Below are 72,089 nucleotides of genomic sequence, written 5' to 3'. Positions count from 1 at the left end.
TTCTTTAACAGTTAGATATGTGGCTGCCATACCTTTAGGCTCTTGCAGTGGAAGTTCCACATCTTTAAACTACACTACAGACAGCAAGGGAAATACATGAGAGAGATTGGAGGCATGTGATGTATATGTGAAACCTACCATTGTACTGAATCACTTTTACACTCCTCTCTGTTTTCAGCATTTTGGACAAAGTAACAAGAAAATAAAAGCATGTCCCATTCTGTATTGCTGCCAAGATATCAGGCAAGGAATGGAGAAATCATATGACTAATGTAATTCCTGTCCCTTTCTAAATTGACAGAGCAGGAAAGAAAGGTAATGGACTGCAAGCATGGATAAGAATGAAAATGTAACTCTTTTCTACTAAGGCTAGAGCTGTTAAGCTTTAATTGATATACACAGTAGGGTAACCATTTATTGTTTCCCTTGCTTTAAAATGTTCAACCCATCCTTGCCTATTGTTCAGACTGGCTTATAAATCCATGAAGACAAGATGGAAAACTATAAAGCCACAAAATAATACCATTTTTAAAAGGCAATAGATCAGCACAAATAGAAAAAATCAGGATAATATCCCCCTGAAAGATTTCATTAAGTTGTTTCTAACTCTTTGGGGCTTCAGCAAACTTCCTCAGAAGTTTTGCCTGAAGAGGAATTCTACAAAAATTCTCTTTGCACTAGACCACCACTCACTTTGGGCCACCCCAACACCCCACAAGTGGCTTTAAGGTTTTTCTCCATAGGGAAGAATTGAGGTTTCAGCAGCCCCATAACTGCACTTGGTGGGGGGTGCTGGGGTGGCCCAGAGCGAGGGTGCCAACCACCTCCATGGGTTGCTAACCCATGGGTTACTGGGTTTTGTTGTTTCTGAAGTGTTCTGAGTGTAGATTCTTTGGTAGCATATAAGATTTTCAATGACAAACCATGAATCCACTCTCGTTGCTAACCTTAAAGACACATAAACTTCAAAAATCACTTAAATATCAGCCCTTTGCCCAATTCCTTCCAAATAATTCTGATAGCTTCCTTGCCCCCCTTGGGCACTACCACCCACCACACTGTGCTCTTGGACACCCCTCCCCCCCCCCGACGTGAAGCTATACATTTGCTGACACCTCCATGCTTCTTTATGGAGAAAAACTTTAAAGTCATGTAAATTTCAAAAATCACTTTAAAATCAACCTTTTGCACAATTCCTTTCAAATAATTCTGATAGCTTCCTTGCCCACCTTGGGAACTACCACCCACCACACTCCACTCTAGGACACCCCTTTCTCCCCGATGTGAAGCTATACATTTGCTGCAATCCTCATTATTCTCTATGAGGAATTCCAAAATAATTTTAAAATTCACCAATAATCAGAGGAGTGTCAGATTGCCTTGGAACTTTGTGGATGGTAGGCACCCCTAGGTGTCTACCACCCACCCCAATTTTGTGCCCCTAGGTGCTCCACAATAGGGGATATTGGCTGGTTTGGGTCCCATTATACCCTATGAGAAAAATAATTAAAAATATTTCAAATATTCATAAAAAATCATAGGGGCGTCCGATTGCTTCGGGGTTTGCATGATTGTTGGCACCCATGGGTGCTTCACAATAGGGAATAATGGGCTGGTTCGAGTCCCATTATACCCTATGAGGAAAAAAACTAAATTTTAAAAATTCATAAAAAATCGTACGAGTGTCTGATTGCTTTGGGGTTTGGGTGGCAGGTACCCCTGGGTGCCAGCTACCACCCTACCCATTTTTGGATGTCAAAACCAGTTCAAACCAGTTGGAAATGGTTCAAAACAGTTTGAATTTGAACCAGTTCGAAACGGTTCGAATTCGAACCGAACCAGGGGGACGTTCAGGCAAAACCAAAACCGAACCACCCCCTCCTGGTTCAAACCTGGTTCAAATTCAAACTGAACCAGGCAAACTGGTTTTGTGCACATCCCTACCAGCAGCTCTGGGAGTCGGGTGCAGGGAAGTGTCGCCGTGCTGCACCCCAACCCCAGAGTCCCAATAATGCACTGCGTGAGTGCACGGTGCATTACTGGGAGGCTCCCTACCCCCCGAGTGTGTCCACTGCAGCTGCAAGCAGCAGTGGCAAACACACGATCATGTAGCCCAGTTTTTGGGCGTGCTTGCACCCAAAACCCAGGTTAAACAGCAGGCTACTAAGGAGGGCTTGCTGCCATGCTGCCGCCAGGAGCCGCGTGGCTCCTGGAGGTTCTCATGAGCAGCAAAAACTGAGCTGGGCTTCCCTAGTCTGGTTTTCGTTGCTCATGAGAATAGCTTCAGTAAGTATGTTCTCACAACCAAATGGGGAGGGAAGACCGGATTGACATGACCAGAGTCTGCTCTGGGCTCTGCCACTCACACACCCACATGAACAGTGCAGCAGTTATCTCCATTACTGAAATTGGAAGCTGGGGGTTCCGCTGTGCATTGCGAAAGCAGCAGAAAGGCAGCCCTCAGTATTGCAGTAGCTCCACTCTGCCTGTCCCCTCTTTCCACCTGACTCTATGGTAAACATGACCACTGCACTATTCTGCAGATGGCCGACAATAACAAGCACTTTTCATGTCCTGTCTCACTTTTAGCCTGGGTAGCGAGTCTGGATTACCCAGGGACAGAGCTGCTAGGTTGGGAGGGCTCCCGAATCTGTGGGACAGCCACAGATTCCTGGGTTAACTCTCTCCTACCTGGCAATCTGGTCATGAGAACAGTTCCAGTATTTCCTTTAAGCATGAAATATCTTTGTGTTATTACATGTTTGTTACCACTTCCTTCAGTGGCTGCCTTTTGGACATAACGCTAAATTGGAGGCAACCGTGCCAGAGGTTCGGTTTTGGGGTCTTCTGAATGCGTGAAGCCATGGTTTCATTACAAAAGTGACCCAAGGTTTTCGACCCAAAACCATAATCTGAACCTTTGATTTGTAGTAAGTTTCACTGCCAAAACCGCAGGTCTGAAGGCGGCATTGTGTGTCTTCCAAATTATGCCACTGTCATAACCTGGGTTTTGTGCTGTGGCTGCTCCAGAAACCATAGAGAGGGTGGCTCAGACCAGCCCAGAAATGTGTCAGTTCTATGCCTGCTGCACTTCTCTCTGGCTACCTCTCCTATCAGTTGCCCCACCCTCTGCTGTCTCTACACTCCTCCTGCTGTTGCCTGGCAACAGGGACACTGCATTGCCGTGTCCCAAGCTTCAGATTGAAACTTTAATTTACAGTATGTATAAACACACAATATATTTTGCCAGCTTTCATCCAGTGAAGGGGAGGTGGCACATTTGCAAGGATCCCTTTCATTAATAACATGCCTGATCAAGTATGGCTGCCCAGCAAGGCATCCTTTCTAAGGTGTTGTTCAGCAGGGCATTGGTTTTCCTAGATGCCTGGATGATGCCTGGACAGTACCTGTATTATTAAGGTTCCAGTGGATGGTGCTGCTCCCACCAACTATATAGAGTGGTCCCCTAAACACTGTACACATATATATGTGTAACCAAATGTTCAGCCTTCACCCCCAGCTTGGAGGTGCCCCAGACTGGTATGGCACCATTGGCACAGGCAAGGAGAAATCGTCAAAGGGATGATTCAAGCTTTGGGTTAACAAATAGCCCCTAGAGTTCTTAAGTGTTTCTCTTCTAATTTTTGTACCAGTTTTCTGGGGAAGAGGGGCCCAGACCTTTCCCCTTGAGTGCAAGCATGCAGTCTCTGGAATAACTCATGAGAAGAACTGTCCATCCAGAGCATTATTCAATCCATTCATGTGAGAGATTATTCCTTTGTGATGATGATGGATAATTTTCTGGAGGAGACCATACTCTCAAGAGAGTAAAAGGCCATGGAGACACACATGCAGGCTAGGGGTCTGTTGCTGCGCAGCCCGGTTGCTGGATCCATGCAAGCCCCAGGGAAGGGTACCCCAGCAACACCCTTCCATGCCACAAAGAAGCAGTTCAAGCGATCCCTCTTGCAGTCTGGTCTCCTCGCAACACATATCAATGTTTTCCTTTTGCCCAGCCTGGTCACCTGCTTTGGCAGGGATCACTGAAAGCTGTGGGTGCCCTGCCCTGGGATGCCCTGTGGTGGCTGATCTACATATGCCATGGTGCTGGTCCTGGGCCAGGACGATTGGATGTGGACTCAGACACATCCCCATTGTTACCCAACTCTGCTCACATGGACACACCCAGACACATGGAGCAGGCCGAACTCCTTGTGAATCTGGAACAGCTGCATGGAGTTGTGTGGAGAGAGGAACTAGAAATACCAGGAGCCCCACATCAGCAGGGGATCCTAGTGTTAGATGGGCTATCTCATGGGAGTGCAGACGGATAGAGAACCAAAACTCATGGAGACTCTGGTCCTCTCCAGTGGACTGGCAGCCTCATGAGCCTCTCTGGCTTTCTGCTTCGCTGTTGATCTGCTGCTTTGCTTCCCTCATTCTCTCGGGTACCTGAAAATTTCCACCTGTGGGCCCTAATTTTCATCTGCCCCAGCTTGGAGCCACCTGTGAGAGGGGTGACTCTGAGTTTTTCGGTACTTATAAGGAGCCAAAGGACAGGGAAGCACTCGCTTGGGGCTCTCTGTAGCCCAGGTGGGGATGGGGAGAGCTCTCAGGACTAAGCCATGCTCCATGTGTGTGATGTCATGCCCACGGGACATTGTTAGAGAGGCCACCAGGCGGAGCCGGAACCAAGCCACCATTTGGCTGGCTCCATGCCTGCAGTGGTGCATCAGCTGGTAAGCTCCAGGATTGACTATTGCAATGCACTCTACGTGGGGCTGCCTTTGAATGCAGTCCAGAAACTTCGGTTAGTTCAAAATATTGCAGCCAGACTGGTCTCTGGGGCAACGCAGAGAGGCCATATTATGCCTGTTCTCAAACAGCTGCATTGGCTGCCAATGTTTCTGGGAAAAATACCAAGTGCTGGTAATCACCTTTAAAGCTCTAAACAGCTTAGGTCCAAGTTACCTGAGAGAGCACCTTCTTCTGTTTGATCCCCATCGCATGTTGGGGAGAGGTCCATCTCCGTCCAGAGAGGTCCATTTCCAGTTACCATGGCAACTCAGAGCCGGGCCTTCTCTGTAGCTGCTCCTGGTCTATGGAATGCACTCCCGGCAGATATCTGTAATCTGAACTCATTGTTGGCCTTCAAGAGAGCCCTAAAGGCTTACTTGTTTGGCATGGCCTTCCAACGGTTTTAAGTAGTTTTAAAGTATTTTTAATTGGTTTTAAATGGCTGTGAATTGCTTTAGATTTGTTTTATATTGTTTTTTAACTTGTTTGTTTTTAAATGGTGGTTGTTGTTGTATTTTACTTGTTGTGCAGCACCCAGAGCCTTGGTTAGGGCTGTATAGAAGTGTAATAAATACACAAGTAAATAAATAAGTAAATAAATAAATAAGAGTGCTAATACCCAGCTGAAAATCCCTGGGGGCAGGAGTGTACTGGGGCTTCCGGGACTGCTTTGCCCAGGTCTACCATTCCAAGGGCATCCTTTGTCACAGAGGACCAAACCCCCGGATCCTTTGCCCACCCTCATATACATGTTCCCTCCTAAAAAGTCATCATGGCCCCTTCTAGGAGTAACAGGGAACTAGTGCTCCTTTCCATAACTCCTTACCAGTTCTTGTGCTTGTGAGAGACTGCATGGCTGCAGGGCCCTTGCAAGCGTAGTGACAAATGGTGTTAGGAATGGGTTTAAATGCCCTTTCCCTGCTGAAGGCAACTGATCAATGTCAAAAAGGCATGATTGCACTGCACATGCCCCCTTGAAGATCATGGTGAATGGTTGCCACTCAACCGACAACCTGATGCCTTGCTTGCAGTCTGTGCCACGAGCACTATGGACCTTGCTGGGATGTTGCCTCAGCAGAGCAGGAAGAGGGAGGGGCCCCTTGGTCCACATGCTAGAGGCTGTGAGACTGTGGCTCCATGATCATTTGTGGGATGAGTCCGGGGCTCACAGATTAACCACACGTTCATCTAACCAAGGTTTCATGCTATGTCCAAAGGTGGCTTCAAAAGGCACCTATATCAAGCAGGTGGTTGAATGATCTACCACCTTATTTAAATAGAATCAATTGCATGGTTAAAAGACTAGCTGATATATGATATACAGATCTGTTTTTTTAATGGGCTAGTTCATATATCATGTGGAGCCAAGGTATATTTAATGAGGTTTATTTAACAAAGCAGAATTCATGCCACAGATGATGTTTCTTTAGCTGTATCTTGGTTTACTTGGCATGCACCTCCTCTCTTGTGCTTCCATGAAGTACCTGTTTTCTGCTGCAACCTGCTTTGTCCTGCCTGAGATGTTGCCTCATCAGGTCCATTGGTCTGATTAGAAAGGGGGTGTGGATTCTGAGCACAAGCTCTTTTGAAAACACAGAAGCTACCAGCAGACACTGACCAAGCACAGAGAACAGCAGAAAACAACATTAATGCCTATTGAGGAAGCTGAGGCTCATTAGAGGAGGGGTGTAACTATAATTGTGTAGATGCATTCAAAGAACATGAGCCACCTGCCCAGGGGTCACCAAGGGTCTTTCACCTGGTCAACCCCATCACCACCACCCACCCACAGCAAAGAGCCCCCATCCTTCTTCCAATCCCTGTTCACCACCATTATCATGTGGGAGCCAGCGCTAACCCCTCCATGCCGACACTGCCTTGCTGCTGCCAACTCTGTCTTCTGTACCACCAGCTATCATTCCCACACTGGTTCTTGTGGCAGCAAGTGGGTGGCTGGGCCACTTCCTCTCTCAGCCAAGTAAGAGAGGAAACAGTCCACCCACCCAAAGGAAGCAGTGTGAGTCAGGGTGCTTCAGATGTCAGATTGTGGGTCAGTCATCAGGAGTAGCACAGTAATCCATTGATTATTACCACCACCACCAAATGGCCCGCAGAGGGAGGGAGGTGAATCGGTATCATATGGCTTCCCCTTTTGCTTTCCTAATAGAAAGGGAAGAAAGGGAAGAGATTTGAAAGAAGGAAGAAATGAGAGAACTGATTTAATTAAAAAACAGAGATGAGGAAAGGAAGGGGTGCCATTTAGTGCTTTCCTTCAGGCAGCAAAATGGTGCAGTAGATCTGCCTCCTTCTTCCTAAAGATTCTCCTTAGACTGGGACTGTTTGCTTATTTTGCAACCTTCCAGTATATTTGGGAGGTGTGTGTTTAGTTTTTTCTGTTTGTTTGCATCCTCTGCCTTGGGTTACAGAGCTGGGAGGATAAAGCTGCATAGTAAGTTCACTTTGGAGGAAGGTGTGTCTGGAAATGAGTGAACAAATGTCATATGGATTAATCCAAGAAAAACACTGCTTAATGGTAGGAGCAGGACATTCCATTATGTATAAGAAGGCACTTGGGCAGACCACTTATAGCTGAGCAAGTTTCCATGTGTAAAACACAGGAAAGGGCCACATTCTACTTACTTCGTTCAAATGTCTTGCTTACTGTCATTAGTTACAGCTTTGGTTCTGTTAAGACTTCCTTGTGTGTAGCAGACCCTTGTAGGTCATGCAAGTCTGCCTTGGTATTTGGGTTAATTGCTCCAGCTGGGAGTCATTCAACATGGAGCTGACAGGCTGGGGAAACAGATGCTGAAGTAGTTTGGAGCTACAAGGGAGTTGGCAACCAGGAGAGAGAACTGCTTTGGTGAGTGACAGTTTCAGGTTAGACCTCAGAAGACCATTCAGGCAGAAGACTCTACAAAAGCCGTAGGCTTTTGAAGAACCTCTAAACTAGAGGAGTGCTTGAGGGAAATGCTAGTATTATCTGTAGATTAAAACATGTTGGAGGAAAAGCAGATCAGAGAGGGTTTTGCAAAGGGTTTTTACAAACTGAAGCTAGCTCAAATCATACTTGGAAGCCATGGGTTTGGCACCGGGGTATGTTATGGGCATGGAGAAAAAAATTCAACATGTGGAGTAAAGCTCTCTGCTGAGCCTGGTGAATTCATTGTCCTTGCTTTGAAATAATCAGTAATTGACCAAGTACTGACCCCAGTAATGTTTGCACCTGGAATGAAAAGTAAAGATGATGTTTATGTCCTCTGGATTAAAAAGCTGGTCAGACATTAAAACACCACACAGAAAAAGACCAGAGGCATGATCACAACACCCACCTGGAATATCCTGCCTGTACGAATTGCTTCATCAAATTGCTTCATAGCTGGCTGGCACTGAATTAACCCAACAATCCTCTTTTTCTATTAAATAATATATATATACTATGGATGTTCTTGTCTGGAAATATAATTATAATATAATATAATTCTCAACATTGTATTGTCCATATCTCTGTTAAGTTGCACTAAACAGCCACTGCCAGAATGTGACCACTAGCTTAGATAGCTTTTAAAAGGACTGAACAAATACACAGAAGAAGATAGATCAACCTAATGGCTATTAGCTCCATGGAGCTCCATGTACAGAAGTGGTATACTTCTGATGCTGGAGACACAGGATGACCATATTCTTCATGCCTTGTTTACAAGGGGAGCATCAGCTACTCTGTCAGGCTGCTGTCACTCAGTGTCAAGTGCAAGAAAGTTGTGGAGAGACCATGGAGCATTAGTACCATGGATGCTGAAAGGTGAAGAAAAAGAGTGGATGGATTAGACCACAGTGGCCTCCAATAATTCATGTTCCCCCAGACCAAGGAGAACATCTGCTCTTACTTGCTCCTAGAGAATTTCATGCACAGCCTGGCCTACACACTCACTTTCCTCACCTCTTAGCCTCCAGGATACCATTGGGCCCTTCCTAACCAATCATTGCTCACTGCTCAGCAACTGAAGCTTGCCAGTGCAGACTGCTCCAGCATTGGCCACAACAATTTGGAGGCCCAGTTGTAAATCCACTGCTACGCTGGCTGGCACCTTGACTAAAGGAGATGCACCCAGCTGTGCTGTGAAAGATTTCTCCTAGTGCAGTTATGGCGATGTTGCAGACACCAATTTTCATCTGTCTCCCCTTCCCCTGGAGATGCTCCCTGAGAGTCGTGCAGACCTCAAGGACATATTTTCAAGTGGCACAAGGCATTTCTGAGGGAAGGGGAGATAAGTAAAAAAAAAACATCATCCCACTTGCACCTGTGGGAAGCCCTCCACAAGACCACAACAATTGGGAAGCCCTCCACAACAAGACCAACAAGACCATTTATTCCTGTTGTGTGCACACATTCTTAGTAAGGATATCAACTAGAGTGTGCCCTCTGCTTAAAGGGTGCAGAATCACCCTCACTGGTCAAAGATTATTAGCAGCAATGGCAATATGAACCCTCCATTGTCAGGGGCCATAAGTCATTGACTATTATTTGTTTGGGAGCAGCAGCAGGAGAGGATTATAGCCTGCAGGTCCTGCTTGTGGGCTCCCTGGAGGCATCTGTTGGGCTACTGTGGGAAGCATGGAGAGGAGAGCTGGTGTTTTGGTAGCAAGCATGACTTGTCCCCTTAGCTAAGCAAGGTCTGCCATGGTTGCATATGAATGGGAGACTTGATGTGTGAGCACTGCAAGACATTCCCCTCAGGGGATGGAGCTGCTCTGGGAAGAGCAGAAGGTTCCAAATTCCCTCCCTGGCTTCTCCAAGATAGGGCTGAGAGAGATTCCTGCCTGCAACCTTGGAGAAGCTGCTGCCAGTCTGTGAAGACAATGGTCTGACTCAGTATATGGCAGCTTCCTATGTTCCTATGATGTTGGGCTAGATCAGGGCTGCTCAGCTTCGGCCCTCCTGCAGATGTTGGCCTACAATTCCCATAATCCCTGGCTATTGGTCACTGTGACTGAGGATTATGGGAGTTGTAGTTCAAAAACAGCTGGGGGCCCTAGGTTAGATGGACCTGTTCTCTGACCCAGCAGGGCATTTTTGTTGTTCCCCTTTCCTGTTCTCTTTAAAATGCCTTTGCTGCTTGTGGGTTTGATAGTTGCACCCCATGATAAGAAAAATTATCTAGTTTTGTAAAAGATCTGTGGAATTTCCTGACTCTTAGATTTTTCTTTGGCCTTTAGAGAAAGAGCATGCACTTAAGATATGCTAAAATATGTTGACTCTGCAATACACAAACTAAGGTGAGAAGCAGTTCTGAAACGGGGAGTGTATTCACTTTTCTGTTAACCTAGAATCCATTTTGTGCATCATAAAGGAGCAATAAAGGGATATAAAGGCAATAAAGAGAATAAGCAACTTTTTCCTTTGCAGTTTACCTTGGGAAGAAGATTTTTATTGCTGTAAAGACTGAGGAAGATTGATTTTCGTTTGTCTCGATATATAATCGCTTCTGCAGTAAAACAGCCACTTGGTGTATTGATGTAATCATTATTTTCTGGATTAAACATCCCCTTCCTCCATAAATTTGTTTCCCCTATCACCAATTTCTGGAAAGGAAATGATCAACGTCATCAAAATGCAATCCATAGCAATACTTGCAAAGGGCTTGCAAATACTTGCAAATTTGCCCTCCCTGTTTAAAAACAAAAACAAAAAAACACTACCTGCAGATAGAAAACTAGAATTTAGGAAGATGAGTTCTAGCCTGGCATTCTTCCTGATGTGTTAAGAGGATTTTTTAAAAAAATGCACAGGGAATTCTTTTATGGGGCAACATTCCACTATGTGCACCATTCCTCGAATGCTCTCAAATTGTACAGTCCAGGAACAGTTTTACCATCGTGCATGCTGTTTGTGTGAACTAGGCCTAAATTTCTGGACTGATTTAATTGAACTGATTGTGTCTGAGGAGATGTGAGTGATAACAAAGGTGCTTTCAGTGCCATTTCATCTGAAATGACTCATTCATATTTGAAAGTTAGCTTGAGGCTGCCGTTATCAAATGGCAGACAAATATATTCTGAATATGAGATGTGGGGGGCAAACGCTGGAGGATCATCTTCCTCATCACACCCTGCTTGTGAGCAGCCATACTATTTGGCTGATTGCTGTGGGAAACGGAATGCTGGGCTGAATAGACCTTGGTCTCTGATGCAGGAAAGCAATTCTCAAATTCATGTGTGAACCAGCTTATAGTGATGCCAGTGTGCATTCATTACATTAGCTGAAAGTTGGCAATAAAATTGCAGTTCCTCTCACGGTGGAGTCAGCTTGACCCACCTAACAATCCTTGATGAATTTCAATTGAGCTGGAAGAAAGCTGTGCCAAGAAAGCTGTTGTCTTATGGCCTTTCTTCTGAGTTCTTACTGTCAATAGGCTATGAGAAGGCCAGAGCTATTATTAAGCAGCATATCTTGGATGTACAGTTTCAAAATGACCTAAATATAGTCCCTAAAGACTGTTGGGGGTTGTTAATTTTACGCCCAGTAGGTAAACAGGAGAGCACATACTCCAGTTACAGAGTAGGTAGCAGCGGATGGTTTAGTTGTTGCAGCTATTTAGAGAAAACACATGGAGATTCTTGTAGAACTAAATACTAAGTATTTATTGGTTAAGTATGCTTGGATAGGAAAGACCTAATCCTATTCTAAAGGACTACATAATGAATAGGTAAGGAGAGAGAGAGAGATGTTTCCACCTACTCTCTAAGAGGGAAAGAAGGATTGTGACTCAGCACAGGAAGTGCTGAAGAGTCAGATCAGGGGTCATAGAGTAGGGCTAGATAGGGAGACCCTTACTCATTGCCTCTACTCTCAATGCCCCTAGTGGTCACTAGAATAGTTCGTGCAAAGGTTCAAGGCACTCCAACTCCATCTCCAACAAAGTCCTAGAGGCCAAACTTTAGCCTGGAACCAGCCAGCTATCTTGCTAGCCTGACAGTGCCCAAACATCGGATAGCCTTTTCGATGGCACAATTTTACATCCTCCAATCTGCTTTGTTAGAGGGTAGGTTTAGCAACATCCCTTATGAAGAACATATCTTTCCATGTGGATCATAGCAACTGAAACAGTTGGGCATGTCCTACTTTACTGTGCCTTTTATAGTGATTTACGTAGAACTTCTACTCTTATGTAGAAGTTGCTCTTTGAGCAACTGTTATGAATTATGTGGAAGCAGGTACCACTTGGGCTCATGAACTAGGCAAGAGATAAAAGAGAGCAGGCACTGGTGATTTCCACACGTTCCCACTTGGTGGGGGGGGGAGTGAGGGTCACTGACTGTGGGGTGGATATTCCAATGGTGGTGGGGAATAGAAGAAGTAAAGTTGGCAGGTCTGTGAGTTGTTACAGGGGAAGGAAAGTCAGAAATCTATTAGCTGTTTCCCCTTCTGGCTGCCTTGCCAGCTCTTTGACCTGGGGGAGCAGTGCTAACCTCCCACAGACCCTCACCTTGCTCCTCTGTAATGCCAGGTCTGTCCAGAATAAGTCAGAAACCATCCATGATTTGATTCTGGATGAAGGGGCAGACCTGGTATGTACTGTATTACAGAGACTTGGTTGGGGGAGGCAGGTGGCCCAGTCTGGTCCCAGCTTGTCCCTCCAGGGTACTCTGTAGATGAGCAGGTGCAGGGACATTGGCGGGGGGTGGAGTGGCTGTGGTCTAGAAGAATAACCTCTCCCTGACCAGGATCCCTGTGGAAGTGTCTTACCATATTGAACCTAAGTTTGGGGACCAGGGATAGACTGAGACTTCTGTTGGTGTACTGATCACCCCGTTGCCTGATGGAGTCCCTAACTGAGCTGACGGACTTGGTCTCGGGTCTTGGTCTCTTTGAACGACACTCGTGGCATTGAGAAAAGCAGCCCCTTCCCTCTGCTTTCAGGTTTTGTTTCGAAACAAGTTCACAGGACAGGCATCTGTGTTTTCCTTCTAACCAATGGGTGGGCAGAGGGAGAGAGAGCTTCCTAAAGAGTGATATCTGCATTTCTAAAGACAGCATCCCTCTTATCATGCCAATGATTCTACATCAGTGCCTCTCCCTATTTGCTCAGGCATTTTCAAAAAAGTAGCTTAAAACCAGCATTTAAAAAATCTGAAAATAAGTCAAGATAAGCTAGAATTTGAATCACAAAACCTGATTTGTGTGTGGAGTGGGTCCAAAAATTTCGAAGGGACTGTGGGGTAAGTTTGGCTGGTGTGTGAATGCACACACTCTCTTCTGAAGGAGATTCGGGGTAGAAGCCCTGTGTATAAAGCAGGATGGAAGGTGTAGACCTGCCTGCTTTTATGTGCGAGTCCCGTCTGAAGACAGCAAGAAATTTTTTTAAAGGGGGGCTCATGATGGTGTGTGGGGTTTTTTTTTTTCCAAAGCCTTCAGGTCCGTGCACCAAAATCACCTAGGTGCGCCACTGCCCTTTGCTAAGCAGAGTCTACTCTGGTTGCATATGAATGGGAGACTACATGTGTGAGCACTATAAGTTATTCTCCTGAGGGGATGGAGCCGTTCTGGGAAGAGCAGAAGGCTCCAAGTAGGGATGTGCACAGACTGTGGAGGTGCAGTCCAATGCCGGGGGGGTCGCTTTAAGGGGGAGGGTTGTACTTACCCCTCCCACCACTTTCCCCCCTCCGGCGCTCCATTTTTTAGTGAAATTTTCGGGGCAGCATCATTCCTCCCTGCTGCCCCTGCCCCCTTGTTGACTGCGAAAAGAGGAAGTACCTTCCGCACATGCGCCCACTGCTGATGCTTGTGCGCCACACAGAGTGTGTGACGTGTGTGGCCCTGAAAATTTCACTAAAAAATGGAGCGGCAGATGGGGGAAAGTGGCAGGAGGGGTAAGTACAACCCCCCCACCCTTAAAGTGTCACTCCCCCCACCCCCGGCGTTGAACCACCGGACGGGCCACTTGCAAACCGGTTCATAGGCCTCTAACATGGCCTGCGGACCAGTTCATGCACATCCCTAGCTCCAAGTTCCCTCCCTGGCATCTCCAATATAGGGCTGAGAGAGACTCCTGCCTGCAACCTTGGAGAAGCCGCTGCCAGTCTGCATAGACAATACTGTGCTAGATGGAGCAATGGTCTGACTTGGTATATGGCAGCTTCCTATGTTCCTAGATTTATCACATCTGGGCCCTCATCTTGGAAAGGTACAGAAAATCTTGAGTCTCAATGTACAGAAGGGCCACTGGAATCTATTATTTTAAAATAAAATTATCTTGCTTGTTATAGGGAACGAAACCCCATCACATTGTGCTTCTGGACTTCTGGGAGCAAATTAATGTTAATAATAATAACTTGAAGAAACCTGTGCTCAATCATAAGTTTTAGAAGAACACCAGCTCATTAGAAGTACATGCAGCACAAGGCAGCACCGGCAGGCAGCTGTGTCTCTGCATTTGTGCAACTTTATGCTGCAGCAGAGCTTTCCTGTGGTGCTGCTCTTTTGACACTGTTTACAGGAGCAAACAGCATGGCAGGACTCCTACCACCCATGTTGTCTTGAGCAGTATGTGAACCACTGTTCTAATTGAAAATGGCTGTGTTTCAGTACATTACAGTATTCATTATCAATATGATGGCTGTATTTTCAATACATTGTGTTCTTGATTCAATAACACATTTTCAAGCCATTAAAAGACACTAAAAATCTGATTTTGATAAATAATGAAATAAAGGGGGGGCTAATGGGGGGGGCTAACTGGGCAAGAAGCTAAGTATCACAAACAAAAAATAAAGAGAGAGTATTTTTTATTCAGTTCACTTGCCACTTTGTGGCAATATCAGTCAATATCGCCTTTACAAGACATGAAGCAGTTCTGTTCATTGACTTATTTTATTATAGTGATATTTTGAAGCTGGGTTGTGATTAGATACATTTATTGCAATTAAATTTAGACAAGCCTGTCAAATGAATTCATTGCACTAATCAAATAGTTACAATGTTTATTACAAATTAATAACAGTGAAATAAAACTCTATTGAGTAATACTTCTTTATTAAAATGTTTTCAATAAATCCCAACCTGCTCTTTAATAATTTTGGAGGTCCTAACTTAGATAGAAACCTTAAGGCACATGATCCAGTTTGCTGGCTGAAACTATGCTGGCCTGGTCCTCTCAGCAAAAGGGCCACTGTTCCCTGTAACAGGGATTCCCAAATGTTGACTACAATGCCCATAATCCCCAAGCAAAAGCCATTGCAGCTGAGGATTCTGGGAGTTGTTGTCAACAACATCTGGGAATCCCTGTTTGAATGAAGACCATCCAGAGCCTTTCCATACCCTTGTATGTGAGGGAACAAGTGCTGGCCTCCTTCTCCACCCAGACTCCCTATCCCCGGGGATGAATCACATGTATAGGGGGAGAGCAAAGCATTGCAAAGGGGAAAGACTTGCTTCCTCAAATACCAAGTTTAAGAGTAATACGTCCCTTGACGTCCCTACATTTTTCATGAGCTTCCATTTTGCATAATCTTTGGTCCAATTCAGATTATACATCTGCTGGCCCATTCTAATAATGTGTTTGGCGGGGGTTGGGGGAGTGGGTTCGCATAGGCATGCTTGTCGAACATTTTCATGTAGTATTTAATTTGTGTGCTGAGAGATGGTTCAGGCAAGCCGCTCCCTGAGCGATTATTGCGGTAGTTGGGTGGGGGATGTACGCACACATGCTCCTCCCCTTTGTGATTGGCAGATGTCTCATCAGAACCAGCCCAATGGATTCTCCACTCCAGCTCTGCTCTCTCTTATCCTCATGTCCTGGTTATTTTCCATGCATCTCTGCTTCCCTCTCTCCCAGCAAACCATAATCCCACAGGATATAATGCAATTTTAAAAACATTTGAGATAGTTTTGGATAATATAGGAATGTTATATTTAGGTCAATAAATTTAGGCTTTATATCTATATGGACCAACCTTACCATAATGCAGTATGAAACAGATACCCCAGTAAATTCTAGTGAGGCAGTAGAAGAAGACACACACCCCCACCCCTCTCTCTCATATCCATTTTGAAAAATGAGCTCTGGTCCTGATCAGGAGGCATCATTTTAATTGTTAATATTTCATTGCAGTTACAAATAATGTCTAAGGCCTCCACTGGAATGATACATTAGAGCAGAGTTTCTTAACCTTGGGACACCAGATGTTGTTTGACTACAACTCCCATCATCCCCAGACATGGCCTTTGTGGCTGAGGATGATGGGAGTTGTAGTCCAACAATATCTGGGGCCCAAGGTTAAGAAAGCCTGCATTAGAGGCATTAAACGGTGTACTAGGGGTATTGATGTTTTGTGTGATGTACTTGTTCTTGAGGAAAAGTGGATATGAAGTCACCTTAGAGTGGCATGACGGATGGACAGGCAGGGGATGATGATGAAATAGCATACATTAAAGTGCCATCCGGGAAAGTGTGTGTGTGTGTGTGTGTGTGTGTGTGTGTGTGTGTGTGTGTGCATGTGCGCTTTCACATCTCAGCATCACTTCAGACTTCAGCTTCTAGAAGGCTCGGTTTGACATGATGGGTTGCATGGATGCTAACAGAAGCTGAATTGTTAGAGAGACTAGAGTGATGTCAGAAGGCAGATTAAGGAAGCTTTCAAAGAACTGTACAGTTCTACCTCTTAAGTAATACTCTTTAGCTTAACTAAGAAAGGGCATAACTGTCTAAAGATATTTCAAACGTATAAATAAGGCAAAAAGGGATAACAAGTGATTTAGGTTAGCACAGCAATTACGAAAGCAGGAAATGTTGTGATCAATCTGAGGGAAGAAGAATCTAGACTGAATAAAAAGCAGTCTTCCAGAGAAATTTTTATTCTATAAAGTCCCAAAGGAAGCAGTAGAAGCATATTACTTGCTCCATTTAAAATGGCCAGAGCATTAACAAATGTAGTGTCTGCAGCAATCTTGCATTGTAAGGGAGATGTGGCAGACACATAATCAGCATTTTCCCATCTCTTGTTATCTGATGCCAGGAAGCAATATTTATCACTATATCAACATTGTAACATCACCAAATGATACTTGTGTGGATGGGACTGGATATAAAAAAATGCCTAGGACAAATGGAAGACACTTCTGCTCACACAAAGGGGTGTATGTGTCTCTCATTTCCATTCCCACTGCAGCCTTCCATTTCACATTCCACATTTCGCATCCCACCCCTCAGGAGCTGCTTTCTGACAAGTACAAGGAGAAGTAGTGGGAAGGGGGAGAGCAGGGAAACCCCTTTAACTCCAGCTGCACTTCTTGGGAGCCAAGTTATATATGTTCTGGGAAATGGCCATTTCTAACTTTAGATTTATTTTCAGCAACTTTCTTATTTTCAGCAACATAGGGCTGGGAGTAGCCTGCTTAAGATCTTGGAAAGTTACTGTCAGAGTAGACGGTACTGTGCAGACCTGGTCTAGCTGCTACCTCTCTGCCACTGATCCCCTCTTGCAGATACCCCCTCCTTCTCTAATGACCCCCAATCTCCCAATCCCTCCCTGTGCGAAGTTCAGTGCATGAAGTCCAGTGTGTCCCAATTCCCTCTACACTTGGTCTCCCTCACCAGTTCCTCCCATCCCTGACTGATCTCCCTGCCCACCTCCTGCCAAGTCCTGCCACCCCTGTCTGATCTCCCTCTCACCCCCTCCCCCAATTCCTTCCCACCCCTGCCCAAACTTCCTCTCACCATCTCCCATCACTCTCCACCCATCTTACTTGTTGCGTGTCTGGATGCCATCACCACTCCTGTTCCTCATGCCTCTCTACCCTTTCAAAAGGCAGAGGGTGGGGACCAGAGTGGCAGGAAGTGACATCCGCTGCCCCTTTGTGCTACCCTTTGCCATTTGAAAAGACAAGGGAGGTGAGACAAGAATGAGTGGGGAGGAGGAGAGTGAGTGGCAGTGGTGGCTGGCGTGCCCATGAACCATGGGGTTAGATTTGTGGGAGAGATTAGTGGCCCAAGTGAGGCAACCAGATGTAGTGGCCTGGTGAAAATGGTCACTGGGCAATCCAGCCCCTCTGCCAATGATTCAGGCACCTCATGGGGCTTCATTAGCAGGCTGACCATAGGACTGGGCTATGCGGACTGACTCATTGAGATATCTGAAAATTGGAAATGCAGACCCACCACCTCTTTGTAGCTACTGAAATGCCAGAACGCGGAGAGTTACAATTCAGTGTGCCACCCAGAGCTGGGCATATTACTCCCCTTGAATTCAGTTGGTTGACACGCTGTGCAATTCCAATAGGAGGGACTAGTGGTGGCATGGCTGCTGCGACTACAAACCCAGAAGCAGTGGCAGCACAGTAGAGAACCAGTGGTTGTGCTCTAAGTGTTACTGCACATTCCCCCTTTCATGACTATGGGAAGAAATACAGTAATGCTTGTAGTGCCACTGCCGGTTCTATGCTGAAGGGACTGTCCTAAGGCTTCAAGGAGTTTGCAGGGGTAACTTTGGCTTTTAAAAATACCTTAGCTTGTATACATGGGCACTGGAAACATCAATAGTTCTAAGACTGCAATCCTACACATACTTACTTGAACATAAGCCCTATGAAACATAATGGGACTTACTTCTGAGTCAATGTGCATAGGACTGAGCTGCATTGGACTTTAAGATGGTAGTTGCATAAGTGTACATATTTGCCAAACCATCCTCTCCAGCCATACACATTTCTGTAGTGCTTAAAAACCCCATTTGGTAGAGAGAACAGCAAGTGTGTACACCACAACAAATGTTGTTGCCAATATACCGCTATCAACTTTCTCTAGACGTATTGCCTGTTTTCAGTGCTAGTGTAATTGCAGTAACTAGAGTCACCCCTGAAAGATTCTTGGTGTAATTGAAGGCTAAGCTAGGCTCCTAAGTACAGTCCTTGGAGGTTCAGCACTGTGAAACTTGCAGAGTTAGATTTCAACAAGACTAAAAGTAAATAGCCAGCTCCGAAGCAAAAGAATGAAACAGTCAAGGTTTGCGATCTAGGAGGCCAATTGAATGATCAAAGGGTTTAAGGCTAGAAAGCAGAGGGGTGGCAAGTGGAGTGGGCCCTGGGTGTGGTGTTCCCTCTTAACCCAGGCTCTGTCTTCCATTCCTGCCCTCCTCTATTCTGTCTGTTATTAGCCCTTAAAGGGGATGCATTAGAGAACTCCATTTCCTCTCCCTGCATCATCTCCCAGGGTCTCTGCAAAGAGGAGGGATCTGCTAGCTCCTGGCTGCAGCCAGGCAATGGCTTGTAGGGCCATTCTGGCCCAGTCAAAGGTGGCATCCTCCGGGCTTCCTCATCCTCCCTCACCTCCCAGCATGGTTGCCATCGGCTTTGTACGCGGCCGGGCAACCCCCAGCCATTTATTCGCTCGCCACCTGGTCGGGTGAGTGCCCCCGCCACTGGGCTTTGGGGGAGAGTCCTGACACTGGGATTGGATTTGAAAATCTAACCACCACCCCCAACACCCCTGATGCTGATGAATTGGCATCAGGGGCATTGCCAGAATAGGGGCATGGAAGCACCACCCGCCTGCCTGTCCCAGCTGGTGAGTGCTTCATTTGCAAGCTGGGTGTTTCTTTTCTCTCTTTTGCTCAGGGTGAGGGAAAGAAAGGAATCACCCAGCTGTTGAGCACTTGAGGGAAGCATTTGCCAGCTGGGAGAGGCCAACAGGTGGTGCATCCATGTCCCAGTGCTGGCCACAACCCTTGAGCTGGTATCAGAAGCATGCCAATGCACTGGCATCAGGAGGCATTGTCAGCATTGAGATGTGTATGTGCCAGGCATTGGCCTCTCCCAGAGAGTGAGCACTTTGTTCACTGGCTGGGTGCTGGGGGTGGTAAAAAGGTGCCCGAGGGATCGGTGGTCCCTGGACACTGGTGGCCAGGAGACATTGGCTCCCCCACTCAATCATAGCTACACCCTTGACTAGAGGTACACCAGAAGCAGACAGGCATTCTGAAGCTGACTACAGCTGGATCAGGTCTTACAGAATCTCTCTCTGTGTTGAAGTTCTCCAAGTTACCAGGCAGAGGTCTTTCTCAGACTTGCTAACTGAGATAATTTTAAGTGGAGATGCTTGAATGTGAACATAAGATGTGGAACACATTGTGCCACCAAGGAACTTGAGCCTCTCCTCCAAATAAGATAGTAATAAACCACATTCCAAGTTGTGAACATCTCTTCTAGGGGCAATATACTCACAAGGCAAGGAAGCTGAAATAGGACATTGTGTGTGAAGCTGGTGAATGGATGCAAGTGATCTGAATAGGCCAGTCGGTCACAATGAGACATCCAAAGCAATGGAGACTGCTCTTAATACAGCCAAAGGCTTCCCCCAGCAGCACAGTGTGTATGTGCAGGGAGGGGAAAGCGATTTTCACTTATCTCCTCAACCTCCAGGAGAGCTCTGTGCCTTCTAGAAATAGGCCCCTGAGGGCTGTGTGACCCTCAGGGACATATTTCTGAAAGGCACAGAGCTCTTCTGGAGGATGTGGATACCACACTCTGCTGCTGGTAACCCCTGGCTGCAGGGATGCAGTTCTTTGGTCCATTGCTCTAGAGGTCAGCCAGTGGCAGCAGATGGAATGAGCCAGGTCTAAGACTGACAGCTAGGGTTCAGAGATAGCCTATTCAGATGTGTTATTCACTACCACCATACCTTTATCTTTTTATGACTGGCCGACTGGAACATGGTTCAGTATTTAATGCAAGAGGTTGATTTGAAATTAAAAAGACCAGTGGCCCTGAGCAAGGCTTGCTAGGAAATGTGGTGAATAGGGTGTGTGTTTTTCCTCCTGACTGAATCTGAAAGGCATATAGGGAGTATTTGTGGAGTTGAATGCAAATTGTTGTCTCCATACAGAAAAATGAACTCCTGCAGTGCTTGTTAGGATTAATTGGCAAAACCCTTCATCCATTATGAATAACTTTGTAAACTTCACATTCTGATGCCCTGAAAATGGCAACCGCCTGCCTGCCACTTCTTCCAGCACATTTGTTTCTCTAGCATTAGTCCCAGAGAAAGGAAAACCGACTGTTCTGAGGTGGGGTGGCTCTGTGCTTGTCACTCTGTGGCCCCTCAGGTTGCACACGGCTGTCTTGCAGAGCGAAATACAATTTATGACTGACATCCTGACATGACCTGTCAAAATGATCATGTCAGCAGAGAACCCTAAGCACAATGCAAGTCTCCCAGTGGGTGTTCTTTTAACACTTAAGACATTGTGTTGCATGGATTGGTCATTGTGCCCTGCAGTGTTCGATTTGGACAGTTTAGTAAGACGCTATTCACCTGCAGCAGTTAAAGCCAAATAAAAAATGTTTGTATTGATTCCCGAAAATTCCTTAGATCATCTTTAGCTTTTCAGTGGGATAGTGTAGTTGTGCCTTTAACAGTAGTTTGATTTACAAGTATTAGCAAGTGTTTATACCCATACTGAGAAAGGCTTCACCTGCTGATTTGTGCACATCAAGCTTCTGTTAAGGGCACAAGAACAGGTCTGATCAGCATCCCCCACCACCCACTGCTTCTGATCAGCTGGTAAACGCTAACCAACCTAAAGTTTAAACCAGAAGTGACAGAGAACATGAAACCTTACTGTGATTTTTGATCGGCCCCAGACCTGTCTCCATGGAGCATGGCAGCCAAGCTTGGGTTTCTAGATCTGGGCAGAGAGCATGCCAAGAATAAATCCTAACAATATTGGAGCAATATGGCTCTCATTGCTAGCAAAGGTTTAGCTTGCTGGTAGAAATAATGTGTGTTGGAAGAGTCTTGAATGCATTTTTGTTATATATAAGATTATGAATAAGTGTTCACTATATGGCACTGGTCAACCTTAAATAGAATTTATTCTGTGCTATTTGTGATTCCCCAATACAAAATATGATTCCATCCCTACACCCACCCACAGACCATCTTACCATACAGAGAGGCTCTCCACACAAGCCGTGTGGAGAGCCTGCAGGGGGGTTACAGGGTGAGCGGACCTGCTCTCTCTGCACATGAGCAGTCGGCTCACCCTGGGCAGTGGGATCAGCCGCCCACACAATTACCTGCTATGTCACAGAGCCGGTTGGGGCGGCGGGAATCGGGGGGGCTCCTGGCCCCCAGGAGTCCCAGAATGCCCCATGCGAGTGTGTGGGGCATTCTGGGGAGCCCCCCAACGTGGAGAGGCTTGTTGTAGCCACCTGGTTGGGAGTCACCTTGTGAGTTGCTGCGGCGCGGAGCCATGCTAAGGCGGCACACGGTCAGACAAACCGGACAGACTAACAGACCAACGAGCGCTCCGCTAACCTGGGTAAAGTGGTGATGGCAATTAAGCGGGCTCGCCGTCGGGAGCCGCACAGCTCCCGGCAGTTCACACGCACACTAGGAACCAGCCTGGGCTCCCTTAGGTCAATTTCCAGCGCGTGTGAGAATAGCCTCAGAGAGTTTCTGTCTTTGTTTTCTGGCAGGGGTCCTGTGCCTTTACAAGCCACATAACAGACAGAAATGGAGCAGATAAATCTTTTTCTCTAGCTGTATTGCCATGCTGGGAAAAGCCGCATGTATTGAATTTCTGCCTGCTGTATACCTATTAATGATGCAGGAACATAGCTAGCAAAAATGGCAGTGACTCTATTTCCTTAGGGTTCTAACACCAAATCAATCTCTGCAGTCCAGCCCAGATTTCACAATATGTGTGAATCCTATCAATGTTTAAGTCCTACTTACTTGCTCTCAGGGAAATGTGCATAGACAAGCAACCCTTTTTTCTGGCTTGTACTGGTGCCTTGTAAGCCTTGAATAAGTAGATGTAATTCCTACAGCTCCAGACAACATAGCATTACAAATATTAGAGGAGGGCAGCTATGGCTGAAGGGAAATGCTGTGGGATGTTGGAAGCTGTACTGAAATGCCCTCCCTGGCTCAGGTAATATTAAAGCACGTCTGTAAAGTTTCCTGCTGGGAAAACGCAGGATATACCCACAGTAAGAAGGCTGATTCTCCCACTGTGTGCTGCTACTCATGTGCCCTCCTTCACCTTCCCCCCCCCAAAAAAAAATTATTTCACCGCTTTATTAACACACAGTGACCTGAGACGTATGGCAGAGCCCAGCATCAGGTCCTGAGTTTAAGCCATTGCCTGCAGCAGTACAAGATGGAATATCAGTGCTGCTGAAATATGTGGGTAGGTTGTCAGCTGTGGATGCCACTCAATCCAGCAATATGTTGACCCACGGTGTAATTTGCAGGAAGATGTATGTCTTTACTCGACAGAACTCACTGGTCATCATTTGCTTGTTAGTTCACTCATTATATCATGTACTCAGTGCACATGTAGAGAGCTGGTGGGGCATAAGTCTAAAAAACCAGACCGAATATGATGATTAGGGTTGCTTGCAGGTTTTAAAAAAATGAATCTTAGCTGTGGAGAGGGGAAATCAGATCACAACCCGTTCTCCTTGTGCCTGTACAAATCACACTCACACATATTACCCTGCAGCTGCTTTCATCAAAAATAAAAAGGCATTCCCAACCCCGTATTTGCCCCACAACATGAAGGCGGGGGTGGGGGGCATTGGTAGGAAAGAATATGTTCTGGGGAAGCGGTGCTTCATTCTTTTTGGACCCATTTACTTTCCCCTCCAAATGTCCCCCAGGTTGTTCCTAAAATTTGCATTTCCCCAACCAGACTTCAAGACCAGAAGTAAGCCTGAAAAATGGAAGAAAATATGCTCTTCAGGGGTGAAGAGCATATGCAGGACAAATTGGCACAAGAAGAGTTAAGACTTAAGGTTGTACGGACACCCCTGATAAATATCACTTATCTTATAGAAGCTAATGTTGCCATCTCCCCTGGATTTCCAGGTAGCACATGGATTTTAAGCAAGTCATCCGGATTGCTTAGCCTTCAGGATTCCCTTGGATTCCCAGCTTTCTTTTTTTCTTTTTAAGATAAGTTCTAGCTCTTGTAGAAGTGGAGTTATGGAGCAAAACATGTGGTCACTATTCTGCTCAACCGCTGGACTTAAATTAAGACAGGTAAAGCACAGGAGGCTAGCTGGGAGAGGTTCAAAAGTACAGTAATCCCCTGAGGAATGTTGCCTTTGTTTTTTATCTGAAGGGGATCTCTAGGGAAGTTGAGAAGACAGCTTGATTTTGATGTAAATCACTGCCTACCAGGCTGTGTGTTTTAATGTTTAAGGTCTTTGGCTTCATCATGCAACCCATTCTATGCATGCCCACTTAGAAGTAAGTACCATTCGTTTCAACCAGATCTTCTCTCAAATAAGTGTGTACAGAATCGCAGCCTTAACTGAAAAGCTGTGCATTTTTGTTCTATTTCTGCTGTTAATATGTCAAACTTAGAGTAGTCTTCATTTATTTTCTATAGATATTATTTCATTTTTGTGTATTTTTTAAAAAATTTTTGCTTTAAGTCACTATGAATTCTCCCTGCTCCCTGCTCTTTTTAAAGCCTATAGTCATGTTGGTGTTACATTTTATGTCTGTATCTCAGGATGTAAATGGTGACTGTGTCAAGGCTTACGCATGAAATCCTTTATCTTTAGTGCCAGTTTTGTAGGGTCAATTGTAGAATTTAGTGGCAATGAAAATGCATTCAGAGTCAGCACTGCTCCTCAGCAAGAGCTTTAATTATCTTCACCTTCACCAATAAATAGCATATTTAAATTAGCATATTTACACCAATAAATAGCATATTTATGCACCAATAAATAGCATATTCAGGTATTGGAAAATGGAGAGGGATGATAGTCTGCAGCGGGTGTGGAATCCATGACAGCACTACACATATCTCATTAGACAATGTTAAAAACTGAATTCCTATATTAGAAAGTGTTGGGATATCAAGTCTGGGTGTTTAATGCTCAGGGAAATGGTCAGGCAATGAGATCTTCCCCAAGTATTGTTGGTAGATATCCAGAACAAATACAAGTCAAATGGAAAGTGCATCAGCTAATTTGCATAATATGCACATTATTTGCAAGCCAATTTACATGATATGCAAATCATGATGCCCATATTTGGAGAGCTTGGATATGGCAACCCTAATAGAAGCTCATTTGGTTTTCCTCACATTCTCAAAAGTTTCATTTAAAATTTGCTTCAGATTTCCCTTTGAGTGATTTTTCAGTGCCAACCATAGAAATAATTCCTTTCCCCAGATAGAGAATTCTCCCCACAATTGCTCCTCTCTAATTAGTAATTCCTTGGCAAACATGATTTGGGATCAAGCATTTGCAGAGCCAATGTCTAGTTCTGCCCTGGATAGCCATTTAAAATATTCTAAGCAAGGAAAGAGCCTGGTTTTATGGACAATTTGTTGCAAGATTTGAAGAAACATGGGGCCTATTTGTCAATTGCTTGCTAGCTTTAATGCTGCCTTGATTTTTTAAAAAGGAGAAGTGAATGCTTCCCTTGGAACATATAACATGAGTGACCTGGATATGAATTTGTTCGTCTCAAAAATAACAGTTTTTCAGCTTGATGTTTATATGTGTTTTGAAACTCTTTATTTATGAAGGCCAGTAAGTTTGTTATACAGAGCAGTATTAAGACATCTTACACTGCTGTGATTTTAAATTAGGCATTTAAAAATATTAGTTATATTATAAATTTAAATAAACATAATATTTTCATTTCAAGAAAGAGAGGTTGGTATGAGCAATAATATGCAGAATAATAATTTTTCATAATTTGCTGGATATGTATAGCACTGAAATCACACATCTGAACGGAAAAAAATTAAAAACTAGTGTTGGTCATTTTAATTGGTTAAAAAAAGACTGGTCGTATGTGGTCAAGTATTTTAAAGCATTAATTAATCAAACTGTAGCAAAGAGACATGCTAATTACAAAATTAAACTTTTAACTCCTGTTAAATGACGTTAAATTCTAAATTACTACAGCCAATTTTATTGACTCTAGTTATTACATCAATATGCATGTATTTTAAGAATATTCAAGGATCTGAACAGTTCTTGGATATTTTCCTTGAACTCCCAGGACTAGAATTGCTAAATAGTTACAAATTTGGGCTCCACATTTCTTGCCTCTTGGCCTGCCAGATGTCCATATCTTGAACCGCCATATCTGGGGACAAGACAAGCATACCTGGTACTCATTAAGACAGGTACTCATGATCTCTCTCTCTACACACACACACACACACACACACACACACACACACACACCCCTACCTCATGCACAGGCTTTGAGCTCATCACATCCAGCTCTCTATCTAATGTAAAAGCCAGTGTGATGCAATGGTTATTGTGTCAGACTCTACCACCAGAGAGACATGCTGGGCTCAACCATGAAGATCACTGGGTGACCCCAGTCACTATCTCTCATGACCTTGCAGAGTTGTTGTGAAGATAAAATGTGGAGGACTGTGTACAACATCAGCCACTTAATGGCACAGTGGGGAAATAACTTGCCTAGCAATCCAGAGGTTGCCAGTTTGAATCCCTGCTGGTATGTTTCCCAGAATATGGGAATTTCCCAAAATATGGGAAACACCTATATCGGGCAACAGTGATATAGGAAGATGCTGAAAGGCATCATCTGATACTGTGCAGGATGTGGCAATGGTAAACCCCTCTTATATTCTACCAAAGACAATCACAGGGCTCTGTGGTCACCAGGAGTTGACACCGACTTGAATGCACAGTTTCCTTTACTTTATATACACTATCCTGAGTTCCTTGGAGGAAGGAAGGATGGTATAGTGTGGTTAATATTACAATAATATCCACAGTTCTCAATTAAACAGGTAGATGTTCCATACATTCTCCTAACTTTCTGCACAGGCTTGCTAGTGCTACTGATTTATATAAATTATTTTGTTCTGCATCCTCATTAACAGTTCAGTAGTCCATTGATCTTTTGCTTCCTGTTTGCAGTCACTAGCTTATGATTCATCAGTTTTGTATTAATGTGCCATTAGTACGTTCTTTTGTAATGAAAGGATTTCAGATGATTCATTGCTTATTGCAGCTCATTTTTAAAAACTTTTGTAATCAAATTTCAAGTGCAGATTCTGACTTTTTATATAATAGTTTCTTGCACTCATCCTTTTAAGAGTTAGCAGGCCTTTACAGTCCAGGAGAAGATGTGCTAAGGCCTTCAAGCTTTCATGACCTTGAAATTTTCATATTATATGTTTTAATTAACTAAATATAATGGTCTTTTGAGATGTGCTGTAATATGTGTGAAGTGCTTAAACATTTAAAATGCTAGTGCAGATCCAATACCACACAAAGACCATTTCTATAACTTCTTATCACCATGAACCCCTTAGTTTGTGATGGGGTTACTTCTCTGTGAGCCATTAAGGATGGCATAATGAAATGATATACATTTATGTGTGAGCTGGAACTGTGAGGTCACAGATGGGCCTTCATCCAGCATCTTCACTGTGGAAGTGTGGCCTCCACTGTACACGTGGAATTTTGTGTGCATAAACAGGTATTTCCCGCGCTTCAGTGTCAAAGAAGAGTACTACAATAGTACTCCATGCAGGGCATGGAGAAGCCCTCAGGTCTGTGATGTCATGCACATTAGAGCCTTGTAAGCTACTAAGTGAGCCCATGTTGCATAGCTTGTAACATACTGAGGCGATTCTCATGACCGCCAAAAAGCGGGCTAAGGGAGCCTAGCTCACTTTTTTGCAGTTGTGTGCTGCAACGGAAGCCACGCGGCTCCCGGCAACAAACCCCGCTAATTCCCCCTCCTCTTAGCCCAGGTTAGCAGCTTTTTGGTCGTGTGTTGCTGTAGTGCGGTTCCGCACCACGGCAACAGATAAGGAGACCTCCGGCCCGGAGGCTGCAAGCAGCCTCCCAAGCTCGGGGGTCTCTCCAGGCTGCCCCGCATGCTCGTAATGGGGCCGGCAGTCATGTGGGCGACCGATCCGGCCTCCCAGGGCTTCCTGCCTGCTTGTCTGCGGGGAGAGCGGGCTTGCCCACTCTCCCCACAAAACCCCTAGAAGCGATACTCACTGATCATGAGACTCACCTCACTGTCTCTCTTCACAATGGTCTCAGATGCTAGACACACTAGGGAAAGACAGGATGTGACAGGACAATGAAATGATCAAACCGTCACGTCATAATTGTAGCCAGCATAAGAAAACCATGTTCACTTGCATAATTCTCATGTTTTAATAACATGTCAAAAAGTCAACAGTGCTATCTTGCTAAAGCAGTGTAACCTACACTGTGGAAGTGTAGAGCCTCCCCCCACCCACAGATGAGACTTTCCTTTGCCCTGGCACTGCTACTCGCATGCCCACTGCCGGGAGCAGCGCAGCCATCTGGAGGCCAGAGAAATGAAGCCTCCAGAAATCCCACAAGCACAGTGCAATGAGAGATTTCCCCACTGATGGGCATTCTAACTGTCCAACTCTGTGCTTGCTCAGGCTGCAGGAACCCAGAACCAGGGTAGAAGGGCACGCTCACGCTCTTCTACCTCAGTAAAAGCCTGGGTAAAATGTTTGGGCTACCTGGCAGGTGTTTGCTGGGATCAGAACCAATCCCAGTGGTCCACATGAGCAGCCCTACCTGGGTAGGGCTGTGCATGTCCAGGTAGGGCTGCTAGTATGCATTGCATTCCCTCAAAGAGTTGCAACTCTAGCCCTATAGTAGGTTCAAACCAGTTATTAGTGGGGATTTTCGTTCAAGGTTCTGAAACCCCCTTGCTCACCTTTTCCTTCCCTTTGCTGCCTGTGCGTGGTTGCCTTGTTTTCCTGATCTGCTGCTCAGCATCATTTTCTTTTTCTTCAACTTCACACTGTTCTTACAGCAGATTGATTGGATATGTCAGGGGTTCCCAACCTTTGTTACTCCAGATATTGCCAAACAACAACTCCCATTATCCCTAGCCATGATAAATTGTAGCTGGGGATAATGGGGGCTGTAGTTCAGCAACATCTGGAGTACCAGAGGTTGGGGACCCCTGGGTTATGTGATGGCATCACAAAACTATATGAGACATTGCTTCCTGTACTCTCTCTGGCATTGTACAGCTGAAGAAAAAACTTGTGCTGAGTAGTGCCAAGGAGCATGGTTGCCAACACCATCAGCCAAAAAACTCTTCTCACTGAAGAATTGCTAAAAGGGGGCTGCAAAGTTGCAGGACAGGCATTTCAGTTCAGTGCTGATTTGAACTATTTGAAAGGCCAATACGGTATATATGTACCATGTGCATTTATTTATTCATTGTTAAATATGTATTCTTCCTTTTTCCAGAAGGCCCTAAGTTGGCCAATGGCATGCAATAAAATAGAAAACAGAGACTATATCAAAATATGAAAAACATTATACTCAAACTACAAGATGGCAGACAAAATAGATAGCAGATGTCTCTAATCAGGCAATCGGAGGGTGCCTTATTGGTGAGCTACCTCTAAGGGTTATCTCTACCCTTAGAAAAAAGTAGGTTGCTTAAGATAACTAGAATGAGAAGATTTAGAAGAATCTTTTTTGTACTGCTTTGGTGACGTTCAACAAGAGGTTTCTGATGCAGAATGAATCTGCAAGGGAACCTTTCTAGCAAAACAGTACAAAGTAACTCTGATTCTCACACCATTATTAAGAATATTGTATTTTCAATTAGGTCTTTAATACAATTCTTACAATATTTCTATCACACTCCTCAGGCCTTATGTAACTATCTACATTGTACGTGGTTATAACACCAATCGGTGCACTGGTAACCCTGTCCTCGCACTGATGCACTCCATTGTTCCCCTGCCCTGCCATACACAAGTACAATGTTTGTCTTACAGACAAACACTGTGGACTGGGAGAAATCCTCCCTATGATTGAGAATGCTGCCATTCCTGATTATGGGGAGGATACTCTCTCTCTAGGTCCAGCATTCATCTCTCCTTTCATAATGCCTGAGGAGGATTATATTATTATATAATGCCTGATGAAGACTAGAGATGTGCATGAATAGTATTTTGCTATTGAATTTGAGCTCGAATTCAATCACAAAATACTCAAATCAATTCATCAAAACAGCAGCCATTGCCGGCTGTTTTAATGAATCAAGCTGAATTGATTCACGTTATTCAACTGATTCATCCATAGGGAACAATGGGGAACTCAGATCACCTGATTGTTCCCCATGGGTGAGTCCTAGGGACACCAAAGTGGGTTGGGTGGTAGGGCATGATGGGTGCTACCTACTACCCAGCCCATAAAATAAATGGGCAAGCAGGCAATGTTTATTTTTATTTTTTAAGCTTCCCCCCCAAAAAAACCTTAGGATCTTATGGGGGCTTTGCAGAAAAATTATAATTTTTCTAAAAATCACCCACTTGCCCATTTCTTTTGTGGGTTGGGTAGTAGGTAGCACCCATCACTCCATTCACCCAATCCACTTTGGTGTAGGTAGTACGCATCATGCTGTACCACCCAACCCACTTTGGTGTCCCTAGGACCTAACCATGGGGAACAATGGGGTGGTTCAAGTTCCTTATTGTTGCCTATGGCAAAAACAAGCAGAGTGTGCACATTTTGCAACCCTGCCTTGAAAAACATTGCAAAACACAAGCACACAGCCACTCCCAACACAGAACACCACATTTTGCCTAACACACAGTCCAAAAATGGCCAAAAAAGAATCACTGACCCAGAATCCACTGCCAGCCACAGTGTCTGCATTGCAGTAACATCATTGGCACAGGTTGCTAGCCTCTCATGAATACAATTGTGACCCCTTACTTCAGCATTCCAACTGCTGTCACAACAGCACCATTAGCAGCCAGCAAACATAGCCATAATATAGCCATAAGCATAGCTCAACAAGAACAATGTCCTCAGCCACATTTTGATTGAGTACTACTTACATTGCTGAATGCAGATTGCAGAGGAGACCAGAGCAGCGAGTGAAGCACAAGTTAGTCTCAAGGTCAGACATTAAGTTCATCACAGCAATCAACACAAAATATTACACACAGACACACAGAGCCAAGCTGCCACTGTCCATTTCTCTCCAGAACACCATCTCGCAACAGACTAAACCACAACTAAAGGACGGAGAGCAGGCACCCAAGTTCTGTCTCTGTTGATCTGAGATTGAGCAAAACCAGAGTCAACAGCAAGCAACAGCACAATAAGTATACTGAAAACCAAAAAATCAAACCTTCCTTCCATCCTGCCTGCCACAGAGAGAGAGAAGGACAGAGTAGTCATGGCCTGATGGACCAATGGTCTGACAAGAAACAAAGCTTATACTCTTACCATGAGAACAAGTCTTCTTTCTTCTCCAGCATACATCCCTGCCTTCCTGCTTGCCTGCCTGTGTCTGGATAATACCATGCTCTCTCAGATTGGTGCTGGGCCCTGGCTGACAGCCTGACACATGGCTCAGGGCACCAGTCCATCATCTCAAAACTGGCTATGGTGATGGCATGTCTGAGTGTGTCAGCAGCACTAATTGGCAGACTGTAACACATCTGGGTTTGGGGCTGGCCAGGGTGAAGTGAGCTGCAAACAGTGTTGCAGTGAGTGAAGATGACCATGAGCCACTCACCCTCCATGGCCAGCTCAGGATAGCCCAGCAGAGGGAGGTTGGTTTTCAGGAAGACCAACTGCTCCACCATGTCAGCATTCAAGTGTGAGCGATGGGATGTCACCATGTCCCCAGCCACGGAGAACGCCCTCTCACTCTGGATGCTGCTTGAGAGGCATGAGAGGAACCATCCAGCAACTGTTGCCAAGTCCGGCCAGACTTGGTGACACATTACCCCAAATTGGATTGGCTCCATCTCCCTGCCTGCCACCAGCTCCTGCAAGTACTGCAGCACACTGCTCAGCACTGCTGCAGGGCTCCATGGGATTCTCCTGTCCCCTGGCAAGGTGCTAAAGAACCCCTCCATGAACCACTGGGCAACCAATGTGGAGGCAGATCCACTGGCTCGCCTAGCCTTGCTGAGGACACCACACTGCTGGACCAAGAAGTGGTGGTGACGCTGCTGCCAGAGGTGGACTGCTCATTAGCAGGTGACACTTCTTCTGGTTGTGCCCCAGCCTCCTCTCCTTTGCTCACCTAAACTCTGCATCCAGGAGGTCTCTCCACCTGGGCAGATGATCAGGGGTGAACATTTTGCCGGTCCGGACATCCTTGGGTCACATAGGCAGGATGAAACATGTGCTGCTGATGCACCCAAGGGGTTGCTGAGCTGATCCAACCCTCCAGTCCTCAGCGAAACTGCCATGGCAATTGCTTCTAGGGGTGTGCACATAAGAACAGCCCTGCTGGATCAGGCCCAAGGCCCATCCAGTCCAGCCTCCTGTTTCACACAGTGGCCCACCAGATGCCACTGGAAGCCTACAGCAGGAGTTGAGGGCATGCCCTCTCTCATGCTGATACTCCCCTGCAACTGGTACTCAGAGGCATCCTGCCTCTGAGGCTGGAGGTGGCCTATAGCCCTCAGACTAGTAGCCATTGATAGACCTCTCCTACATGAAGTGATGCAGGCAGCCTAGTGTGGGTCACCATGATCCAAACCCCTCTTAACGCCATCCAAGTTGCTGGCTGTCACAACATCTTGTGGCAGAGAATTCTACAAGTTGATTGTGTGAAAAAATACTTCCGTTTGCTGGTCCTAAATTTCCCAGGAAACAATTTCATGAGATGACCCCTGATTCTAGTTTTATGTGAGAGGGAGAAGAATTTCTCTCTATCCACTTTATCCACTCCATGCATGATTTTATAGACCTCTATCATCTCTCCCCGCAGTCATCTTTTTTCTAAACTAAATAGCCCAAGGTGTTGTAGCCTTGCCTCATAAGAAAGGTGCCCTAGGCTCCTGATCATCTTGGTTGCCTGCTTCTGCACCTTTTTCATTTCTACAATGTCCTTTTTTAGATGTGGTGACCAGAATTGTACACAGTACTCCAGGTGTGGCCACACCATTGTTTTGTATAAGGGCATTATGATATTAGCAGTTTTATTTTCAATCCAAGCAGAATTTGAATTTGAATTTTCCATTCAAGCAGTTTTATTTTCAATCAGAACTGGCTGGTTCAGTTCGAGTCCAAACTGGACCTGAACCAGACTGGACCAGTTCAGTCTGGCACCCCCTCAACCCCCGACCCACCCAGTTCGGTTTGGTCCGGGGGGGGGTGAGTTCACGAGCTTTTTTAAAAAAAAAATCTAAATTCTTTTTTTTCAAACTTACCCCATCCGGGTGAGTTGTCTGAGGAGATGGGGAGGTCAACGGAGGTTGCCCCTCCTCTGCTGGCCTCCCTTAATAATAAAAGTCAGCCATTCAGCCATTCTTCAGCCGGTTCCCCCCCCCCCCCGTGCAGCGGCCATTTTAGAGGCCCATTGTGCAGGCGCGGCCAAAATGACTGCTACACTGGTATGATTTTTTTTACTAAGGGAGGCCAGTGGGGGTAGGGGGAACCTCCATGGACCCCTGCCCTGCCTCAGACAACTCCCCCGGAGGGGGTAAGTTTTGGGGAAAGCTCACAAACCCCTTAGTCTGGCTAGGAGGAGAAGTTCTGTCCAGGGTCAGACTGAACAGGGGGTGGTTTGGTTCAACCACAAACAGTCGAACTGAACCAGTTCAATGTTGAACCTGTTTGCACATCGCTAACTACTTCCCCAATGGCCAGCATGGTCTGGAGCTCACCCATTGTCTTCCTGAGGAGAAGAGCAGCAGGCAAAACCTGGCTCAGTGTTGCTGTCTCTGCACACAAGCAGTTAGTGCCAAGACAAAGAAAGTCTTGAGTGCTAAGTCAACCTCTGAAAGGAGTGCCCATTTCTGGTTGAATAGGTTGCACCCTTTCAATCCATGCCTCCTTGCCAGGGCATGGATGGTGTCCTCTTGCTCCTGCAGAAGCTGGAGCAAGAGAAAGGTGGAGTTCCACCAGGTCAGAACGTCATGAGGGCTCAGGTGTTCAGGTAGGTTTAGTAGAACATCCGCCTACCTTTTTTGCTCTAATGGAAGAAAGGTGCTATCTTGCGGCACCTCTCCACAAGAGCAGCCATGGTAGCAGCAAGATGACGTCCAATGCCTGCAGCAGAGGTGTCTCACCTGGCCACAACCCCAGAAGAGCCAAGCGCATCCCGCATGACCAGGTTCAGAGCGTGTGCCACACAATGGATGGACACAAACTAACCCTCCTCGGCTGCCTTAGTTACTTTGGCAGCATTGTCGGTGACCCTGGGCCCCCAGCAAAGGTTTAGCTGCTGACAGCTCATCTGCTGTGCTTTGCTGCATGAGAGGGGCTTGCCATGCCACCAACAGCAGATTTCCCATCACTCTCCTGCTCCCACCAGTGCACCACGAGGGACAGAAAAGCAGCATGTGCCTCCCACTGCACCTGGTCCACAAATTCTCAGTGAAGTGCATGCTGGTGTCGGGCTGCTGCACATAGCAGCCCTGACATGGCCACCATGCATGCCTGGCATTGGGAGGGCACCACCCACCTGCTGAAGGTGGTGCAAGAGTGGATGTTGTAGTCAGGGGCAAGCTGTCAGAGCAGCTGGCATAAGCCCATGTTCTCCACACCTGGAATGGCTGGTCATCAAAAGCTATTTCCCCAGTGGCCCAGGTGATGAGATGAGGTGACCAGTTCACTTGCCCACCAACTGCACCCACTGCACAGGCAATTTCCCCTGCTTGGGAGTAGGAGCAGGTGCCTTGCTGCTAACGGAGCCCTATTGCAGCTAGCAGGAGTAAGGACCCCTGGTGGATGCTGTATCAGGTGCTCCAGCATCCTCAATGTTGTAAGACACTGAAGTTGCTTACCCCTGCTGAACTGTGTCCTACAGTGGATGCAGGCTGCCTGGTGTGGGTCACCATGGCAGAGTTAAAAATGATCCCACACCAGGCTGCTATCAGTCTGGGATCATTCTGGTGGTGGTGGCACTGGGGCTGCTGCAACCTTGGAGATGCTGCTGCCAGTCTGTGTAGACAATACTGAGCTAGATGGACCAATAGTCTGACACAGTATATAGCAGCTTCCTCTGTTCCTATGCTGGTTTGTTTTGGGGGCCACTACTACCACCACCCTCCATCTGGGGCTGAGGCGGTCCAGGAAATGGAGCAACTTCTTGCTCCTCTCCTCAGTCTCAGATTTAGGGTGGGTCACACTGCCAGCAGGAATTGGGGAAGATGGAGAGAGTGATCTGGGTGGTCTATCAGCTGACACCTCCCCCTACACTGCCACAGGAAGGAGAGCTTCTTCCCTGGCAGGGGAGGAATCCCCCCCGCCCCACTTCTACCTCAGGCAGCTGTGATGTGGGACCAGGTTCATCTGGAAAGGAGAGCCTGTGCACAACCACATCAGCGGAAATGATGACAACTCGGGGAGCAGGCCCCTCCCACTGTCACCTACCATGACCAACATTACTCCTCCCCCTGCCTGCCACTCTGCTTCTGGCTCTGCTTTGCACCTTCTGGACACCTTGGGACAGCCATTTTTTTTCTTTGAATGCTAGAAATCTACCACTACCACCCCAAACATTTTCACAAGCAACTTTTGGAATCAGTTGTAGAAAAAGTTTGCTAGGTAGTGTGGGATGCTGCTGTTTGAGATAAACTCGAGTTCCTGTGGAGCTTGTTATGAAGCTCTTTGGGATCCAGACCTTTATTTCTGGGTCTTGCATAGTCTGTATCCCAGCAGCATGTATGTTTGATGTGTACTGGGGACCTCAACTTCTAAAAAGACTTTTTTCAAAAAGTTGCTTTCAGAAGAAATGCTGTCTTATGGTACAATGTATACTTCCCATCTGCTAGGCAATTTTAAAATTACTCAAAATTTGTTGCACATACGGGATTATGAAATCTGAGTGAGCCCATCTGGCAAACAGCAGAATATGTATATTTTACTGCAGAAATTATTGCCTATCCTGAATTGGGAAGGGGACAAAATGAGGATGAGATTGTCTCTCTGAAGTATGAAAGATGTTGATTAAAAATAACCAGAAGAGTTAACCAATAGAATGCAGAGGTAATGCATGTTGCTTATCATCTGCATTGCATCCTTCATTTGAGAATGAAGAACATGTAATTCTTACTTTTTATGACTTGGATTTGGATATGTGAAATATCCCCTATAATTTCTGTGGATGTTTCCATTTCACTGAAAGTGACATGTGTTTGTGATGTATGTTCACAAATGCAGATAAGTAATTTTTACAAGGATGGCATTTTCCAAATTCTTATTTATCTTAAAATGTGTGAATTGTTTCTTGTTCAAAGTGCTGACTAGTTAGCTGGGCTATTTGCTTAAAGGACTGTGGACTATTATGCATCAAGTCCCATTCTCTGAAATTGGCTGAACTGTTCAAGTTCTTGTGAAACCAGTCATCGGTTATTGTGGATTCACAATAAGCCGTTAGAAGCCTGTTGCTTTATTTGAGATGCATATCCACAGCTGTGTTTCTCTTTTTACTTTGGATAAATAAACCATAGACCTCTGTTGCATTGTGTGATGTTGTATGCCTGCAAAATAAACTAACCTAGTGCCATGACAGTGTGTCAGCCCTCTGTTTCCTCAACCAGTGGGAAGTTCCAGGGCAACCTTTTGCTGGATCAGTTTTCTTGGGTGGGGGGGGTAGTACCTTTTAGGACCAACTAAACAACCACAAAGTAGTGAACAAGATTTTATGTTCTCCAGAACTTTTCATTGGACTGGATGTAAAGCAAAACAAAGGCCGCATTAACACGTAACATAAAACCACAGTAAAATGAGGCATAGGTTGGAAACCCAAACTGAGGTTTTGTAGTGGCAGTATTACATCCAAATGCAGATGCTGTCATAACAGAAGTTTCATGCTGTTTCTGGAAAGGTAATCATAGACAGGGCTGCCCAGACCCACCTGCACATTCATAAGCACATGTAGTTGCAATGCCAAGATAAAAAGGGCAACTCCATTACATTACTGGGACAGTAACATATGGCAGGGTGGTGTACCAGGGGTCAGATTTAAAAGGCAGCCCCACCCAGGAATTCTTGAATGGCTCTGATGTATTTTTTGTACAATGATGTTGGGGAAGGGGGCCCAGCTGCTTCCCCATGGTTAACAAGTGTGGTTCCTAGGCTTATGCATGAGAAAAGCTGGGCAGCAGGATCAGTGTTGCCTCCAGTGAAAGGAGTGATTCTTCATGTGTGATGATGATGGATGCTGCTCTCGAGTGGACCGCTTTCTCATGAGAGTGGAAGGCCATGGGGATACCCCTTCATAACTCATGAGAGGAACCATCCAGGGGGACAGGGGGATCTGGCAGCATCACTAATAATGTGTGACAAAAACTCTCAGGGAAGTGTTACATTATGGAGACATTCATGCAGGCCTGATGGCATTTTCTGCTCCACCTGGTTGCTCCACACAAGCAAGCCATGGAGATGGGTACCCCAACAACAACTCTTCCTGTCTTGGTGACTGCCTCAAAGAAGCAGTCAAAGCGGGCCCTCTGCCAGCTCATCCACTCATTTGAACATATCTTTCTTCATTTTTGCCCAGAACAGTGACACCACACTGCTGGGGTTGCAGCAACCAGGGCTCCCCTATCCTGCAATTCCCCATGGTGGCAGATTTTCATATGCCACAATGCTGGTCCAAACCCAGGAAATTTGAATGAGAGTAAAGATCTATCCCCAATCCCAGCATTTTCCCAGACTGCCCAGTCTGCCCACTCCTGGGCACATGGAGCATCACATTCTACTTTGGGTTCATCAGAGGCTTCCCCAGAGAGGAGAGGGTCACTGTGCAAAAGTTCTGCCATTACAAGAGAGAATGGGGGCCCCACACATGCAAGCCCTGCATTTTTTGGACAACTCAACTCATGAATGTGCAGTCTGATGGAAGGCTGAAGTTTCTTGAGCCTAATTAGGGTCCTCCCTCCCTAGTAGACTGGCCCTCTCATGATAGGGCTAATCCCTGGGTGGCAAGCAGTCTTCCCTCTAACAGAGATTCCCAGATGTTGTGGACTACAACTCCCAGAATTCCCAGCTGCGATGGCTTTTGCTTGGGCATTATGGGAGATGTAATCAACAACACCTGGGAATCCCTGTTAGAGGGAACACTGGTGACAAGCTGCCACACAGGCAACAATGCGGTTTGGTCTACATGGACTGCTTTGCAGTGAGGCATCACAAGAGCACCCTTGGGCACAGAGGACCAGACTTCAGGATCCTTTGTCCTCCCTCATATACATACCCCTGCCCATGTTCCCTTCCCTTTTCTGAGTAACAGAAAAAGAATGCCCTTCATCATCCACCCCCCCACCCCCGAAATTGTGCTTGTGAGAAACTGTTTTGTTGCAGGACTCTTAAGAGAGTGGTGATGCCATTGCTGTCAGATGAAAGGGCTTGCATGCATGGCATTTAAAGGGATTTAAATGTCCTTTCCCTGCCGAGCGTGGGTGGTCAATTCTGAGGCACAGTCATGCTGGGCATGCCCCCTTGAAGACTGTGGCCAATGGCTGCCAGCCTGCAGACATTCTGATGCTTTGCCCACAGTCTGGTGACTTGAGTGCTAAGGAGCTTGCTGGGATGTGGACCTGGCAGACCAGGAAGAGGGAGGAGCTCCCCTGCCATGAAAATGGAGGTTGCCAGGTTGCAGTTGGATGAATGTCTGCAATGTGATTCATAGTGTTGTGAGCAGGCTGCAACGCCCTCTCTGCAAGGGAAAGAGGGAGCACACAGCCCCTCCCAACTTAACCAACAGAGGCTACCCCTGGTTCAGCTCTGAGGTCATGGAGCAATCAGGAGTGAGGAGGAGAAGAGATGTCACACACAAATGTAGTTTTATAAGTTTTATTAAGGCCAATGGTTACATTTAAGCAATTAAGCATGCAAGCAAAATCAATCAATTGGTTTTCTTCCCCAACGTAGCATAGTGTTTTTAATAACAGTTTAAAATAATTTCCCCTCACTAGAAATGAACAGCAGTTGAAATCATTTTCTCTCTCACTAGTAATGAACCCTGTGAGTGTTTGTGTGTTATCTCGCAACTGTTCTTTAGCTAGGACACAACATTTACAGTTTCGATTTTAAGCAGAGTGGGAGAAAAGAGAGCAAAAATCCAGGCGTGAGAAAAGAAGGGGGAGATGGGTGGAAAGGGCAGAGAAGGGGAGGAGGTGCCCATTCTGGCCAGCAGTCCAGAGTGAATGAGATGAGAACAGAGAAGGGGGAGGAGGAACTGGGGAGAACGGGCTGAAGTGAGTAAACTGACTCACTGAAAGCTGACAGGCAGAAGCTGAGGAAGAGGCAGAGACTTTTCTGAAAAGCAGAAGGGAGAGAGAGAGAGAGAGATCCATAGGATAAGTGGGGGGAGTTGGGCAGGGGTGTTAGTTAGAAGGTGCTGGGCTGAAGGCAATGTGTGCAAGTATAATTATCAGCTCCTGTAGGCCTGCGTCGGCTGTGGAAATCAGGAATGGGGATCTTGAGCGCGCAGAGAAGCATCCACCTGTCCAGGCATCTTGGCAGAGTGATTGAGTGTGCAGGAATGGAGGTTCCCCTAATCTTAGAGACAAGAGCAATTCCAGCAATATGTTGGGCACCAGCTACCTTCACAGAATAGGAGTTACATGCTACTCCTCCAGGGAGTGAGAGCATGCCTTCCTTTCCTCTGTGTGTGTGTGTGTCCCCTCTTTATACCTTCTTCCCGGCCTGTTATTTATACTTCATATCAGAAACAGTCATATCATGTCCCTCTGTGTCCCCAGTCTGATAGCAGCAACTCTGGTTCCCCACTCCTGGACCCTCTTACCATATTTGGTGAAGGAATTTACCATTCTTGGAGTTCGTTTCGGGCACTTGTTTACTGACTCAGATGGAGCTGTTTCCCTTTTGCTGTTCTCAGAAGAATTCTGTTTCTGTCCAGACTGACACATTTGTGGTTATTTCAAAGCAGAGCTGGCACCTTTCAGTTCCAAGAAATATGTTAAGAGATAGCATGCAAGGAGGTTCAGCAGCTAACTGTGTGAATATAATGTACCCCTAAAATATGTAGGTACTGATAAGTATGTGTTGCTTCCTAAGACCTCCTAAATATGATTACTCTTAGCAAATTTCAAGCTGGGTCCCATGATTACCCTTGACATAGTGCAATGCATAAACAAGCTTCAGAGCAGGAAAGCCTACATACTATTTCCTACACCACAATACTCAGATGTTATACCTGTATTGAGGCTATTACTTTGGATTCTAGATCTTTGAATACAAATTATCTGTCTCACCCCTGAAGATTTCTTTGGATCCAGGGTGTGGCACATGTTTTCTGAGCTGAGTCTTCTTTCCTCCTATGCATTAGATTCCTTCAGTCATTCTAGCTCCAGGACTTTGGTAAAAGAGCTTTGCCCCACCATGTTATGATTTGCTGCTAGGGATATCTCCATGTGGAGCTTTCAGCTTCAGGTATGTTTTTTGTGAGGAAGCAGAGGATTGTTCTGACCCTCCAGTAATTTTCAGCAAAAATCTATCCTTTCCTTTCCTGTCCTCCCCTTCCTCTTATTTAGTCCTCAGTACATCTGCAGGTAGACATTTTGAAAACAGAGTAAATAATGCTACTTAGTGCTTTCCCTCAGTATTCACTTCACTTATATTTTCTCAGTTATCTGCCAGGTATTATGATGATCTCCATGGTGCTGATAGGGGGAGGGCAGATTCTGAAGAAGCAGTGACTTGCCTAAGGCCACCTGGTGAGTCCATGGCTTGGTTGCCAGATTGGCTTTTTTAAAGCCAAATTTCGGGTTACGGCCCATTTGACCCACAAGTATACCCCTCAGGTTCAAGCACACTTCAACACAGGTCTTCCGAGCCTCTTAGCTGGAACTGCTATGCTACACTCACTGAGATCTGACTTGTAAGATTTACATTCCCTTTTGGTAAGCACACTTGTGAACAAGGCCTCAGCCTGATCATCAAAGCACTTTGCCAGCATGAGCCTCATTCCATAGCATAACAGGGGCTGTGCTGGCAAAGCCAACTGAGGACTGGATTGTTCATATTATGCCTCTACATCATGTTCTTTATCCATGTAGTAAATAATTGAAAGGATGTTTGACTACAGAAAGGCTTCCGCTGCAGCCTCTTGGAAATATTCCCCAGGTTTCAGTGAGCCAAAAGTAAATGTAATCAGTAGTATCTAATTTATGGACACCTTGGACTTTGCACAGGTCCAGTCTTCTGCACCAAAGGAAAAAGGTCCTAACTATGAATATCCAATCTCCTTGACACAAAGTCACATTTTAAAATCTTTCACTAGCATTCCAGTTGATTGAGTATACATGAAAAGAGATGTGCTTTCAGTTCACCAAGCTGAATTTCCACAAGGGGAAATTATTTTCCTGCACATTAAAACAGCACATAAAGCTGCAAGAAGGAAAAGGCTCTCTTGAAAAGGCCATGAATTGCCTCACACTCTCATTAGTTTATGTCTAGACATTTATTTAGCACATTCCCCAAAGTTCTCTATTGCCTTCTAATAAACAATAATGTAACCAATAAAATCCTGCAAATTAAGTTAGCACTACACTACATATGGCTAGAAAAGTCACATGTACACAAGCTAAAGCTGAACAAAGGTGCTTCTGGTCACAACCACAGCCAGGGGTGGTCAAGCTGGGCAGTCACCCAGGGCACAAACCTGAAGGAGGTGCTGAGCTGAGCTTGCACAGATCACACAGCTTGGTAACACTGAACTAGGAACATAGGAAACTGCCATATACTGAGTCAGACCATTGGTCTATCTAGCTCAGTATTGTCTTCACAGACTGGCAGCAACTTCTCCAAGGTTGCAGGCAGGAATCTCTCTCAGCCCTATCTTGGAGAAGCCAGAGAGGGAACTTGAAACCTTCTACTCTTCCCAGAGCGGCTTCATCCCCTGAGGGGAATATCTTACAGGGCTCACACATCAAGTCTCCCATTCAGATGCAACCAGGGCAGACCCTGCTTAGCTATGGGGACAAGTCATGCTTGCTACCACAAGACCAGCTCTCCTCTAGACACAGAGGGTGTTGAAGGCACTCCTTGCCAAGGGAGCTATTTAGCTGAAGGTTGGACCTGGTCCAGGGGTGTGGCTATAATTGAGCAGATGGGTTCAAAGAACTCCAGGCCCCCAGTTCCTGAGGACTCCCCAGCTCCACCCCTCCCTATCTTCTTCATTATCTCCCTCACTTTGAGTGGCTGCTGGGGAGAGGGGCGAACACGGGCCCCCTCACCTCTAGCTATGCCCCTGCTCTGGTCACAGCCACCACTTGAAGACCCAGGAGTGAGGCCAGTTCCAGGCAGATTACCTTCAGACTGTGAACCTGATCCTTCGGGGGTGGGGGGTGTTAGTCTGTACAGAACAGGTTTTTCACTTAATTCCAGATTGGCTTTCCTACAAACCAAAAGTGCCTTGTCATAATTTCATTTCAATTTATTTGCCCACATCCAGACTTTCATCAGCCCCAAAAACTGGTTTAGGACCTCAGTGGCTTCCCTAGGATCAGCTGGAAATGTGAGGCACAGCCAGATGTCAAGGTATTTAAACAGGTGAAATCCCTCGCTTTTAGTTTCAAATAGCACTTATCCAGGGAGGCTGCATGCACTGATTTCTCTGGATGGGCTGCTCAGCCCTTAGAGATCAAGATGAGAGGTCTCAACAATTTGTACACAAATTTGTACACAATTTGTAACTTAGGCTCAAATGATCCACGCTAGAATTTGACACAGTCAGCTCTACATAGAGGTCTTCTCATAATCTCAACAGACAGGTCTGCACTACAAACCTGTGTAAGTTTTATACCAATTTAATTGTCACAACTTCCCTGATAAATCATAGGAGGATGTAGTTGGGGAGGATGCTGCAAAGTCTCTGTTAGAGATCCTTTACTACCTCACAGAATGATACTTCCCTGGAGAGAGAAAATTGCTATCAAAGCAGTTTGTGTTATAGATATAGATATAGATATAGATATAGATATAGATATAGATATAGATATAGATACAGTCCCATAGAATGTAGAAAGCTTAGATCTGTTCCAAGCCATAGTAGATTAGGAGTGTGCGAGCTGATTCAAATTGAGCTGGGCTCAAGTTAGAGCCGGCTCAGCTCAAAGGCTCATGCATGAACCAGACTGGCCTCATAACGGGAGAAGCCAGTTCGAGTTCGAGTTGAACCAAGTCCAGTTCGAATACCCAACTCACGAGCTGGCTTGAGGGGTATACTTGAGGGGAATCCGGCAAGGATTCCCCTTTACAGTAAAGGGCTTTACTGAAAGTAAATGCGGGGGTGGGGGGAGAGATGAGGGGGGAAAGGTGGTCTTTAAATTTAAAACAAGCTGTTGCTGGCAGGGACAGCAGCAGCCATGGTGGTAGGAAGTGGCGGAGGTGGTAGCAGGGGCTCCTCCAACCTCCCTCCCGGCCTCCCAAATGACAGGCCAGGCAGGTCATTCTAATGGCAGCCAGGTGTGTGCAGACTCCTGAAACAGGCCACAGCCTGCCTGGCCTGTCATTTGGGAGGCCAGTGGGGGGTGGGGGTTGGAGGAACCCCTGCTGCCAAGGCTGCCACTGACTTGTTCTTAAAGACTATCTTAAGTCTTAAAGACTTAAGGAAGACTATCTTTTTTTCTCACTTTGCCCCCCTCTCCCACATTTACTTTCAGTAAAGCCCTTTACCTGCCAGATTCCCCTTTACAAGTATGCCCCTTGAGCCAGCTCACGAGCCAGCTCAGGCAGCTCGACTGCTGGACCAAACTGTGCCCGGCTCTATCGAACCCGCGCCCAAGCCGCCCAGGGTGGTTTGACTCTGAACCAGATTTGAGCCAAAGCAGGAAAACCAGCTCCGTGCACATCCCTACAGTAGACGTACACAGTGGTGTACTAAGAATCTTCATAAAAATGGCCAGCTGGAAGCCAGCTAGAGTGCAGATGCTTTGTCAGAGGCTTTTAAAAAGTTATCCCCAATCAGTATCCTGCTCTCCTGATCAGTCAGCTAAAATGCTCTGTTGCCTTTCTGTAAGGAAGAATATCTAACTCAATGCCCAGTCCTCATTCTCAATAGCTTCATGACAAGGGTTTCTCCAAAGAACTGGGGTGAACTTTTCATGAGGCAGGCATGGTGAGGTGGTCACCCCAGACCCCAGATTACTGGGATGGTAGCAGAGTGGCAATATGTCCCCTGCCATCATGATCAAAGCAGCTCTTTTTGGGATCAGTCTGGCCCTTTGAAAGTTGCACACTCCTTGTGAAGCTTGTAGGAAACACATGAAGAGAAGAGGAGGACCTTGGCCTTCTTCCTCCCCCACTCTGTGTGATTTTCAAAGCTTGCAAAGCCCAGTTATGAAAGGGAGATGGCCCCCACCATGGCTGAGGGGCAAGGTACCATTTGGCACCTCACCTCAGGTGCCAAAGTCTCTTGGGGTGCTCCTGCAAAGAACTATCACAACTATTTTTATCACCATGCCTTAATATGCACAGAACTAGACAAAAGGTCCCTCTCCGTGGCAAATGAGATCAATCCCTCTCCTGGTTAATTCATGGGGCTTGTTGGCTTTCCATACTAAGTATACACAAGATGGTTGTCACTTTAGGCTCCATTACCTCAGCTTGTATTCAGTTCTGACTCTGTTGTACTAACAATGGTTGCCAGGCAGCGGAAAACACACCTGATGGATTCTAGTGCCTTGTGTGTAATGACTCCCGATGGGCTGGTTTATCCAGTTACCTATGCCAAGATTTAAAATACAATTCAATTCACTTCAGTGCTGGAAATGTTTATACACTCAAAGGGTAGATCTGAAGTTGAAGCGAGAACAGAGGGAAATAACCTGAACAACAGTGAATTCTTTGACTACCTGTGGCATGTTGCGGGGGGGGGGAACTGGACAGGTAAACAAGACCATCATTAATAGAATGATGGTACAGAAATCGAATTATTAATCATCATCATCATCATCATGATCATCATCGATCGCACAGACTGACTACAAACAAAGGCATGACAAGGTAGCAGGGATGGTACACTGGAACATCTGCAAAAAATACAAGCTACCTGTAGCCAAAAATTGGTGGGACCATACAATTGAAAAAGTGGTAGAAAATGAAGATGCAAAGATATTATGGGACTTCCGACTACAAACAGACAAACATCTGCCACACAATACACCAGATATAACTGTAGTTGAGAAGAAAGAAATCAAGTTAAAATAATCGACATAGCAATACCAGGGGATAGCAGAATAGAAGAAAAAGAAATGGAAAAAAATCACCAAATACAAAGATCTACAAACTGAAATTGAAAGGCTGTGGCAGAAAAAGACCAAAATAATCCCAGTGGTAATTGGCACCCTAGGTGCAATTCCAAAACAACTTGAAGAGCACCTCAACACCACAGGGACCACAGAAATCACCATCAGCCGATTACAAAAAGCAACTTTACAGGGAACAGCCTATATTCTGCAACGATATCTATAATAACAGCAACAACATTGATGATAAAATTCAGGCATCCCAGGTCCTTGGGAAGGACTCGATGTCTGGATAAAACAAACCAGTCAAAAACACCTGTCTGACTGTGTAAACAACGACAACGACACCAACAACAATAATAATTTTTAAAAATATCCTGGGTGGTTGGAGCTCATAGTTCACTTCAGCCCCTTAGAACTGCTCCAAACATTACACACAAGGGTTTGCATGAGCAGGGTCTTCTGCACGCAGCTCTAGTTCTAGAGTTCTAGCTCTACTTCCAGAGTTCTAGCTCTAGCTCTAGCACTAGTTCTGCTCCAAGCATTACACACAAGGGCTGCCTGAGCAGGGTCTTCTGCAGGCCGCTCTAGTTTTGTAGTGCCTGAAGGGGAATTCTAATAGGAAAACTGCTCAGGCTGCCTTCCTGTGTACAACTGGTGCAACCTTCCTATTTGAATACCCTTTGGTAATTATAAAAAAGATGATGCTAGAGGAGACTGTGAAGGTCTTGTGTACAATATCTGTTTGAGACTGTACAGCAGTGTTTCCCAACCAGGGTTCCTCCAGATGTTGCTGAACTACAACTCCCATCATCCCCAGCTACCATTTATTGTGGTTGGGGAATGCTGAGAGTTGTAGTTCAGCAACATCTGGAGGAAACGTGGTTGGGGAACACGGCTGTACACAATAATCTGTGCTTAAGCACCTTGGGATTCCTTTCATGTGTAAACAAGCCCAAATCTAAATTGTATCAGGCATAAGCCTTGAGTCTCTGGGCGGTTGTGAGCCACCCAGAGACATAAGATTTGGGCAGTATAGAAATATTTTAAATAAAATAAAATAAAATAAAATAAATAACATGAAGAGGATTTGTACACTGCACTGCATCCTGTACAGTGTGTTGCAGGCTGCTACTGGCTTGCAGAAACAACTGACAGGGCCAGTTCACTTTATCCAGACCCTTGACGCTTTATCAATGAGAAAAAATGCCTGTTTTAAAGTAGAATACCTTTGTGCATGCCCGAAAAAGTGCACGCCTGTACAAAACCATGCACTTCCAAATATCCCTTGTGCCAGAGTTAGACACATGAATGAAGACCATTTGCCCTTGAGGACAACTAGTTACCTAATGTGCTTTGATGACAATCTGAAAACAGAACAAAACAAATGTAAAAACCTCAGTAAATTGCTGCTTTCAAAACTAGCAGCCTGAGGCTTTGCCTCTCTCTTGGTTTCAATGCCTGGATCATTAGCCCATCCTGCCCTACTCTGGCAAGCAGGAGCCCTCCAAAGTTTCAATCGAAATCCCAGTCCCGTTATCGGAGATCCATTACATGGAGGTGCTGGGGAATGAATCAGAAATATTTTGCATGCAAAACATATGCTCTGCCAGATGCCGTTATAGTGCTTGCCCATAAGTTTATCATACTACCCCACACCTTCATCTTCTGTGAGAAAAGGACACCTTGACCTATCTGTGGCAAAGGGAACAGAACGATGCTAGGAAACTCTTTCTAGATTTCAAATACATATTGGGTTTGTGCTTGCTGCAGCTAAAGCAGAACTTTAGGGCTAGCCATAGTTCAAGAAGCAACAGTCAATGTCCCTATGATATTTGCCAGCCAGGCTGAAACATATTTCTAAGGGAGAGAAGAGCATGAGTGGTTGATGTTGGTTTGAATCTAATCTGCTTAGGTGAGTTTGCTCAAGTTCCTGCTTTTATTTTGCTCCTGTGTTTGTCCTTGGAATATTGAATTTGACACATTTAATATACATGAATGCTTTCTTTGCTTTTACTGCTTTTAAATATTTGTGTGCAAAACATAGCCTTTTGAAAGAGATATTTCATGCATGGAATCTCAGGAGCTATTGTCCTAATGAAATATGCATTAAGTTATCAACATTTCCCCTATGTTATCACAAGGAATTTGTGGCATTTTACCAAGGGGTTCTTGTGATGGAAGGTCTGTGGGATGCTACATAAGAGACAATAAAGCTTATGCTTATTCTGTTTAGTATCTGCCTGTTTGTCCTCTTTGATGAGGATATGAAACCAGTTTAGTTCTCAAAACAAAACAAAACAACAACAAAACCAAGCTTGAAGGCAATGTGGTGGGAAAGCTCTCATCCCACCCCAGAATAACAGCGGAACTGGGGACAGTAATAGAGGCGAGGGTGCACCACTCAGGAGCAGAGCAAAAATGTACGATGCGGAGGGGAGAGACAGATACGTGGAAAGATGGGGGCTTGGACTGAAGGAAGGCCAGGGTAGTGCTGAGGAAGCTGAGGAAGGCAGTGAGAGCAGTATGCATATTCTCCTTCCCATGTTTGTACCTACCTGTCCCAAGTAGGGATTTGGGGAGAAAGGGAAGATGAGAAAGTCACCTCCAACCAGTTTGCAGACTTGCTTCCAACCCCACCCCCAAGCACAAATGTTTCATTAGCCATTCAATTTTACCTTTTCCCTGTCTCCCTATCATACCCAGCTTCCATGCAGACCACTGAGATTCACATCCACAGTGGTAATTATTATGCAAGGTGTGCTATTTAGTTGCACTCAACATCATAAACATCTACCTGTCAGCTTTGTATCCAGATAGCTTCATCTGATAACAAGGACATTTTTTGCTCCACTCAGCATATTAATCGTAGGCATGCTTTGATAGCAAATAACACAGTCACCTTGCTAAGCAAGCTAGGTCCGACATACCATACAACACCCGATCATAGAAGAGCAGGGCACCTGCATTGGTTCCATCAAATTCTAAGCTGTGCTGGTTCCATCCATTTCTAAGAATTGCATCACCACAGAAACAATGCTGCTCCCATTGGTAATAACTGGAACAGCATTCCTTCAATGGTGATGCAATTCTTAGTTGCCATGGAAGCTCTGCAAGCTCATAAAAAACAGTGTGGACACAGCTTAGAATCAGACAGAAGCAGCACAGGGATCCTGCTCTTGAGTCAATGGGGTGCTGTATGGTATGTAAGCCACTGTATATACTACGTGAACATCTGTTTTTCTCCATGAGAACATATATACCAAAGGTTTGCATTCTGTTCAAAATGCAGCCCCTAAAGAGACTATAGTTCCCAAATGCCCCTGCACTTTTTTTTTTTTAAAACTTCCAAGATCAGAGCTGTCAGCTGCTGGTCTTTTTAAAGTGGGGAGAAACAACTAGGGATGTGCAAAACATTTCAACATCAAAACATTTTGACTCAAAATGGGCAGTTTTGAGTGTTTCAAGCTCAAAACAAAATGTCCTTTGAATGAGCTTGGGGGGAAACAACCCCATTTCAAATCAAAATGTTCTTATGTTTTGAGTGCTATTTTGGAGGCCTGTTTTTCCCTTGCTGGCTTCTGATTGGCATGTGATATTCTTGCTTCTTAAAAATTTGTTTTAAATCACCAGATTATCAATTTCTTTTGTGGGTTGGTTAGGTGGTGGTTAGCTCCCATCGTGACCTACCACCCAACCCACTTTGATGTCCCTAGGAACTACCCATGGGGAACAATAGTGTTTAAGTTTTCCCATTGTTCCCTATGGCCGAAACAGTCAAAACATTTCAAGTTTTGTTCTGTTGAAACAACCAGGTTGACAGCTGTTTCATTGAAATGCTTTGGAGGTCTGATTTTGTTCTGAGCTTGAAACAAAATGCAAAATCCGTTTCATACACATCCCTAGAAATGGCCATTGCTGTTCCATTGCCACCAGGAGTGAAGTTAATGGGGGTGGTGGTGGAAGCATCTATCGCTGTTTCTCACCTGCCCAGCAAATAAAGAGCCAGGTTCAGCTTACAAAAAGATTTGGAAACTTGAAGAGCTCAACTCTCATTTGAGCCCACACACTTTGAGCCCCTCCCAATTCTTTCTTTTGAGAACCCAAACATCATCACATATTGGTGATCACAGGCAGGGGCAGGATAGTGACTAAAAGAGGAGAGACTGAGCATGCTCTATTCATTCCAGTTTTGGAGCTCTTTTATATTTTCCTCAACAAAAAAGACCATATTTCCTTCCTTCCACAAGTTTTAGTTCACTTTGGGTATTAAATAATACATTACACAACATATGGTTATTTATTCATTTATTGAGATTTATCTTGTATACATTTTCTATAGTGTGTAATGAAATCTAATTCCACCTATAGGGAACAATAGGGCACAGGGTTCCAGCTGCTGCTACTGAGCATGTTCTATTGAACTTGAGCATGCTCAGTAGCATGAAGTGTACAAATCTATCAGGTACATGTGGCTGCAGCAGCATCCCCACATCATCTTCAGCCTGCCAACATCTATTTCTGTGCTGCCTTCACAGGGGCAGTGAGATGTAAGTAATCACTCCCCAGGCAAGAGCAAAGCTGGGTAGACTGCTGGGCTGGTTAATGCTAGGGCTGTGTACAAAACCGTTATTGCTGGATTGGTTCAAATCTGAACCAGATTTGAACCAACCCGGTTGAGTTCGACCACCAGACTGGCTTGAACCGGCTCTATGCTTTACTGGTAAAGGGGAATCCAGTGAGGAGTAAAGGGGCTGAGGTGCTTCCCTATGTCTAGAGGAGGCAGGAGGGAAGTCAGAAACTACTTACAAGTACTATTTGTTGCAGCTGCAGCCACAGGAAGGGCTGTGGTAGCTCCCCGCTGCTGGTCTCCCCCAGAGTAGTCAGGCCTTCTCTGGTCTGATTCTGTAGGGATGTGCAAAAAATTTCGGGCACAGAACGATCTGTGCCCGAAAGGAACAATTTTGGGTGATTCGGGGCCGAACCGAATCACCCCCGATGTCACCCAATATTTTTCGGGCATGAGCCAAATCACCCGAATTTTGTACCCAAAAAATTCGGGTGATTCGGTTCATGGTTGATTTTTGGCGATTTTTTGAAGTTTTAGTGACTTTGGGGCAGTTCGGGGGCATAGCATGGGATCTGAGCAAAAGGAGTGGGGTGGGGTGGTAGTGCCTAATGGGTGCAAGCTACCACCCCAATTTCAGGGGGGTTGGGCAAAGGGCTGATTTTTGGGAAATTTCTGAAATTTTCATGTCTTTGGAGCAGATTGGGGCAGATTGGGGCAGAAAGTGGGGTCTGGGGCAGAATAGTGGGGTGGGGTGGGGTGGTAGTGCCTAATGGGCGGAGGCTACCACCCCAATTTCTGAGGTGTGAATTCTCATTCTATCATAGCAAATGAGATTTTTTTTTCAATTAGACAACTCTCATGACCCCACTTTCACTTTTTCACACTCTCTATTACTATGAATAATATGAGGAAGTAATCAATTTAGCACACTTCACCTTATGAAGACAAACCTCATAAAAATAAATTCACCAAAATTCACCCCTCTGCCCAATCACTCTTAAATTGGGGATGGGTGGTAGCCTCCACCCATTAGGCACTATCTACCAGCCCACCCCACTCCTTTAGGGCAGATCCACTTTCTGCCCCCAATCTGCCCCAAAGACACCCAAACTTCAAATATTCCCAAAAAATCAGCCCTCTGCCCAATCCCCCTGAAATTGGGGTGGTAGCCTCCACCCATTAGGCACTACCATCCCACCCCACTATTCTGCCCTAGGCCCCACTTTCTGCCCCAATCTGCCCCAAAGACATGAAAATTTCAGAAATTTCCCAAAAGTCACCCCTTTGCCCAATCCCCCTGAATTTGGGGTGGTAGCCTGCACCCATTAGGCACTACCACCCCACCCCACTCTTTTTCCCCAGATCCCATGCTATGCCCCCGAACTGCCCCAAAGTCACTAAAACTTCAAAAATTCGCCAAAAATCAGGACTTTGCCCAATCCCCCTGAAATTGGGGTAGTAGACTCTACCCATTGGGCACTACCACCCTACCCCAAAACCTTGCCCCTGGGCCCCTTTTTACCCCTGAATCAATTTGGATTCAGATTCAGATTTAATCCGAATCCGAACCGAATCAAGGGTGATTCAGGTGACCCAGATTCGGGCACAAAACAGAACAGGGGTGATTCGGTTCGGGTCCGAGCCGAATCACCTGAAAACCCGAATTGCACACCCCTATGATTCTGGCCTCTCTGCACACATGGAGGCCATTTTAGTGATCTCCATGCATGCACAGCCATTTGCATGACCACAATGGCTCGGGATGATGGGAGCTGTAGTCTTACAACATCTGGCAACCCAAGTTTCACAACCCCTGAAGGGAGGTTCAGATGTTTCATAAAACAGTACAGGAGCAGGACAACATGGGACATTTTTGCTGGTACCAGGCACTCCCCATCTTGAGTTGGGCCTCAAAGACCAAGGAAACATGTGGGGCCAAGTTGGAAACAAGCACAGTTGGTGACACTGCACAATATGATTACTGATCTCATGGCACGCCTGTTAAGTCATCACCCTTAGATCCCAGTTTCCTGGCTTTGTGGAGCTAGAGCCAGATTGAGATAGCCTCAGTTTTGGTCTTATGCCGGCAGATTTTTTGACCATCAAATGTAGTATATACAGTAACCATGAATTTATTAAATGGTCACAAGATGTCTCTTTTTCCCTATTCATATGTACAGAATTGATTTATGGGTAAATAAATCATCTCACCATACCAGCAATCTCCATTGTTAAATTACTCTTCTTGTTGTGAGTGGGTATTCCTTACATTTTCCTGACTTGAAAGGGGGTCGTTATAAGTGATGAATGATGGCCCTATACAGATGTTGACAAAGTTATTTGGAAAAGGTACACTTGGCACAGTGTTTGATTGAGTTAAAGATATGATCTATGCAGGGACTGTCAGAATGCCAGGAAGCAATATAGCAACTTTAAAAAAAAATCATCTATGTCAGCAGAAGGACATAAACATCCAGGCAGTAGCCAACAGTACTGTTAGGGTAATGTGTTCACAAACTCATCAAGACATTTTGGCAAACCACACAAAAAACATTAATGACAAAACTGGAATTTTGGAACAGAAAAGTCAAGCAAAAAGAGAGAGAGAGTAAAGTTTGCACCAAGATTTCAAAAGAAAGAAAGAAAGCTATATGTTAGTGGGGTTGTGCAAAAAAATAAAATAAGAATAAGAAAGCCCTAATTAAACAGATACTGTATAATAATAAATGACACATCTCCCGGCATAACTCAGAGGGATGTAATTTCCAATAATGGAAGGAGTTTTTGAAAGTACAATGAGTGCTTAAAAATATATCACTGCCAATAAATCTGAGAAACCAGATGCAGACTAATGATAACCTCCAATATTGCTGGCATTAGTAGAATATAAAATGACGTGAGAATATTGGAAGGAATGATGACACCCAGCCTCATTAAAATAAATAACTCTGGAAAAATTATTCAGATTTGTGCTAGGAGCATGTATCAGTTATCACATTTGTACTCTCTTCTTTCTCTGAGCAAAGGGCAGCAAACACAGAGTTATCCCATTTATCCTCTCTAATAAAACGCTTGGTGTCCGTCCGTGGACGGACACCAAGCGTGCGTTCGTGCCTCGCCTGTTCTGGGCATGCGTGGAGCGCATGCCCAGAACAGAGCAAGGGAGACACGACCGCCAGCACCCGGCAGCCATCTTGGGCGGCCACAAGTGGCCGCCCCGAAGAAGCCGGAGAAGCGGCGGCGGGAGGAACTGGCCGAAGCGGTGGCAGAGCCGCCGCCTCGGCCGAAAGAGATAGAGCCCAAGCCGGGAAGACGGGGGATGGAGCAGAGGCCAACGGAGGCCGGCGGCGGCTCGGAGGCCGGCGGCGGCCGGAACAAAAAAAAAAACCGGCAGGGGGAAAAAAAGTTAAAAAAACAGGCCCGCGGGGGGAGCAGAGAAGGAGGCGGAGGAGGTTGGTGGGCAGCGCGGGGGTGTTTTGTGCACACAACAAGCCGCTTCTGGGGAGGAAGAAGCAAAGAAGGGAAGGGACCCCGCCAGCAGCTCCGTGGCCACCCAAAGGGAACCCGCCACGGCCTCCTGCCTTGCTTTGAGTGCCGTTTGCCCTGCTGAGCCGAGCCCAGCCAAGCCCGGCCCCTCGCCTTACCCAGCCAGCGCCGCCACTGCTGCTGTTCCTCTGCCTCCTGCAGCCGCCAGACGTTCCTGGGCAGCAGCAGGAGATGGTGCGTGCTGCTTGCCTGTCGCCCAGCAGCACTCGGGGCGTGGGCAGCAGGGCCAGCAGCACCTGCAGAAGCCGCTGCTGCCACAGCCTTGGAAAAGTGCCTGCAAAGCACCCCTCGCAGACCCGAGGTGATTCCCTCCCGGCGGCGTCTTGGCAGCCGAGAGTAGGAGGAGGAAAAGCCAGGGCTCCCCTCTGCCCTCAGAAAAATTACCCCACTCCACAGCACAGAAGGCACTGGCCCAGCCATAAGGAGGAGGGCATGAGGCAGCCACAGGAGACGAAAATAGACGGCACCAAAGGACTACTAGATAGAGAGAAAGAGAGAGAGAGACAGACAGACAGACAGACAGAAAAGAAGGAGTGCAGGAGGGAGACAGGACAATAGAGAGAGAAAAAGAAGGAATAAGAGAGAAGGGAGAGAAAAGAACAAAATAAACAAGGAGGGAGAAAGAGAAAATAGGAAAGAAAGAAGTAAAGAACAAAGGGGGGGGGAAGAAGTGAGGGAGAAAGACCAAAAAAAACCACAAACCGCCAGCCCCATAGAGCGCGCCCATTATAGAAAGAAAAGAGGAAAAGAGAAAGAAAAAGAAAAAAATTGAGAAAAAGTGGAAGAAAGGAAGGAAAAGAGGGAGAGGGAGAGAGAGGAAAGGAAAGAGAGGAAGAGGGAGAGAAAGAAAAAAAGAAAAAGGGGGGGCAAGAGAAAGGGAGACGGAATAAAGGACAACAACAACAACAACAAAAAGGTACTAGTGCCCGTTATTTTAACGGGCTTAAAAATACTAGTTCTATATAATAACCCTGGTAGGTAGATCATACTGAGTTAGTCATGACTAAGTACCATTAAAATAAATGAGTCAGGATAGTCATGCCCCATACCAGGCTCTGGGTCACCCAGGGAACTCCATGGCTAAGCAGAGAAGAATTTCATTTGAAATACTGAGTGTCATAGATCTGATTTCCTTTCAGATATCTGAGTAAATGTGTCTGCAGACTGATGGGAGTTGAAATGTTCATGAGTGTTTTTTGCCTCCTTCACTCATAGACCTCATATGGCCTATGATGTTTGAATTATGTACCATTTAGGTATGAATCACAATGAAGTGCCCTTTGCAAGGACATGTTGAGGTAACTCTTTGCCTTGCTATTAAGAGCTGTTGGTGTTAAGAATGGAAACTGATGCTATGAGCATGCTGAAGGCTTCGTCATTAGGCTCTCTGGGGCTGCAAATAGCCCCAAACCAAAGGGAAAGCACATAGTACTACTTGTAGCAAGTAGATGTTTCTGGCAAGATTTATGAACCCACACCAGAACACGTATTAGTCTCTCAGATGCACTCAGAACACATGGTTGTGTTAAAATGACTCTAGCACAGTGAGCTCGCACAGTGCTTTACCTGGTCTCCTTGTTGCACATGCAGCTTCTCATTCTCCCAAGTGGCAGGAAGTTCCTCCGACAGTCACTATAGGGTCTTTGTGTGTTTACTTATGAGGCAAGAGTACTGGAGACTTACCTGAGAGAGAGAGAGAGAGAGAGAGAGAGAGAGAGAGAGAGAGAGATCTATTTACCAAGGTACATGTTAAACATGGGGAAAACAGGCAAGCAAGCAAGAAATCTCTGTTCACACAAAAACAAACAGCATGCATTGCCAGCTTTCTTTTCCTCCCTTACCAGGATGGACTATTTCAGCCACTTGAAAAAGTGGCTTGCTACTTGATTGCTTGCTATCAGACTAGCTGGAAATGCTCACTCAATGGCTTTTGATGGTTAGAATAACATTGATGTTTGGTAACTACTAGCTGCAACACACCTCACATGCTGAGGTGGAGGCCAGAGAGAAAGAAAAGAGACAGAAGTTAGACTTTCTCTCTGGCCTCCACCTCAGCATGTGAGGTGTGTTACACCTAGTAGTTACCAAACATCAATGTTCTTGTCCCCAGCCCCCAGCCCCAAGAAGACACAGAAAACAATGTAGTGGGTAAAAAGGGCCACAGCTTTATTGATAAACTATAATCGGATTAGCGGACTGGATAGGGTTAAGCCCACCTCCCCAAGACAGTGCAGGACCTAGCAATGATTGGGTTTGGACTACCGCGTCCTCGCCCGCGCCTTGCTTGGGCAACACACCCTGGCTCAGGAAGGCAGCAGGTAGAAAACCTGCTCCCTCCCCTTCATGGCCAACCCCCAAAGAGGCTGGATCCTTCTAGGTCTTCGCACACCCTGGACCGCACAGCCCATGGGTATGTAAAGTGCCTGAAGCAGGTTTCATGGCAAATCGTCCTCCCTGGGCCACACAAACCACAAGGGAGCAATTGACCAATCACCCATTTTAACTGTCCAAGGGTGCTCACCAATGTTCCATCCCATCTACTTACCACCCATCCCGCACTGTCCCTGCCAAGCTGTGACCTAACTAACTCACCATTGACACCAGGGTAGCAGAACGGAGTAGGCGGGGAAAAACCCAACATGGCCAATGCATTGGGAGCAAAAAATTCCTACTCGGCCCCCCAGTAGGGTGGCCAGCCTCTAGACCCACTCTGATCCTAGGGCAGGGAGGGTGGGGGAAACAAACTCCCAACTGATCATTCGGGGCGGGGAGCCACAGGAGCGGCAACCTTAGCCCAGCCCCACCAAACACTGAGGCCCAATCAGGGGCTTCCTTGGGCCCATGCTAGGGGCTGAGAGAAATCGGCCTCCCCTCAGCACGAGGCCAGGGGAGGGGGCATTCTAACCATCAAAAGCCATTGAGCAAGCATTTCCAGCTAGTCTAATAGCAAGCAATCAAATTGTATGGTCATCTCTTCATCTGAGACATGACAAATGTATCCCTTTTTTTTTGCTTTTTAAATTTTTGATTGGTTTTTACAATATCTTAACAATCCTATTACATCTAATTAAGTAAATATTGACTTCCTGCTCACCAATCAGCACGATTCATTAACTATACAAGTCAACCATTACTATAGTAATTCAAAACATATATCCTCCACATTGCAAACTCGATTTTACTCTACCCAACCTGCTATTATTACTAAATTTTAAACCCTGCTGAAAAGTCGATATTAGAAAAATAGTTCTTTAAGTATAGTAAGAATGGTTTCCAATCTTCTTTAAAACATTCCAAGTTTTCATCCCTTATCAGTACTGTAAGTTTTGCCATCTCAGCATATTCCAAAATTTTTATCAACCAATCTTCTTTTGAGGGCAATTCATCGTACTTCCATTTCTGCGCATATACTATTCTGGCTGCCGTGGTTGCATACATAAAAAATGTTAAGTTTCTTCTGGAAAACTCTCCTTGTGTTATTCCCAGCAGGAAGGATTCTGGCCTCTTAGGAAATGTAATTTAAAATTTTTTCTTCAACTCATTATATATCATATCCCAAAAGGCCTTTGCCTTCCCGCAAGACCACCACATATGAAAAAAAAGTTCCTTCACAATGTCCACATTTCCAACATTTGTTTGGAACATTTTTATACATTAATGCTAATTTTTTGGGTGTCAAATACCACCTGTACATCATCTTATAATAATTTTCTTTTAAAGTATAACATGCAGTGAACTTTAAATCCATTTTCCATCATTTTTCCCAATCTGCCATATCTATATTATGACCCACATCTTGAGCCCATTTTATCATAGTCATTTTAACCACTTCATCTCTTGTCTCCTCCAAAAGCAACAGCTTATACATCTTAGAAACTAATTTTTTGTCATTTTCACACAGCTCCTTCTCAAATCTCGACATTTGATCCTCAAATCCAACTTTAAGATCCTTCTTATAGATTTCATTTAACTGATGGTACTGAAACCAGTTACTAACCAAATTTTGTAATTCAATTAGGTTTTTTAATTTACAGCCCTGTTCTTGGAAACATAACAAATCCCTGTAGGTACCCCATTCAGGTTGCATATTTACCTCTTTATGTGCTAAAGCTTCAATTGGGGACAGCCATAATGGAGTTTTAGACTCCAACCATTTTTTTTATTTTACCCACACTCTCATTAGACTCCTTCTTACATAATGATTAAGAAAATCTTTATGCACTTTACTTTTATCGTACCACAGATATGAATGCCATCCAAACCTTCTATCGAATCCTTCCAGATCAAGTATTCTGGGATTTCTTAATGTTATCCATTCTTTTAACCACGTCAAACAAACAGCATCAAAATACAACCTTAAATCTGGCAGGGTAAGACCACCTCTTTCTTTAGCATCTGTTAAATTTTCAAATTTAATTCTTGGTCTTTTCCCTTGCCAAACAAATTTGGTTATGTCCTTTTGCCATTGCTTGAAACAAGTTAAGGTGTTAATTATAGGAATAGTCTGAAAAAGAAACAGCATTTTAGGTAAAACATTCATCTTCACAACTGAAATTCTTCCCATTAAAGATAAGTTCATTCTAGTCCATCTTTGCAAGTCAGTTTTTACTGTATTCCATATTTTGATATAATTATTTGAAAACAACAAAGAGTTTTTATTTGTCAACCAGATGCCCAAATATTTAATTTTCTTCTCCACTTTCAGTTCACTTATTTCAAAAAATCTATCATTAGATTTCTGGTCCATATTTTTTGTCAACACCTTGGTTTTAGTCTTATTTATATAAAACCCGGCCAATTGGCCAAATTGTTGTATTTTTTGCAAAAGTCTTCCGAACTTCTCTAATGGATTTTCTAGAAAAAACACCACATCATCCACAAAGGCTCTAAGTTTATACTCTTGTTTCCCAACTTTTGGGCCTTGTATTTGATCATCTTCTCTAATATTTCTGCAAAGCACTTCCAGTACTAATATAAAAAGTAATGGGGAAAGTGGACAGCCTTGTCTAGTTCCTTTTTGTATTTTACAATTATCTGATAATTCCCCATTTATAATAATTTTAGCGTATTGCTCCGAATATATTGTCTTGGTAGCCCTAATAAAATTATTACCAGCTCCCATTACATCCAATAGCCTCCACATAAACTGCCAGGAGACATTGTCAAATGCTTTCTCTGAATCCAGAAAGATCATAGCTATCTGTTTATCATTGTGTTTTTCATAATACTCCAATACATTCAGAACTGTTCTCACATTATCTCTTAATTGCCGTTTTGGCAAAAAACCTGCTTGATCTTCGTGAATAAAAAGTCTTAATACAACCTTCAGTCTCCTTGCTAAAATGGCAGCAAAAAATATATAATCATTATTTAAGAGTGAGATTGGCCTGTAGTTCTTGACTTGCGTTAAATCTTGATCCGGTTTTGGAATTACTGCAATATTCGCATACTTCCAAGACTCCGGCATAATTCCTCTTTGCAAAATATCATTCATCATCCATTGCAAAGGCTGTAATATTTGATCTTTGAAAGATTTGTAGTACGAAGATGGTAGCCCATCAGGCCCTGGCAGCTTATTAGCTTTGCTTTGATTTATTACTTCTGTTATTTCCATTATTGGTATCGGTGCATTCATAATTTCTATATGGTCCTTAGAAAGTTTTGGAATATTTTGTGTCTTGAGAAATCTGTCGATTTTTATTTCTTCTACTTTATTTCCTTTATACAATTCAGAATAATATCTAAAAAATTCCCTTTTTATTTCCCTTTCGTAATAGGAAAGCCCATTTTTTTGTTGATATCTTGGATATGTACTTATTCTTTTTCTCACTTCTAATTTTCCAAGCCAGCAACTTGTCTGGTTTGTTTGCAAATTCGAATGACTTTTGCTTCGCATATTTTAAGTTCCGTTCAACTTCATTTAATAGTAACATAGAGAGCTGCTGCTGAAGCACATTAATGACTTGAGTAATCTTCTTTTTGTCCTTAGCCCATAGAAGTTCTCTTTCCTTTTTAGAAATCTCCATCAATAATCCCTCTTTTTTCAATCCCTTTTGTTTTTTAAAGTATGCATTTTGTTGTATAAAAAAACCTCTCATAACTGCTTTTCCTGCATTCCAAACTATCTTATTGTCCATTCCTTGGTTTAAATTCAGTTCAAAATAATCCTTTAACTTCCTTTTGGCTTTCTCCACAACTTCCACTTTTTTCAGCAAGTATTCATTCAGTCTCCAGCGAAAGGAAACTGTGTTGCCTTCTTCTTCCCTGTAAAGCAAATTGCATTATGATCTGAGAAGGTTCTGGGCAAGATATCCATTCTTTTCATACATGGTGTAATAGATTTAGATGTCCAGACCATATCTATCCTTGAATGAGATTTATATCTTTTAGAGAAATAAGTATACTCCTTTGCATTTGAGTTTTTGATTCTCCACAAGTCATAGAGATCCATTTGTTCTACTAAATCAAAAAAAGCTTTAGGTAGCCTGCCTTGCAAATTCCTTTCAGACGTATCAGATTTTCTGATACGAAAGAAACAACCCCATTAAAATCTCCCAGTAAAACTAAATTAGCATTTGATACCTCAGCCATCTTCTGTTCTAGATATTTATAAAATTCTACTTTTTTTCATTAGGTGCATAAATTCCAATTATCACCGTTTTGATTCCGGAAACTAAGATTTCCAAAGCTAGCACCCTACCTTCTTCATCTTTAAAAATCAACTTGGGTTCAAATTGTTGTTTCACATAAAACACTACCCTTCTTTTTTTTTTTCCTTGTCAGAGGAAACGAATTCTTGTCCCAAGGCCTTATTAACCAAATATTTTCTATTTTGTTTTCTAATATGTGTCTCTTGTAAGCATACAATGTCCAAGCTTTGTTTTTTTAAGAAAATGAAAAACTTTTACCCTTTTGGTTTTGTTATTTAATCCATTTACGTTCCATGAAGCTATTTTATAATCCATCTTGGCTAGTTAGAATTATGTGTTGAAGGCACTGGGTGCTCAGAAGTTAAAGTTTTTTTGTATTTCCGCCAAAATTCTTGCGCTTTGAGGAGCTATGTGAATCTATTCCTCTTCCCCTTGTAAAAAAAATGAGACCCCTTCAGGTATTTCCCATCTAAAACATATTCCATTGGCGTTTAAAGCATCTGTTAAAAATTTGTAATCCTTACGTTTCCTTAAAATCCTGGATGGTATTTCTTTCAGAACTTTTATCTGTTGAGCTTCAATGGTGAGGACTTTAACAAAATGTGCTTGCAGTATCTGCTTGTAATTGATTTGGAGTTGAATTGAACCATACAATCCCTAAATAATTTGTTTCTTGTGGCATATTCAGAATTCACACGGAAAACTGCATCTATCTGTTGTTCCATGTCTTCACTTGAAATTCCCAAAGCTAGCCGATCGTCGCCCTTCTAGGCGGCGTGGCTCATTTGCCACCAGCCCCCACCTCAAAGGAGCATGGGGCACTGGGAGCCAGCTCCCATTGTCTCTGAGGTGTCTCCAGGGTGGGGCCTTCCTGCAGTGAGCCGGCAGCATGCAGGCGCCGGCTCAGTCCTTCTCTCGATAGCACAGAGAGAGGACGTCTGCAGGAGCTCCAAGACCGGCACAGCACGTGGCCGGGCCGAGTTGGGGCGGCCCTTGGGGCCTCTGGAGTGGCTCTCTCTTGGCACTGTGGCCTCTGAAGCTGCCCTCTCTCAGCACCTCTTTCAGCCCGTGGCAGCGAGCAGCCCAATTTCTTCCCAGGGGGCTGCAGGGGCGGCACAGGGCTCCCCTTTCAGGGCCTCCGGGGCGCCACGGCTGCTGGCTGCGCCGGTGGCTGTAACGGTGGTGGCACAGGGCTCCTAGCCTCTTTCAGCTTGAAGAGCTCAGCCCGCAACCAGGTGGTGGTTCCCCAGCCTCCACGGGCGGGAATATCGAGTGGCCCCCACAGCACTTGAAGAGCCTGGCGGCATGCTGTGAGGCCCGCCCTGCATCCGAGGCGGTGGTCCCCCAGCCTCCTTGGGACTCCATGGGAGGGAATATCCAGCGAGGCCCACCCTGCAGCCAAGGCGGTGATTCCCCAGCCTCCACGGGAGGGAATATCGAGTGGCCCTTGCCACTTGAAGAGCTCAGCGGCACGCCGCGAGGCACGCCCTGCAGCCGAGGCGGGGGTTCCCCAGCCTACTCGGGACTCCACAGGAGGGAATATCCAGTGTCCCCCCAATTCCTTTTTTCGTCGCGGTTATGGAATCGGGCCTTGCCACCCCCCACCCCTTCCCCGGAGCAGCCCTTAATAGCCGCTACTTCTCAGCCATCCATCAGGAGCAGCCCTTCAGGAGGACCATCTTCTGGCACTGCGGGCTGGTCACCCGGACGAGGTTTGGAGCACGGGGCAGACGGGGAGGGACCTGCAGGAGTTTAAGGGCTGGGTGGTGCAGGGTCAGGAGGCACGGGTAGAGGGTATATTGGGGTGCAGCAAAGGCGGCCTCAGCTGCCATGGGCCTGAAGAAGGCACTGGCTAAAAAGGGCGGTAAGGCCCCGGTCAAGAAGGGCGGCAAACCAGTGCGTACCCCCAAGAGGCCAAATGTCCCCGTAGAGTCATCGGACGACGAGGGCGATCTGGAGCTGGGTGCCATCCAGGTGCTTATCGCCCGCCTCCAAGCTCTAGAAAAACAGCGCGCTACCCCATAGCGGGACGAGCCAGGCAGGGGGCCTTCTGGGGTACCCCCACATCCAGTAAGGGCTTCCGGGGCTGCCAAGAAGGCCAAACTGATGCAGGGTTTCACTGACCATTTAGCAACTCTTGAAGCGGCAGCCGGACCAGCAGCAGCTGAACCGCGGGGGAGCCAGCCACTCCAGGCAGGACCAGGACCGGGTGACGGTGGCGAGGACCCCGGGGACAACGGGTGTGGCGCTGGTGAGTCACCGCAAGGGGCATGGCCTTGGGGCATGCCGTACAACGCCCCATTTGGGCCATATGGGTGGTATCTGGGCCCTGTCAACTGGGTGTCGCTGCACGCCACCTGTAACCAGGTTTGGCGGGGGGGCACTGCCTTGGCCCACCATGGGGGGGGTACCTCAGATGGGCTCCGCTTGGCAGACCAGTGACAGGCCAGTCCCGTTGGGGGACCACTTCCTGCCGGCGGTCAAGGAACGTATCTGGCGGGGTGAGTGCATGGATATATTCCAGCTGCTCTTCAAGGAACCTGAGCCCCTGGACAAGGATGGGGCCCAAGTGAAGGACAAAGAGAAGACAAGAAGGAAACCCATTGAGCATAATTGGGCCAATTGGGTTTCAGGGTATACAGTCTATATGGGCGTAGTAATGCAAAAATACCTCGAGAGGGGCCCCACACTCGTTAAATACTTTGATATTATACATAGGGCCTTTATGGACTTTGCGGGTAATGCCTGGGAGCGCTACGACCAAGCATTTAGGGAACGCACTTCCAACAACGCAGCAATCTCCTGGGAAAGGCAACACCCAGAGCTATGGCTCCAGATCATGACGCCTGCCAGACCTTTAGTCGGCGAGCGATCAGACAGAGGCCACCTCATCTCTAGGACACCAGCAGCGTCGGCAGCATCGGCTGCGGGCACTCAGGGGGTTCAAAGTCCCCTGGTATGCTGGGAATTTAATAAAAATTGAAAATGTGCATGCTCCCCGTGCAAGTATAGGCACGATTGTAGCTTCTGTGGCAGGCGACATGCTGGCCTCCACTGTCAGAGGAATAAGGCCCTCAGGGGAAGGGGGGGCTACCAAGGCCCGGGTGGGGGAAAGGGTCCTGCAGCCACCCAAGGGACTGGTGCGGGAAAAGGGCCCCAGCCCAATTAGGATCCCGGTGCTCCGGAGGCTGCTGAGTGACAACCCCAACGAGCACGCACGCTATATAGAGAACGGTTTTGTAGAGGGTTTTAGGATACCATGCCAATCCAGACGCACCCATAGTTTTGCCCGCAACCTGAAATCCGTGGAGGGAATGGAACACATAGTGGCTAAGAAAATTGCTAAAGAGGCTGCGCTGGGGAGGGTGTTGGGCCCCTTCGCCAAGCTCCCGCTGCCAACCTAGAGGGTTTCCCCGCTAGGCGTGGTTCCGAAGAAGGTGCCAGGTGAGTACAGGCTCATCCACCACCTGTCATACCCAAGGGGAAGCTCCGTCAACGACGGCATACCGGCCGAGCTTTGCTCGGTTAGGTACACATCTTTTGACGAGGTGGTGGCCATGGTTAAGGCTTGCGGGCCTCGGGCCCTAATGGCGAAGTGCAATATTGAGTCCACCTTCCGCCTGCTGCCAGTGCACCCACTTTGATCTATTGGGTTTTTCATTCGACGGGGGTTACTATATCGATAGAGCCCTCCCCATGGGATGCTCCATCTCCTGTGCGGCATTTGAGGCCTTTAGCACTATGCTGGAGTGGGCATTGCACCGGGCGGCAGGGCTCACCTCCGCCACTCACTTCCTTGATGACTTTATTTTTGGAGGAAGGGCCGGGTCTAGCCAATGCTCACACCTACTGTGCACGTTTGAGGCTCTCTGCGGAAACTTGGGGGTTCCCCTGGCAAGGGACAAGACTGAGGGGCTGGCCATGAAGCTAACATTCTTGGGGATAGAACTAGACAACGTAGGTCAGCTTTCACGCCTCCCTGACAGCAAGCTCAGTACCCTGAGGGAGCTGCTTAAGGAATGTAGCGGGGCCAGGAAGGTGACATTACGCCAGTTGCAGTCCCTGGTGGGCCACCTTAACTTTGCCTGCAGGGTGGTGGCCCCCGGTCGCCCCTTTCTGAGGTGGCTGTGCAACGCCATGATAGGGCATGGCCGTCCCCACTTCCTCATTAGGATGACAGCCGCCATGAGGGAGGACATGAGGCTCTGGCAGACTTTCCTGGATTCCTTTAACAGGGTATCATTCTGGCGGTCCTCGCAGCTGCTTGAAGCGCTTAAATCGTTTCGTTTGGAAAAGAACCTTCCGGATGGAATCGTTCAGATCGATCAAGACCTCTGTCCTCCCCGGGGACTGGCTGGCATCTCTCGACTTGTCAGAGGCATACTTGCATGTTCCCATTCACCCTCTTTCTCGACGGTTCCTCCGATTTGCTTACAACCGCAAGTTCTACCAGTACAGGGCGCTTCCATTCGGCCTGACCTCGGCCCCACGAGTTTTCACGAAATTAATGGTGGCTGTCATCGCAAGGATCCGGCAAGAGGGCATCCATTCTTACCCTTACCTGGACGATGTGATGATTCGATCGGCGTCCGCCCCCCAGGCGAGGAGGGATGTGATGCGTTCGGTCCAGTTGTTAGAACAACACGGTTTCATCATAAACAAGGCCAAGAGTCATCTAAATCCCTCCCAGGTTCTAACCCACCTAGGAGTGCTTTTCAACACTGCCTCGGCCACGGTAAGTCTTCCCAAGGAACGTCTGGAGAAAATGCGCGCTGCCATCTCACCTTGTCTCTACAGGAAGAAGGTCTCCCTCTCTCATTTAGCGCACATCCTGGGCTTAATGATATCCTGCCTGGATTGCGTACCGTGGGCCAGATGGCATTCCAGGCCCCTGCAGTGGCTCCTGCTCCCGCATCAAGACTCTATTATGGAAAAGCGTCCCCTATGGATCAAGATTTCCCCCGCGGTAAGGAGATCACTTCTGTGGTGGGTGTCCCCGGCCATGGAGCGGGGAGTCTCTCTACAAACACCGGAGAAGGTTGTGGTCACCACGGACGCGAGTCTCTTCGGCTGGGGTGCTCACTGTCTCCATCTTCATGCACAAGGCGTTTGGGAACAGAGCGATCTGACTCACAACATAAATTGGTTGGAGTTGAAAGCTATCAGGCTGGCGCTGCAGAGTTTCCAACACCTTCTGAGGAATCGGCACGTCCTTGTCCGCACGGACAATGTCACTGCAAAAGCGCATATAAACCACCAGGGAGGCACGCGCTCGAGATCTCTAATGAAGGAATCGAACCTCTGTTTTCTATGGGCGGAACAGCATCTACAATCAATTTCAGCAGAACACCTTTCGGGGGTTTCCAATTTACAGGCGGACTGGCTAAGTCGACAATCTCTGGACCAAGCAGAATGGGCTCTCCACCCGGAGGTGTTCGAGTTGATAACGAAGAAATGGGGCCTTCCCTTGGTGGACCTGTTTGCCTCTCGTCTCAATCGCAAGGTTCCCAGGTTCTTTTCAAGACACCAGTGTCAACAAGCGGAACAAATAGATGCTCTAGTGGCCAGTTGGCCCCCGGGCCTGCTGTATGCGTTTCCTCCTCTTCCTATTCTGGGTTCCACTATCAGGAAACTCAGATCCGAGCAGGCAGACGTCATTCTGGTGGCTCCCTTTTGGCCACGGAGGCCCTGGTTTTCGGACTTACTACATCTGTCGATCCGGCCTCCGTTTCCCCTTCCTCTCAGAGTGGACCTCCTACAGCAAGGGCCTGTATGTCACCCGGAGCCAGAGTGGTTGCAATTACACGCATGGAGGCTGAGCGGCAAAGTCTAGACAAGAAAGGTTATTCAAAACACGTCCAAGACACTATCATGGCCTCCAGGCGGGAATCCACATCACGTATCTACCAGATCACTTGGTCTACGTTCTGTTCCTGGGCTAGGTCCCTTAACATTGTTCCTTTGCAAGCAGGTGTTCCAGAAGTTTTAGAATTCTTGCAGAAGGGTGTTGAAAAAGGATTGCGACACAGTACCCTCAGGCGCCAAATATCTGCCCTGTCCTCCGTATTGGACATCTCGGTCCCAGGGTCTCGGGGCCTTCACCCGGACATTCATAGGTTCCTTCGGGGTGCTAAAAATTTGGGTCCCCCTCCAGTTCAGCGTTTTCCTTCTTGGGATTTAAATAAGGTTTTGAATGCTTTAACTCGGGCTCCTTTCGAGCCCCTTCGGTCTGTCTCCGTTAAATTACTTTCTTTTAAGGTGCTTTTTCTTGTTGCTATCACTTCTACTAGGCGCGTTTCAGAACTGGCGGCTCTCTCTGTTAGGGATGAGCTCTGTATATTCCAGGAAGATTCCGTGATCATGAAGTTGGACCCCACCTTCATTCCTAAAGTTAACTCCGTGTTCCATAGGTCTCAGGCGATTGTCCTTCCCTCCTTTTGTCCGGACCCTCAGCATCCTAAGGAGAAGGTCTGGCATACCCTAGATGTCCGTAGGGCCCTTCGTATCTATATTAGACGCACCAAGGATTGGCGCAGATCTGACTCACTTTTCGTGTCCTTTTATCCTACTAGTTTGGGTCTTAAGGTGTCTAAAGTCACCTTAGCCAGGTGGATTAAAGCTACCATTTCCCTGGCATATGAGTCTCTGAGTTTGCCAGTGCCTCCAGGTATCACTGCCCATTCTACCAGGAGTGCTTCTACTTCTGCGGCTTTCTCAGCTAACGTGCCTATTGAGGAGATTTGTAAAGCAGCTACTTGGTCTTCTCTCTCACCCTTCCTTAGGCATTACAAGATTCCATCATTTTATGAGTCTCAGGCAGCTGTGGGGCGTACAGTCCTGCAAAAGGTGGTTTAGACATCCGCTGCCCTCCCGTTTATTGGCTTGGGTATGTCCCTCACGTGACGGATGCCCTCCCCATAACCTGGAAAAAGAAACATTGGTAGACTTACCGTGAAGGGTTCTTTTTCAGGTATGGGGAGGGCATCCGGCCCTCCCGCGGATGTGGGAGAGGGACTCTGGGTGGCGGTGCAACTCCTAGGGTGTTTAGTTTCCTGTCCACTTACTTCTACCTCCGTGTCCTGCCAACTTCTTTCTTGGGCCATTATGACTTTTCCTTTTCCATTCTTCCTATTGTTTGCAACAAGTTATGTGTCCTCCTCAGTTTCTCCGCACTACACGACCAGAACTGGGTCTCTAAGGGAGTTGCTGAGGGGGTAGAGGACTTGCTCTTTTCTGATTGGCCCTGTCTCAGAGCATGCGGAGCCTGACAAACCCAGGTCCAGTCAGACGCTGCGGGAGGCCTTGGACTGGGCCTGTACCTACGAGGGCACTGGTGCATGGAGCGCTGGCCTAGCGAGTGGTATGAAAAGGGAATCACACAGGACCTCACGTTCCTTGAGCTCTTTTCCATAGTGGGGGCGGCACACATCTGGGCAGAGGCCTTCAGGGACTCGGTGGTGCGGTTCTGGTGTGACAATATGGCCGTTGTCCAAATTGTCAACAACCAGACTTCCAAGTCGCAGTGTGTTATGGGGTTGGTCCATGCCTTTGTCCTTACCTGCTTGCGCCATAATACCCTCTTCACTGCCCAGCATGTGCCCGGGGTGCAGAACGAAGTGGCAGACGCACTGTCTCACTTCCAGATGCAGCGGTTCCAGAAGCTGGCCCCCGAAGCCACCAAGCAGCCCGAGCAGGTGCCTGAATGGTTGTGGAGCCTTGGTGTATAAAAGCATTTAGGGCCATCCAGGCTTCCATAGCACCCAGGACTCGGTTAGCCTACAACAAAAGGGTTAGGGCTTTTCTACAATTTAGAGCCCAGGTAGGACTTGAGCATGTCTGGCCAGCGCCGCCAGAGCATCTTATGCAGTACCTGGTGCACCTTCGTGCCAAGGGGCTGGCGGTGAGCACCTTAGCCAGCCACCTGGCTGCGCTTGCCTTTTTCTCAAAGGCCAGGGGGCTCCCTAACCATTCAGGGGACTTTAGGGTGAGGCACATGCTGGAAGGCTGGGCGAGGGAGACACCCACACAGCAGGCCTGTCACCCCGGAGGCTTTGCAGCAGGCCCTCTGACAGCTGGGTGGGATTTGTTCATCCCCCTACGAAGAGGCACTGTTTCTGGCGTTGGCACTAGTGGTCTTCTTTGGAGCCTTCAGGGTGGGCGAGATGTTTCACAGGGGCAATCGTGGCCCGACGGGCAGGGTACTCCAATTGAGCGACCTTACTATGCATGCCTTGCACATGGTGCTCCACCTTCACTTCTCTAAAACTGACCAGAGGGGTCGGGGCCAGAGGGTGACATTGCATGTGGCAGACAATCTAGACATGTGCCCGGTGCGGGCACTGGCGGCCTACACGGCGGCAAGGGCGGAGTCCGAGGAGTGCCTCTTTGTCCACGCCGACGGGCGCCATCTTACGCAGTTCCAATTCTGGACAGTGATGAGGAGGGCTTTCGTGGCGGCTGGCGTGCCCATGCTGAATTTAGCCTCCCATTCTTTCCGCATTGGGGCAGCCTCTGTCGCCGCACGAATGGGCTACATGGGCCCTGCAATTCAGCGGCTGGGCAGGTGGCAGTCCGCGGCCTACTGGAAATATGTGCAATAGAGGGGTCACACACCACCGCCCCCCCCCACGGCTACCCCCCCCCCAGGTGCACTTCGCTTGTCCTTGCCCCCTCACAGCCCATCACTACCTTTGGCCACACCTCACTCACCATATTTCTTCTCTCGCACAGGGCCGCAGTCGACAGGGCCAAAGGCGGCGAGGGAGCGCGCCAGAGTCCTCATACTGGGGGCCACTCTTTCGTTTTCTGGGCACTGAAGTGGGCGCAGAGCGCCGACCCTGGAACTCAGCTGGGACTTGGGCGTTGGGCCACGGTAGACTGGCTTGGTCGGCGGGGCATGCTGAGGGCTCAGTTCCTGCCGATGCTGCGCAAGTTCCTAGAGGGGAATCCAGCACCGGATGTCTGCTGCTACACTTCGGGGGCAATAATCTAGTTAGCCAGTCAGGTGTTTCTCTCTCACGGCAGATTGTACAAGACCTAGCAGTTGTCTTCTCCTGGTGCCCGGGGCTGGTCGTCATTTGGTCTGACATCACCCAGCGGAGGATATGGAGGGGGGCGGTCAAGCAAAACAAGGTGGACAGGGCCAGGCGGGGGGTGAACGCAGCTATTGCATGCTTCCTGGCCTCCGAAGGGGGCGGCTGCATTCCGCACAAGGATATTAAGTTCTCGCTCCCCCTGCTGTACAGGGGCGATGGGGTACACTTGAGCCTATGGGCATGAGGTTTTTCATGGACGACCTATGGCTGGGATTGGCGACAGTACTGGCAGGCTTATGGGGCGGGCGGGGTGTCAAGCTAGGCTGACGCCCGCCGTGGCAGGCACAGTGCGGCGGTGAACTCCAAAAGCGGTACGGCACCTTAGGTAAGCTTTTGGCTGAAAGCGGGGAGGGGCAGATCCCTTGAGGCTTGACAGATCAGGGATGCTGCCTTTCTCCTGCCTCTCTGCAAATGACATCCTTCCTTATGGCTTGGCAGCGTCGGACGGGTTGGCGTTAATGGCAGAGACCTGACCTTAGGTCGGTGACGAAGGGCGCCCCCTTCGCAAAGGCGGGTCGCCTGGAGCCAAGGTGCCTGCGCCATTGGGCTTTTAGGTCAGGGCGGCCACATGATGGGCTGACCCATTAGGGATCACACTGTTGCTTGCTGAGCGCCAATCCCAGCTGGCGTGCCCCACGGGCACTATTGTAATTGTACCCCTTAATAAAAGTGGCCAACTCCACCAAATGCACGTGCCCGTGTCTCCTTGGGTCTAGGTGCAAAGTAGTGCGAGTTCCTCCCTAAGCACTTTTTTGATGTCTTGACCAGTTTTTTCTGGGATTCCTCTAAACCTCAGGAAACACTCTTTTTGCCTCAGTTCCAACAAAGCCATCTGATCTAATAATTTCCCCCTATCATCTCTTAGTAATCCTACATCTTGCTCCAGCCTTTCCACCCTTGTTTTAAATTCTTTGTTGTCTTCTGCCAATTTTTTCACTGTCTCCTCAATATTTGATGTTCTCTTATTAAGTGTTTGTATATCCTGACTTACTTGTTGGAGGGTGCCAGTATTAGCTTCTAGTAACTGTTTCATAGTAACTAGTGTCTCATTTAACTCTGAAGACATTTTCCCTTCACCCAGGCCTGGGTTTGGAACAGAAAGTCTCCTAGTTTTTGTTTGGGTCTGTGTTTGGTTCTGTTGCTTTGCCTTTTGCATTATTTAATACTCCTCCAGCAACACAGCTCTTACAGCAAGATTCAGCTTCCTTGTTGTCCAAGAAAGTAGAGGCCTGCAATTATTTTCCAAATAAACTCAGCTCCAGACCGCAACCTTTCTATCTTATCACCACCAGTTAAATTTTTCCCACGGTTCAATAATCCGCCTTCTTGCTCTAATTGGTGCACTTCATGATTGACATATTCAACAGCAAACAGCAAATCACTTATTCGTTAAGTTAAAATCTCTCAGAAGGTACTGGAAAATAATAATAATTCCAACTGCTTTGCTTTTTTAAGTTTTAGAACTTTTAGCCATCCATTCGACTTTTAAATTCCAGCATTTAGTACACAGATTGAATACCCATCCTTAATTTATAGTTGGCAGACTTACGACAACTTCACAGCATCGGCTTGTGATCTGTCCAATCTTTGCAGCAAAAGCAGATAGAATTCCAGCAATTTATCACTAATCACACTGAGAGGTGAGCTTCTTGAACTTGAAACCATTAATTATAATCCAAACTCAAAGAGATTGGACACCAGACCGGCTTCTGTCCACTGGATTTCCGATGAAGGAGTGTAGCTTGATGAATCCCAGCCCCTACCGCTTGACTTAAATCAAAGCTGTACTTTCCAGCGCAGCCTTGAGATAAGGAGCAGGCTTCGGGGGATACAATGGTCAATCTTGATCCAACCCTTTAATCCAGGGTGGTGATGGGGGGTTGTGAAGACTAAAAAAAAACCCCAAATAACTCCTCCTCGATCTCCCCTGTTGGGAAGCATGCAGCCTCGTTAGCAGTCCAACCGGAAGTCATGACAAATGTATTTCTGTTATGATATACTGGAGGGGATGAGGGGCAAATGTAATTGTTTCTTGGGGGACAGAGTGCTCTTCAGTTTGAGAAGAAACTAGGAATAGAAGCTTTTGTTTGACAAGTGTCACGATTGTAAACTAAAGCTTTCAGAAACAATTCTGCTACTATGCCTGCTTAAAATGTAATTGCTTTATGACTCGACAGTTTTAGATCAGTTCATTTTGACAAACACCCACCATCTGAATGTCAGTTAAAGAAAGCTCCTAGGGCTGCTTCATACATGCAAGTACACCACTTGATGTCTCTGAATTTGATTAGTCTCAGCCAAATCACCTTCTTTCTTGAAAGGAGGACTTTCAAAACTTTAAGGACAGAAGTGAGGCAATTGCCACTTGCAGGAAAAGAAGAAGTGTGGCCCACCCACTAATGAGGCATGGTGAGGTAGGTGCCTCAGGTTCCAGACTGGCAAAGGTGGTAATTTAGTTGCCCACCAACAACTTCATTAGCAGGCAGGTGTCACAACTTACCAGTGGTGGTAACAAGAGTGCCATTCTTCCTCCTCCTGTTCATCCACCATACTTCCTGCTGTTTAAAATGGCAAGAGGTGAAACACAGAGTAGAAGGAAGGGTGCAGAGGACCCTACACCTCATCCTCTTTTGTGTCCCACCCCCTGATTTTTCAAATTAGAGGGAATGGGATAGAGGATCAGGTGGAAGAAAAGCTGTGGTGGCCATCTCTGGGGGAAAGGAATTAGCTCATGGTGTTTTCTGCACACTGCTAGTGGGGAGACTGGAAAGATGGGGAAATTGGTAGGAAATTGACTTGTGGTACACAGGTCAAATGAGAACTAGATCAGGGATTCTCAGCGTTGGGTCCCCAGATGTTAATGAACTTCAACTCCCATAATCCCCAGCCCCAGCGACCTTTGGTTGGGGATTATGGGAATTATAGTCCAGTAACATCTGAGGACCCAACGCTGAGAATCCCTGAACTAGATTATATTACTAGGAATGTACAAAACCTATCAACATTGTAAGTTTCGACTTGAAATAGGCTGTTTTGAGTGTTTTGAGCTTGAAAAAAAACAGCCTTTGAATAAAGGGCCTGTTTTGGACTCAGAACAAAATAACCCCATTTGAATCGAAACATTACGACAATGTGCGTGTGCCCATCAGGTATTTCCGCTTATTTCTGGTCTGACAAGGGGACGGGGCAGGAGAGAGGAACGCT

This window comes from Hemicordylus capensis, chromosome 4 (genome assembly GCF_027244095.1).
Source record: "Hemicordylus capensis ecotype Gifberg chromosome 4, rHemCap1.1.pri, whole genome shotgun sequence".
NCBI lineage: Eukaryota > Metazoa > Chordata > Lepidosauria > Squamata > Cordylidae > Hemicordylus > Hemicordylus capensis.
Note: the sequence above shows the minus strand (reverse complement) of the source record.